Source organism: Rhopalosiphum padi, chromosome 1 (assembly GCF_020882245.1).
Source record: "Rhopalosiphum padi isolate XX-2018 chromosome 1, ASM2088224v1, whole genome shotgun sequence".
Taxonomy (NCBI): Eukaryota; Metazoa; Arthropoda; class Insecta; order Hemiptera; family Aphididae; genus Rhopalosiphum; species Rhopalosiphum padi.
The window spans coordinates 19501250-19564245 of record NC_083597.1 but is presented as its reverse complement, the minus strand read 5'-3'; the positions used below and the strand labels follow the sequence as shown (position 1 = coordinate 19564245).

The 62996-nt window shown below is 26.9% G+C and overlaps 5 protein-coding genes and 1 long non-coding RNA gene across 8 annotated transcripts in view; 4 read left to right on the top strand and 2 right to left on the bottom strand.

Moving 5' to 3' along the window:
* The window catches only part of LOC132916972 (another transcription unit protein), a 2972-nt gene extending 2362 nt beyond the window's left edge, over positions 1-610 (top strand). The window contains exons 6-7 of the mRNA XM_060977452.1: positions 98-287; positions 405-610. Of these exons, the coding sequence (XP_060833435.1) occupies positions 98-287; positions 405-514 (300 nt within the window). The 3' untranslated portion in view covers positions 515-610. The remainder of the gene's footprint in view (positions 1-97; positions 288-404) is intronic.
* Positions 611-5866: 5256 nt separating this feature from the next.
* On the top strand, positions 5867-7564 carry LOC132917598 (uncharacterized). The gene is made up of 3 exons (XR_009660298.1): positions 5867-6162; positions 6760-6843; positions 7334-7564. It is a non-coding gene; the product is annotated as an uncharacterized LOC132917598 (long non-coding RNA).
* A 1459-nt stretch (positions 7565-9023) lies between these two features.
* Positions 9024-30927, top strand: LOC132917309 (CDC42 small effector protein homolog). The gene is made up of 4 exons (XM_060978002.1): positions 9024-9301; positions 27649-27801; positions 29197-29367; positions 29940-30927. The coding sequence occupies exons 2-4, from the start codon at positions 27715-27717 to the stop codon at positions 29946-29948; spliced, it is 267 nt and encodes an 88-aa protein (XP_060833985.1). The 5' UTR covers positions 9024-9301; positions 27649-27714; the 3' UTR covers positions 29949-30927.
* Positions 30928-33100: 2173 nt separating this feature from the next.
* LOC132918470 (uncharacterized) lies at positions 33101-39960 on the bottom strand. The gene is made up of 5 exons (XM_060979709.1): positions 39918-39960; positions 38827-38871; positions 35839-35871; positions 35278-35334; positions 33101-33747 (listed from the first exon to the last, which is right to left on the bottom strand). Exons 1-5 carry the CDS (start codon positions 39922-39924, stop codon positions 33587-33589), a joined length of 303 nt encoding a protein of 100 aa, XP_060835692.1. The 5' UTR covers positions 39925-39960; the 3' UTR covers positions 33101-33586.
* Positions 39961-46423: 6463 nt separating this feature from the next.
* LOC132932398 (VPS35 endosomal protein-sorting factor-like) lies at positions 46424-57661 on the bottom strand. 2 transcript variants are annotated; one of them, XM_060998759.1, is made up of 20 exons: positions 57511-57661; positions 57340-57410; positions 57144-57234; positions 56393-56600; positions 56101-56303; positions 55893-56023; positions 54472-54639; positions 54248-54416; positions 53994-54163; positions 53814-53914; positions 53441-53616; positions 52012-52155; positions 51770-51939; positions 51537-51699; positions 49638-49821; positions 48433-48572; positions 48169-48331; positions 46953-47080; positions 46753-46893; positions 46424-46678 (listed from the first exon to the last, which is right to left on the bottom strand). In XM_060998759.1, the coding sequence occupies exons 2-20, from the start codon at positions 57375-57377 to the stop codon at positions 46559-46561; spliced, it is 2808 nt and encodes a 935-aa protein (XP_060854742.1). In that variant the 5' UTR covers positions 57378-57410; positions 57511-57661; the 3' UTR covers positions 46424-46558. The 2 variants fall into 2 exon arrangements, with proteins under 2 accessions (XP_060854742.1, XP_060854743.1); XM_060998760.1 differs by having other exon boundaries at positions 46759-46893; positions 57340-57661.
* Positions 57662-62691: 5030 nt separating this feature from the next.
* LOC132916941 (uncharacterized) overlaps positions 62692-62996 on the top strand; it is a 5626-nt gene continuing 5321 nt past the window's right edge. For both annotated transcript variants that reach the window (XM_060977412.1, XM_060977413.1), the window contains exon 1: positions 62692-62996. This exon is cut by the window's right edge and continues 428 nt beyond it. The gene's annotated coding sequence lies outside the window, so the exon portion shown is untranslated.

Below are 62996 nucleotides of genomic sequence, written 5' to 3'. Positions count from 1 at the left end.
TATGTTGTTTACCTTTAGTTTTGTTTTTCAACAACTAAATTAATATTAATATTAAAAAAGTAGAACATAACATTTAATTTTTTTATTCCTATTGTAGAGAGAAGAAGAAAAGTTACGTCAATCAATGCGTAAAGAAACAAAAGTGAAGAGAGCTAGAGAACGTGGAGCAAATAGTAATCTCAGTTCCTCATATTTAGAACCTGAAAGAGAAGATGGATCTGATGATGAAAATGCCATATCTCTGTCTGCTATTAAAAACAAATTTAACAAAAAATCTGCATCTAAAAGTGAGTTTTCTCAGAAATTACTATATTTTTACTGTAACTTATACATTCCTTACGAAGACTAAATAATATTTTTAAACAAATAGTACTTTCTATTAATATTTATTTTTTTCTTTACAGTTGACAAAAGTAATATATATTCATCTGAAGATGACAGTTCAGACATGGATACAAAAAAGAAAAGACAATCCAGAATAGTGTCAGATTCTGAAGAAGATGATGATTTATAAATTATAATTTTTGTAAATTAATTAATTGTATTCAATTTTTGACTGTTAAACATATTGATTGATATGTGTAAACAATAAATGTAATGTATAAAGTTATTATAAGTTTGTCATATTTTATATGATAGTGAAACTAAAAGTAAGTTTAATTGATTTTTCTAACAACAATACTCAGGGTTAAAACACAAAATATATAAACACCAATAATATTTTTCAAATTTTAAATGCAGAAAGAAACAACATCTATTAATATATTTCAATGTTGTATACTTCTTTACAAAATAAATGACACCATAGAGTGACTGATTTCAGTGTTTATACTAATCTAGATAAAAATATTATTACCTATTATCTTATCTAGATTAAAATCTACTGGTCATCATTTTTTTTATTTTAGATGAAAACTTCAGTTATAAATATTAATTTATCTAGATAATTGTTTATGTATAAGTATTTATTTAATATTATAGTATATACATTTGGTGATTTTCATCCAGAAATGCACATCTTCCACATAATCATAGCACAGGAAGTGACCAGTGGCAAGGGAAATTAATACACAGAACTGATTTCTTCTTTTTTTTAATAGAGTACCTATATTTAGTCTTAAAGAATTGATTAATTTAGTAGTTCAATAAAGCTTAATGACCTGGGTAACTAAAACATGCTTAAGGGACACTATTGGCTCAATTTTGATTTATTAAGCATTTAGTGAATGCAATCCTCATTAATATTGTTGTCAGTTTTAATTATTTAAATATTATAAGTTATAACCATCATAATGAACAATCAAACATTAAACAGTGTTTAAATTGAGAGCAGGCAGAATTTTTTAAAATATATTTCAGCATACCTACTCCAAGGTATTATGCCTTAATCAAAAATACATTTAAACCTTGAAGTATGTACATTTTTTTAAAATTTTGCATATTTTTTCAAAATTGTTCCATTATAAACACTGCATTTAAATAAAAAGTAATATAATAAAACCATGTTTATCTAAGTAAGTATTTTTTTTATATATTTATTATTATAAAAGGTATTTTAATAATTTAAAATCTTAGAATAATTGTTATCTAACATACTAATCAATTATAATTTAGATAATTTAAATTATCTACATAATGTCTTGTAAATACTATTTTTTTTTCTTAATTTATACGTAATAGACATCTTTAGTTCTTTCTCTTACGTCTTTATTACATATAATTTAATTTTAATTGTTTCCAATCACAATTTTTTTAACATTTTTTATTTACTATCATAATAATATGATTCTTCTGAAAATATATTTAAAAAAAGTAATAAATAATATGTTTATATTATGACATTATGTTCATTTTTCATTATACAATTATAATTTAATATGTATTACTTATTTGGTTATTAAATTTCTATGGCGAATGTACAACTAAGAACATCGACAATATGGAGAGTATTATTATAACCTAACCGTAAAGTGAGAATATCATAATCTTAAAAGTAATTTCTTAGTATATAGTTGTCTAATTTAAAATTTGAAGTAGGTAGGTATCCAATAAATAATTTAAAAATTTTTTTTAGATGTTTATTCGTTTCAAATTGTTAGTGTTGAGATATTTATCTACTTTTAATATTTAGCTATTTGCCAACGATAAATTTCTATTATACATACGTATAACTAGGTACCTATAGAGAGTGTACCTAAGTGTGTAACTATATATATATTATAAAAATAAAAACTAAGGCCTATTCATCTAGTGATTTTTAAAAACGAAATTTATACAATGAATGATGATATAATACGGTATGTATTATGGTATATACCTACTATTATACAAGGTACCTAATACCTACCTATATAGGTTAGGTTAGGTTGTATCTTTGTTGAATAATGTTTAATAAAGAAGAATGAATATTGATTCTATTAATTGTGTAATTTACGGGTTATGTAATTAAAAATTGGCATTACAAGTCAATAATTCAGTTGTTAAGAATAAATCATGGAAAAATGAATTGCTTTACTGACGGGCACGGGTTATGTCTTATATTATGCCTATTATAACGCATAATTATTTAAAAATCAAACATTGTTTTCGTAGTCGTGCACAACACATTTTGTATTAGGATAATAATAATAACTAATAAGTATTAGGTAGGTAGCAAATGCTCAAGACTATAGGAGTATTATAACTTATAAGTATATACTAAATATAGGTATTAGTGGTAATTGGTATTACATTAATATAGTAATAACTAATAACACTAAATACTAATATAAATCCTATCTACACCAAACCACACAGATTGAGCTATAGTCCAATAGAGCATGGAACAGTGACAATAATGAACAAGAATAATTAGATATCGGAAGAAATGATTTGCAGACAATACGATTATACGAATCAATGGATTATATTTTGAAGAAGAAAAGAGCACCGACTGAAAATACACAAACACCCGTTACACAACGACGTATATAAAAGTAATCACGACTTACGAGCTGTTACGAAGAATGGTTCAAAACTTTAATATTTATGTATGTTTTATGTAACCTCGGACAATAGACAATGGGATAAATAGGTACCGAAAGGAATAATACCTATAATGTAATACCTATATGGCTATAAATTATTATGGTAAGTAAATTCTGTTTACACAGGTCCGCGTACCTACACCGCCTATCTATAAATCTGTATATTATTAATTATTATATTGTACGCTGTGTGATTATTAAATCGTAGCCTGTAGGTAGCAGTAGATATATAATCGTGTACTCGTTACACGTGTACTATTATAGTTACCATAATATAGTCTCATGCGCGGGATTTCGTAAGACCAAAACGTCAAAAACATTACATACCTACTCATTAAAGATACCTACATCACATATTCATATTATTATTGTTGTATATTATATATAGCTATACATAGTTGATTGTATATAGTACGATGTATGTGTGTATGTCGTATTGTTATAATATAATTAATAATATATTTTATTATTTTCTAATATTGTTTACAGATGCACCGAATTATCACTTGATATAAAAAAAACTTCTTATATGACTTTTAGTACCTACTTTTACTATGAATAGTATGAAATATGAATATTTCTTTAAATTAACTAATTGTCCACTTTTTTTGAAAATAATCAAACATATATAAAAACATGGACATATATGCATAATACATGTATGTATGTATATATATATATACATATATTCAATCCATATTTTTTGAAAATGTTGCTACTACACACTTAACCTTTTTTTAGCATTTATACATAGTATCTAGACAAAGTCTTTTAAGGGTTATAACACTTATAACTAATAAACATAAACTTTCTTTTATCTATATGATATTTGCTACTGCACACAAAAATAAGGACCGGAGTACCGGACTTATGTAAAAAAAAAAATGAAAGAGTACCAAGTATTAGATATGTGACTATGTGAGTATAATCTTTAATAAACATTTGAGATGGAATCTATGAACAATATGAACAAGTTACTGAATAAAGCACGCCTAATACGTAAACAATTCATCAATTTTATAAACTGCATTAAATTTTACCAAAAGATATCATTAGAACTGTTTATATAGGTATAATTTTATAAGGCAATATTCCAATATGGAATCAGGATCTGGGATGCCGCAACTGAGAATGCAATCTAACATCTAACCATTTCAGTTACAACAAAATAAATTAATAAGATATTTTCTGAGTAAAAACGACTTACTAGGGTCAATACTAAACAATTACAAAGAGTTATAAGTTTTACCAGTTAAACTAATTTACAAAAAATTTGCCATATTATAGGTTGTAAAAATATAATAAGCATTTGGTCTAATATTAAATTAATATTATTAATACTTAAGAATTTAAGAGAACTATAATATCCCTATTCCCTGTAGTTTATATTTAAACTGTTTTTCGTCCAATATTTCTGAACTATATAGGTCTTATCTGCAATCTGCTATAACTCGATGAAAAGTGAAGCAAAAAAAAATGTTATGTAGGTATTAATACTGAAATATAACACCTGCTGAAAAAATTGGTTATTTATATATTAATATATTAATCTAAGACCATCATCATAATCAACACTTACAGGAGACGAATAAATCATTAATATTAATCATTTTTAATGCATTTTATATCATCCAACCATATCTAATTTTATTTTTAAAAAAATGTGCAAATAAAGTTTATACTTCTTCATTTTTAAATATTCTAAATAATATGACTAATTAAAATGTTAAGCTCCTAAAACTCCATTTTCCCGCCCACAATCGCTGGGTTGTACAATTTAAATTTGTTTATTCTAAATTGGTTTAATGCATGAAGAACGAGCATGCACAAAATAGTAATATAAGTACTGTGTTCATAGGCCGTTTGTAGACTGTCATTCTTGGTCGCGATTTTCAAAAACCCCGCAGGTAGAAAATCTGTACATACTATATAATACATATTGAATAATACCAATGTTTTCCGAACAAAAGAAAACCTATTAGAGTTCAAATACTCAATATAATATTATAGTCATATTAAATTATAATTTAATGTTGTATTTAGGGTGGGGGAGTGCTTTATATGTGGGTGTATAATATATATTATACACACGTCACGCAGACGTATAAAACTTTGTTATTAAATAACAATAAGTCTCGAACTTCATACTATTTTTTTAATCCAATAATAAGCGGGTTATTGGTTAAAAAAAATCGAAAGAAAAAACTACAAATAAATTTTAAATTATTATTTGTTAATTATTTTAGAACTAAAATAACAAAATATTAATTGTAGAAGTAATTTATTTTTATAAAAGAATTTTATTGCATTCGTAGTTCTCTACTTGATTTGTTTAATACATTTTAATCTATCTTAAGATATATAAAGTCAGAGCAAATGGAGATTTTTTTTTTGGTCATCGACCCTCAGAAGAAAATAGAATACATCGGCCACGATGAGGCACGAAATTGTACGGATGAGCGTGGTGTAATGCGGTCGTGTGGAATTGTGAGTCATTTATTATTATTGTATATAGTTATCATAGAAACAGTAGATATCTATATATGTATAATGTATATATATATATATATATACGCGATGAAACGAAAATTTAAATTATATTTATTATTTGTATATATACATAGGCTATAGGCGATAGGCGTATTGCCCCTAATACTTTTATTCTTCTGTAAATAAACTATTAAGTTTTCGTCGGAACAACGACAAGATTAATGATGACGTATACCTAATGTATATTTGTGTATAATACCGCCAGACACCGCGCATCGTTGAATCGCATAAAAGTACTATAATAGTATAATATGGGTTATGGGTACTAGTCACTAGTCTGCAGTATTCGTTCTACCTGCAGTAGGTACTTAAAATTTAATGACGTGCGATGAATACGTTGTAAAATATATTTGTTTTTTGTACCGTCTAAAAGATGATGAATAATTTCATCGAAATTCGCCTGTATATGTATTAGTATAGTTATATAGAACTTCAGCCACCTGCATTATCAGTTAATCCCGAAGACATAAAGGCATCAGACGTGGCTATAAATTTAGCCAAGCACTGGAGTAGGAAGACATATCACAAGCATCTAAATAGTTTGGACTCGAGAAAAAAACAACCTGTATTATTTTTTCAACCATCCGTAAGTCGTACAAAATTTAAGTGCTCAATTTTCTTCGCCCATATATATGTGTATTTAATAGTAGTCCGCTTTTTATGGAGTGACGGTAAAATATTAATATGTGACTACTGTATAATAGGTACTAATGCACTGTTCAAGTATCTACACGTTTTTGTAAAAAAATCTACCAAAATATTATTTTGTATCGGCCGACGATTATATTAACCGTTGTTTTTCCTGTAACTGTAGTATACCTAGGGTTATCACATTGTGTCTTTAAGAAAAGAATACATAATATATAAAGCCATAAAGGTAATATGAAAAATCTACTTTCATAGTTAATATTTATTTAATTAACAAGACATTTTATATACTAAATTATGTATGAAATAATTATTACTGAAATACATAATATTATCATATATTTGGTAAATAATTAGTTTTTATTTATAATTTTAATTACATAGGTACTTGATTAAGATATATGTTTAAGCATTTAATATTTATTACTGTTTCTAATTTTTGGTAGCAAACTTATGTTTTTAATATAATAATTATAAAACTGAGTACAGTAAAAATGCTTAAAATTGTATTGTGTCATTAACAAATGCTTTTCAGAATCGGATTGAAGTCTATTTCTATCATCAGTCCATTGTGATTTCATAAGACTAAATATTCTTTCGACATTGGCATTTTGAGCAGGTATGGAGAAGTAAAACGTGCATATTTTTAATAGTTCTGAAGATGTATCATAGCTTCTTTGTTCAAAATATTTCATCCACTTTTTATCTGATAATAATGATGAAAAATCTTCATTTTTTTCCATTTGTGACAAAAACAAATTTAAGTTTTGAGATTGATCAAATAATAAAGAGTCGTTTAATTGTAGATCATATTTGTTTAAAAATAAAATGCTATTTTCTATATCAGTCCATAAAGATTTGGTGTTTAAAGACATCCATTTTAGACAATTAAATTGATCGAAATCGGCTGTCCATTTTTTCAAATAACATAAACCATGATCATAAACTAAGACATTATTAACAATAGCTTCAGTTTTAGTTCTAGCTAAAGAAATGTTGAATAATACTTCTGAATCGCAAAACATAAGACAATATAATTTAGTGAAAATGTTATAACTTTATAAGATTAGTTTATTACGATTTGTGACATTTGTATTTATGTCTTCCAGTTCTAACTACAGCGCAGAAATAGCATTTTCAAATTTAAAAAGAGTGAAAAACGAATTGAGGTCTACCATGAAAAATCCACGCTTAAACGCTCTAGCATTAATGACCACAGACATAGAGAGATTTCTACTAAAAGAAATAAATACTGATGAAATTATTGTGGAGTTCCAAAAAAAGAAGAGAAAATAAGATAATAAAATAAGTTTTAAAATACTATATTTATATTTTGACATTTAAAGAATAATATTGTATATTTGCATGTAACGAAAATTGACAAATATTAAAAATGTTTAAAGATATTTCTGTACAATCAATAACTTTATATCATTTTTTAAAAGAAATAAAATTCAATTATTGGTAATAAATATTGTAAGGACTAAGGGCCCTTTGGACTACTAGGCTCCAGGCCCGGGAAACTCTTAATCCGGTTCTGAAACGTAGGTACGTACGTACTTTATTGTTGTTATTATATATTATATATGTACGAATGTACGTTTTGGTAAATAGCCAAATAGGTAATAGTCGAAAACTAAAGCAGTAAAGCATATTATGCACAGCTCTTGTGTACATACATAATATGTATGAAAAGGTTGTCGTCCTTGTTCTTCTCTTCGTCATAAACTCATATTATCTCTAAAAACCAGGGACACTGTCCGGGAGGCATTTATTCACGTTTAAGCTATTACATGCCTATACCGCATGGCGCACGTGGTGTGTCTTATCTTATGCCACAAAGTATAATTATTTTTACTTTATTTATCGCACGATATTTTTAATTATTTTATTATAGTATTACATTTGTTTGTAAATAATGTAAATTATAATGTAATTATCGTAGGTGAAACTAAAAATTTGTACAAAGCTAAGCCAAAATATTTTAAAAATCTATTCTTATTTCTTATAATTTCTTAATAATAAATTACACCAGCTAGAAGAAGCTAATATTAAATAATACACCTATACCATATTATGTATTATTATTGAAAGCAGTGATAAAAGTAGATATTTGTGTGCTTTTTAAAGTACAATTTTTTACATAATATGTAATTAAGTATGTAGGTACCCATATGTATCATTTCCGAGGCCGGATAATCTGTCGGCATTAGGACTGGCCTGATCCGTAGTTTCACCTATGATGATGGTTGTTGGTTACCTACTTATATTAAAGTATTTTACACTTCTGCAGTTCTACCCCAGTGATGTCATTTTAATAATAGAGAGGAGGATCAGAGATGATGAGTAAATTCTGTTGCATAATTTAAAAAGCAACCCGACAGGCCGGTTGATGTAACTTGTTATATCGTCAACAATGTTAACCAAGCAGTAAGTTATATTCTATCGATCATTTTTAGCATTAGCAGTAGTTTTATAGAAAAGCATTTACAAACCAAGCTACCGGTTTATACAGTTGGCATAATAAACTATATATATATTAAAATAACGTAGTTATAACTACTGATGTAAGAACATATGTAATAAATTGTCAAAAGTACTAAATAGTAAATAACATTGCCAAAAACTAAAAAAATCCATTGACTCCGGTGCCGCGCCGGTAAAACGCATAGATACTGACATACTGTACAAATTCGTACTTTGATCACAGGCAACGAGATGGCGCTGTCGCGTCACCGCCACCACTGGGGATCATCGTGACTGAGGCGTCTCTGATATACACAACAGCACGGTCGTCGACCGCCATCACCCCGCAGTCCGCAGTCAGCACTGTGCCCGCAGTCTCGCGTAGTCTGTTGTAGTTTTTGGTGTTGGTTTGAGTTTTGTTGTCGTTTTACTTTCCGTCACCGGTTTTCCTCGGTTTTCATTTTAACCTAGCTTATAAGTTGTGTACCTCCTCAACGCACGGACAAACTGTAAAACGCGGTTTTGTGTCTCCGATGATATGAAACGACCTCAAGCCAGCCAAGACAAATCTTTGTGAGGTCCAGCACTGAGCAAAGAAAAAGCTTGTTTCGGTATGTACATATAAAAAAAAATAATTTACAATTATAAATATTATCTAACATCCTATCGTCTGTGCCTATGGGACATTATGACGTGGGTATGTCTAGTTGTTCGCAAGTGGTTTTTGTTAATTTCTTCAATTCAAGTGGTCATCTGATGTTTTTAAAGTATAATATAATAAATAATAATTAATAATATTATAATAGGTAGGTATATAGGAGGATTATTTTGATATCATTAAATGCTCCATTTTTAAAAAAGATGGTAACTTTATTATGAATTTATTTTAAAAAATCTAAGAAGCACTATCATGTTATTAATTTTATATTTATATTTTGTTATGCATTAATATCAATAGGTACTTATTAAAGTATTACTTTTTAAAACCTATTTGTTTGACATTGTTTATCAATAATGATATGTTATTATGACCTTTTAAAAAATGTTTTGAAATTAATAATATAGGTTACCATTTAAAAATCAAAAATTGACTGTGTTTTCATCAACAATCATAATAAGTAGGGCTCGGATTTTAAAGCAAATGCTTCTTTTTATATATTTAAGATAAAAATCTAATTTTTATACATAATTCGTTTCACGTTAATCTGATTCGAAATAAACAAATTTATTTTTGCTTTTTTTTGCTTTTTTTAATATAAATGCTTTTTTTGCTTTTTTATTGCTTTCTTCAGTTATTCTAGCTGTGTAATTTTTATTTGTTTGTTACGCTATAGTAATTAAAAAAATGTTCATATAATTTATAAGAAATGTCAAAACCCGTAATAAATTATTATATAAAAGTGTTTATTTACTTAATAAGAAATGTGAAAACCCGCAATAATGGCGGTGACCGTACCATTAGTGCGAAACGTCATTAAATGTAATGATTGAAATGTATAGATTATCAATCTACAGATAGCTTATGGGTTGATAGCTTATCGACTATTGCATATAGTTTGTAGATTTTAGTTTTTATTCAGTTTTATAAAATTATAACCTAATTCGCGTTAATTTTTTTTAAAAATAAATACGCTTCATTTTTGCTTTTTTTAAACAATTTTATGCTTTTTTTGTTATTTATTATGCTTTAAAATCCGAGCCCTAATAATAAGTAGTGTTTAAAAAAAAGTGAATATAATATCTTGGTACTTAAAGAAATTATGAGTGTTGATTGTTAAAAGAATCACACTGTATATCTATATCATTTATGTTTTTATTATTAAATAATGGAATTGCAATGTAATGTAGACATGTAGTCAACCAAGTAAGTAATATGTCTGTAATAGTCTAGTCCATCTAAATTCTTGTAGAGTAATGCTTGTCTTTACATTCTAATCATACTTATATACCAATGTTATAAAGATTAGGTAAATTTTTGTCTCGATATCATGACTATCAGCTCTGTTAATCATGCTTTGTGTCTAACATGTTGTTGTAAATACTTTCAGTAGCTAGTCTGCTTACACTATTTTGTATTTTATTAAATATTCATTAAACAATTATAATACAATATTCCTCATCTGATATTTCTCAAACATAAATAAATGTATATTTAAATGCGTTAATGTTGATTTTTAGTTATTAAAAAGATGTGTATGACCTTGTTTGGTTTATTTTTAACTTACTCCATGTTCATACTCTATATCATAAAAAAAACTCAATTATACAAATATTTCCGAGAAATATATGATTTTGTCGAGAATTTTGTATTTGAACTACTCAAAAATTATCCCATTTAAAGTTTCAAAGTTTAATTATAATGTTTTAATGTTAAATGTTTGATACATATTTTTAGTTGAGTTTTTAGTTTATTATGTTTTTCTATTTAATTATAATTAGTAGTTGTATAGTTGTATTATCTTGTATTATTATTGTATGAGGGTTCATCTTTTTTTCATTTATACTTTTAGACACTATTAGACAGTTAGGTAATTTACTCAATCAATTAATATTGTCTACTAGACAATATTTTAATTATTTTCTATATTTTACCTGACATAACATTAAATTATAATTAATAATTTTTATATTATTTTTTTTTAAATTTATATTTAATTTTTAATATTACTATGTATTACCAACTTAGATGTTTGATACAAATTACTTAATTTAATAGGTAGGTACTAGGTACTTCTACTTACTAGGTGATTAAAAGTATCTATAGGTAGAAAATAGAAAGTATCTGTACTACCTATTTGTAATACTAATAATTATTTTTATACTCACAGTTTTATTTAGTTTTAAAATGAAAAAAATATATATCTTTATATTTAAGAGTGAGAAAATTTAATTTTTAAAGTTTAGCTTTTTAACCACGTATAACACTTTTCCTAATAAAAGAGTCAACCTTAAATTAGCTGTAGGTACCTGTACGTACTACGTATTGTCTGGTTTATAATGTAGGTACTTTTATAGTAAGTGTTAAATATTTTTTTAATTACATTTTTTTATTTACCTTAATATTAGGTAAACTGTTAATATATTTTATAATATTTTTGACTTTTTATAAAAATAATATCTGGGCACAATAGCGCAAATATGAAAAATGGTCAGATGGGGGATCAAGTCCCCAACCAATTTTTTTAAAATTATACCATATTATATTATGATATACTGATATTGATTTATGTATATTGTATAATTAATATTGTGACATACTTTGTAACAAATACTTTTTTAATTTATTAAAAAAAAAAACAACAATTTCTTGTAAAATTTTATCAACATAATTTAACATTTTACATTTATTATAATAAAGTAAGATGTTTAATACAATTGAATACATCTCTATATTTTTTCAAATTATTTTATATTTTTAATGTCACTTTCTACATTCAAAAAACTTAAATTGCTGAAACTATCTTGATTCATACAAGTATATAACCATGATTTTTATCGTCACATTGTGCAACATTTAAGATATATAGTGTATCTTCATATAATGATAAATTAAGTTTAATTTTGTCAGCTCAAATTTTTATCCAAATTTTTTTTTTTTTAATGAACATTTTAGATTTTAGTTATTTAGTACAAATTCCAAAAAAATCTTTAACAAATTTAAAACAAATTTTATTAAATTAATTAAATGTTTAAATAATAATAATTTAATAAACAAGTATCTTGTACTCCTTGTAATGAATAAATTAAAAATGAAGAACCACAAAATTCAATTTTTTTGAGGAGGCTTCTAGAATAATTGAGGGATACCTCCATCTATTTACGCCAATGTCTAGACATGACAAGAGGTTATTTTGTTTAAATTATTTTTTAAAATCCTACTTATAGTTATATTTTTAATGATTTGAGCCATATATTATACTATTTGGTGCCTAGGAAAAAAAAATTGCTGTATCCTGCTCCTTCATATAATGGATTAATCCCCTGAATCACGTGACAAAAAGAATACTGTATACTATTTAAAAATAATAAATGCCATTGTTACTTTTATATTTAATAGGCACCTCTGATTGTAATTGATATGGTTCTAGCCCTAGCTTGAGCCACTGATATTGTAAAATTGTCAATTTTTGTTAGCAAAGTTTATTATTAATGGTTAATAACGTCCTCAAGCTGATATGCCTCTGGGTAAATGCCCCTTTAACTTAACCTTGTATTTAAATTAAATAGATTTGGTAAACTTTTTAAAATCATTATTGTAATCATAAACATTTTCAAATTATAGTTCCATAATAAATTATACTAAATATCAACCTAATTTATTAATCTAATTAATCGTAGTAAAACTGAATAAAACTTTAAAAAATGAGTTATTTATATTTTTACATTATTGTTTATTCATTTAAATTAGTAAAGCAAAACATTTTTCAGAAATTATTTTAAGTAATATTATATACCTTAATAAATTAAAATTTGTTAAAATTGTAATATTGGTATGAATAAAATTACCTAAAACTTTTACAAAATAGGTGTGCATTTATACATTTTTATAGATAATATAGGGAGACATTAGATACCTCATTGTTTTACAATAATTATTGTGGTTATTCACTTGGACAAGTATTAAATTATATGTATTAATTTAATGATTTAAATTTTAGAATTACTTGATTTGTTCAATCATTGTAGCTGCTATTATCTGTTTACTATTTGGTCTACAATTTAATTTTAATAATTTTTAAAGCATATTTTTTAACTATTTAATTTATATAATATAGCTACATTATTCAAGTAATTACTTATTAATTATAATACCTGACACAAGAAAAAGAAAGAGAATTACTAATAAATATCAACATGTATGTGTTACCTAGAACTTTTAATATTTAAATATTGAATTAAGAGGACGTTATACCCGCATGTGTTGTCTCTGTCTTACTAAAGTAGATCATAGTAAATTTTTGTTCAGCAGAACACATTTTGTGATGTTAGCTTTAATATTAGAGTAATTTTTACCTATTATCAAATTTAAAGGTAAGAATATTATCTAGCGAATCTCATAGGCTTTAATTTTTAAGTGAGTTATGGTTGGTTATGTAAAATATTAAAACTTTAAAATGCTCGTAACTCGCTTAAAAATTAAAATACCAATAATGCCGGTATAACTTCCTCTTAATGGAATGTAAAGTAGGTACTTGAGATAATATTAAGACTGTAAAACATTGGGATTTGTTAAATTTAATAAAATATATGAATATGTAAGTGCTACATTATTTAAATATATTTTAAGAGAGTCAGTGTTTGTGAACACTGAACAATGTACCTATTAATTTTTTTTTTTGTAGGAGTTGAGATATTTATTTCTATGTTTTATGCTCCTATTCTGGCTTTAACATGATTAGAGCACAAGACCATTAACCTATTGAATTAATCTTTTTTAATGCAACCCAGCATTTATTTCATTCACAAAACAACTTATTAGTTCTAGTAACTGATAATTAAATGTCTTTTAGTTATTGTAAGGAATTTAATAATCTTAAAGAGTAAATAATAAATTACTTTGTTTATTATATTTAATCTTTTAAGTTTTGAGCTTTTTAACATCAAAGATTTGAAGGAGGAGAGAGATAAACATCGATTGAATACAAATAAATTTCACAGTAACTATTCTCATTTTCCGCCAAGATTCGACCCAGTTTTGTTCTTATAGATAGCATAAAACAAGTCCCGATGACTATACTTTATGTCACCATGTACTATATGTTCGTGGTATTCTTAGTATTATATCCATTAGAACTGGTTAACGTTATTAACAATCGTTTTTATTGAGACATAATGTACAATGATTGGTTTGCCTTAACTATGTGTTTGACCCGTTCAAATGATATGGCCTTGACCGCCTAGGTCATGGAGCTAAAACAAGTAGTTTTTGTGGCATGACCGATTTTGTTTTTACGTTTTCATTACTTTTAATCATACATTCATTCGTCTTCCTATACTGCGTAAAAATAGCAACCTTGATAAAAATATGTGTTCCTGATATCAGAAATATTATGACAATTAATATAGGTAGGTCGTAGCTATGTAATAAAAATTTATTTTTCGAACTAATGGTATATAAATGTTGATTTTTCTTGGTTAAAGAACATTATTAATATGTTTACCCAAGTCTCGTAAATTATTTATTATAAAAAGGATAATATATATTTTTTTTATCATGTATTATACTATTTATTCAATAATACGGAGTAATATAATTTAATTTTTGTCTTATGATTGGGATATCTTTAATAATATTGTATTCCAGAATAAATTTCAGTTGTTTTTTCGTATTTTAGTATTATAGTTAATATAATATACTATTATACTAATGTTTATTGCTGATAGTGTTGGTCACATTTGTTTCAGTCACCACGGATATAGATAGTTATCATTGGATTTTATTGACAGTTATAATTTATAGAGTTTGATAACATTTATGAGATTACTTTTAACTGAATTTGTAGTTTAAGGTATAATACGTGTATCGTTTGACATTTTAGTATTAACACTAATAATTATTATTTTCATAAGCAATTTTCATTTTTATTAAATGTTTTATTATAATCGATATATATCTAACGCCTAAACGCCCTAAACCATCCATTCCCTATAAACTAATTGGTTTTATAATAAATTTATTTGTGTAAATATGTAATAAATAATACATATAGCAGAGCGCATTGATGGTGGTCCATGACATTAGGGAATAACTTCTGGGGATTAATTCTCTTCAGAAATTTAAATATCCTTTCCCCTGTTTAATCGTATATACGTCTATGGACCATGTGCTTAAATAGTAATATGGTGTGATCTATTTTATCTTGGATAATGCTTCTTCTTAAAAAAAAAATCAACTAAATTAATTGACAGTTTATAATGATATGAGCAAAGCGAGATAAATATCAAATACCTGGGCTCTGAATCCTGTCTTTTAAATATAACTAACTAATATTATACTATTTTTTTTATAGTTTGTTCTAACGAAACCTAGGTGCGTTGTTTGTAGCGTTGTTGTTTATGTAAAATAACTATGTAACAATAAATGGAGTCGCACGTGTTGAATAATTAAGTAATAATACTATTTATATTGAAGTTCATTTATAAGCACTTACTATCCATCTTATAATTCATTATTTTGAATCATTTGTTACTCACTTAATTCTATTAGTCTTTTATTTTATTATATTTTCAATCGTCAAATGTGATTTATCAATGTTTTATTCACTATTAAATATCCGTACATTGTATACACCAGATACATAGGCAGAACTAGGTATTTTCATTAGACTGGGCCACTCATAAGACTATGAGAGTCATTTTGCACCTATCATATCCAAAGGAAAGGGTAACGGGCGATAGGGAACACCAATGTTTTTTCATCACAATACAAATGTACAACATAAGTAATTTATTTTATTACATTTAAAATAATGTTCTTAGCAAATGTATACATTAATACGGAGTCAATTAGCCTGACGTAATTCCGCCCATGCACAGATATCTAGACTAAAATACAAGTATAAAATCATAATTTGATGTGTTATTATGTTTTTTTTTTAATCAAAAACGTTTTGTATTCGTACATAATATAGTATCTATTTTGATAAAGCTATTAAATATCAGTTATGTAATATGGATATGGAATACGATATATTTATATAATATGCTGTATGCTTTTCATTACTACATTTTACTAATAGTATACACAATAATTTATTTTTATTTATGCTTAATTCTATACTTTTAAATTATTTTGTATTATTAATTTAAATTAAACTGTCAATTATTTTGTTTTTATAAATTTAATTTATATAATTATTTGTTTACATTTGCATATGTATTCAATTAGTTTTTAATAAAACATTTAAACATAGATATTTACCTACTTCTTAATATTTAATATTTGTTAATTTCTATTAAAATAGTAGTTAACCCAGTTACTTAATTTTGTCAAAATTACATTAATAGTTCGTAGTTGGTATTTCGTATGCATTTAATTATAAATATGTAATAATAATTATTAGTAAATAAAATGTTTGCATATACATTGCAATTTTGACCCATCATCATGATAATTCAGTATCTAATATTCTATGTATATTATATAATATAGTTAATTACATTTTAAGCCCGTTTTTAAGTCATTAATGAAATTCGATCTAGACCGTAAACTGTAAAGAATAATGTATACTTGTTTATTATTATTCTATTTAGTATATTGGTTTCTTATATATTAAGGTATATATTATGTTTGAATGTTTCCTAAGCATTTAAAGTCTGAAATATTTCTTGATCAATGATCATTTGGTAGTGGTGAATAATAATAAATGTAAATGTACGTTAAATAACAGAGCTTTAAAATTATACTCTCTTCTAGGAATATAAAGCTGTTTTGTTGTAGATTATATGTTTGGCACCACAATACGTCATTACTACATATATCGTTATAATGGTTTATCAAGTATTAACATTTTGAAATATACATATAAAACCCAAATAAGTTTTTATGTACCTAGCTGACACGTTTTCATGTTTTATTTTTAGTTCCTATAACATTTTGTTGATAGTTAAAATACGTATCTACGCCAGACCACGTGTATAAAATTTGATACTTCAATTTGATACTTTCCAAAAAATAAGTACTTAGCAATATTGAAAAACGTCTAGACTATATACTTTATGGCTATAGTTTATTAACAATTTAATCTTTTAACGAAAATACAAATTATTAGTTCTACGGTAGAACTTCTACCTATATATTATATAATATAAAATTTATATGGTTATTTATATATACATATATATTTATATTTTAGTTATATTTAATTTTATCAAATAATTAATACAATGTATAAACCGATATAGGTAAGTAATTATTTCAAGATTTTGTGGTAATATTCTAATTTGTGACAAGTAATGTTCAAGAATTTATTTATTCATTTTGTATATTGCCCAAATATTGCTCGTGTATCTATCAATAATAAATAATAATTAATAGGTTATATTATGTTAGTTATTTTTTTGTATAATTTAATATCAATGATGACAATCATTTATGATTATCATAAATACATTTTAATTATCTTCGAATTATTGTTTAAGTATCTTTTATGCTATAATAATGCATTTAAATTCATTTTTTCATTTTAGGGATTATACAATAATATGACATACGTGTTATCATATAATTGTTATAATAATATTTTAATGGTTTTTATTATTTTAATATCTCGTTAAAGGTCTATTGACTACTATTATATTTAAAAGTTAATGTATAAAACTCAATGTGTAATATAATTAGTAATTAAATATTCCTGAATTTATAAGTAATATTATATGAAATCTGAAAATATTTAAAAATTTTTTATACAATTTACTTGACATCAATGATCTTAGTTTTTCAAATGTAAATTTTTATCATTTATTACTAAAAATTTAAATTTAATTTTTAATTGAAAAAAAGCCTTGAAGTATCTTTTCAAGTGTATATCATTATTGAGTTTGCTACTGTAACTGATGTGTTAAATTCAATGATAAATCATTACATAAGATTCTAATCGGGGACGATTCGTTAATTTAGATTTAAAATATTATATATACATACTCTTATAAGAGTGTAATTAATTTCAGTCAATTTAGATTTGTGCCTAAGGCTTAAAAATCTAAGAATTAGTGTACAGGTACAAAGCTTTAAAAAAAAGCGGAATGATCTCTAGATCCATAGAATTAAACGTCCTAACGAATTAATTATATTTTTCGTATTGAATTTTACATTAATTGTGATTTATGATTGAAAAAAAGTACAAGTTAAGATTGTAATATTTTAATATTTTAATAAAATAATTAGTTTTTTTTTTAACAATCGGTTATTATTACGTATATTTGCCATTATTGCTTGTTTTCTTTAATATTATAAAAATATATGAAATTTTTATATTGACAAAACACATATGAAATAAATGTTTAAATGATACAATATGATTCAGAAATACAGAAGACTTAGGTACATTACAATGAAATGTTATACTTTTACATTTAAATTTAGTAATAATGTGTCGACACTACGCCACTTCTGCATTAATATAATTAATATTTTGTTAAAAAAATTGAGTTTTTACGTTTTTATGAGAAATTTTACCATACCTATACCATCGCATACGCCATACACATTCTTACGACACGTACTTTGAAAGTTCCTTATATTAAATTTACTTATGTGAATTTATTAGCTTATTTCCATAACTTGGTTTGAAATTTTTTATACTCTAATCTTTTATAACTATAGCGGCTAACACTACCAAAGTACCAAGCTATACACAATACATAACACTAAAGTGTCAAATAAATGAGTTACTACTCACTAGATACCTATATGATGTATAAATAGCATAATCCATTTATCACTAATTATTACTTATATTAATTTTATGTTAACTTAAAATGTTATTAAAAGCATTATATTTTATTTTTCATGGTCCTGCAGCAGTATTTTATTTAAATATTTTTCATAAAATTAATCAAAATGCTCTTATTGTGTTGATATCGATCTATGACCTATCGGTTTAAGGTAAATAATTTGATTATTTAAAGCCATAAAATATACCTTATTAGATAAAATTGCAGTTTAGTTTTAATGGCATTCATCACACACAGTGGAATATATAGAAATTAATTTCAGGGGGGGGGGTTAAAAATAATTCCATTCTTAAATTCCAATTAATTATACAATCAAAATCAATACCCGCACTAACCATACATTTCAGGAGGGGGTTGAACCCCTCCCCCTATATACGCCACTGAACACACATAGAATAAAACATAATTTATTAGGTACTCTAGTGCGAGGGCATTTTTAATATATTGAAATTATTATTCCAAATGTTAAATTGATCATCAAGTGTTTTATTTTTACTCTTTGTAAAATAATGAATTTAATATTTTACCTATCGGTTTCTACAGCTACTAATTATTAATATAGTTTCTTTAATAAAAAATTAATTAAAATCATCTACAGTTTGATGAAACAATCATTGAATATTTTTGTCATCAGACTATTTGATGTTGGTATGTACAATAATTTCAATATTTTCTTGTAATTATTTTTACTGAAAACTGATTGTGATGTGATTGTCTTCATCTGCTTCGTCGACGGTCGGGTAGTGCACAGCATATACGCGTTACACCCGTAATACCACGTGTTCAATAAAAATATTTTATTGCATACACATGTGTAGGACTTATTGGAATTTTGGCTTTCTTCGCAGATAAAACGTAGTGGACCTTTAGAATATAGTAGTCTACTATTAGAAGGTGGTTGAATTTTCTAAAAACTTCAAGTGTACATTAGTTTTAAATTTTAATGCATGGTAAATCATTGAATATATATCGAATAATAATTGATTATCATTAAATAATATAATAATATATACGTATACGTTTATGTTTACGTTTACGTTTACAACGTTGTGTATCACGTGGCATATTATTATATTTTATTATATCAACTGCTGCGTGAACCAAAAATATCATCACGTAACCAGATTTTACATCATATTATCCGTAGTAAATTCAATTCGCTATTGTTACCTAGTAATGTGTTTGTGAAGGTGTGTGTGTGTGTGTGCGTGCGTGCGTGTACAAGCATAAATAGTATGCCAAATTTCTAAACAAATATTGGAATATGTTGGAATATACATGAACTTCTTTTTCCCAGCTTATTTATGATTTTTTTCTCTTCACATGTACATTTAACACCTCTTATTTCGTCGCTAGACACAAAAAAGATTAATAAAAAAAAATGTATATATTCTCAAAAATACAAAGTAAAAATTACGATCAGTGATTAATATTTGAAAAATTGAAAACTCATCAACATTTCTATTATACTTTTTTTTTTTTTGTAAATTAGAAATATCCGTTGATATCTTAGTAGTGTAAATGCGTAATCTATTTTAAAATTATATAATATATAGTTAAATGAATAAAATATAGGTTTGGTCAAAAACATTTTTGTGTAAACGAATCACTATAATTAATGTTTTCACTTGGGTTATGTGATACCATTTGCAATTTGTATCGCGTTATAAATAACCATTCCCGCTATTATAAGTAGTTGAATAAAGGATAAAAAATAAATCCGGTATTGATATTTATTTTATTATATTAGAACTCGAATAAATATAAATTTTTACGACCCTTAGATTTTGGCAATAACGTGGTAAGAGAAAGTAAAACGTAAATGATGCTTTTATATTGTTTTATGGGTCGCGTTGTAAACAAGGTAACATGAAAAAGACAATAGACATATTGTTATAAAAGAAGAGAGAGACTGATTGAGAAAAATGTATCTAGATAGAGTGGTAATAGTCGTGAGTAAAAAACCGGTTCATTTTGCCGGGTCATACTTATGTCAAGGGTACAGACACAGAAATTATCGTGTTATTGTACCATATCCTGTTCCGTTTTTTACGATTTATTATTATACTTATACTTACTTTCTTTTTTCTTTTTTATTTTCCTCCAATAATTTTTGTTTTTGTATTTTGACGTTCTATTCGATGATATTACGATCTATGAGTTACCTATATATGTGTAAATGTTATTAATTAGTTTAGTCTGTTAGTTTTTTGAGATTCAATTTTTGTTTGTATATCAATGCTCTATGACATACACTTATGTTTTTATGAGCACTTCGTGATTGTGTACTGTTAAGTCACAGGTCATAAATGGTTTGCACTTCGACCCAAATGAGATAGATGTACTTATCGAAATGTATAGTATTAGAAAAAAAAATAGTTCACGATTTGTAATTGTATTTCCCTGGGCCATGTGGTATCGAACCACATCCTACACAAGTACATGAATTCAGTGATAAAACAAAAGATGATAATAATAAAACCAATTTTATAGGTTTTATTTATCGTTATTACTTATTATAAATAATTGAATAATGTTGTTTATATTAATTCATTATATAGATAATATTATTGATATTATTATTGTTTATTAATAATTTTAATTTACATTTCGTGTACTGTAGTATACTATTAATTATATATAAATATATATATAATATAGATACATTTTATTTAAAAAATTCAAATGCACCTATTTTTATATTAGAATTGTATTACTGATCTTATATTGTATAAATAATAAACGGATTTATTATCTTCACTTTTAAAAGAGTTAATTATGTTTATGATTTCAATGAATATGTCATTGTAATAGTATGCATTATACATTGACGGGTTGATAGAATGGAATGCATAATAAGTATTCCCATGGAAATTCAATTCCTTTAAAAAATGTACATTTAAGATTGGATACAGGTGATTATGTATTATTTTATAACCATGCTGTTATTTTTCCAATTTTGTTCTTTAATATTTATTATGACGCTCTAAAGTTTAGTCTAAACTCTAAAGTAGTATCATTTACATTTTATTTTATTTAAAATCTTAATTGTGTTATATGTATTGAATCGTTTTGTTTATGGATGCGCTTATACAGCTTCTAATTATTAGTTTGCTCGTGTCTGTAAATTGAGTTTTCGTTTCGATTGTTATCGTTGGTTAATGTTTCAAATTACACAGGATCATTAAATTGTAAGTGATACCCATCATATAATATTAATGTCTTTAACATAAATCTTCGTACAATGAGTAGGTGACTTCACTAATTAAAAACATTATAGAATAATTATTTTTATTATTGCCATTAGTTTTATCAGTTTATTATAATTTTTTTATCATTTTGTACCTTTGGTATTTAAGGAAGTTAAAAAGGTAGAATACTAATAGATAATATTTTACACTTAGTCTGAGATCATTAACGTCAAATTTAATTATCAATGTTTATATTTACTGTATCTAAAATATTCTTTAATTTTTTCTTTAAACTATTTTATCATTCTATTTTTATTTTTAATATATACCTAACAATAATTGTTGTCTTTGCTTGTGACAAATATTACCGAGGTATAATATAATTATATTACATGTTTCTATCACATCGATAATATGTACAGACAGGGGCGGATGCAGGAAAAAATTTCGGGTGGAGGGGGGGTTGAAAAAATAAGAATAATTATCGTTATTTTGAAATAATTATTTATTATTTGAAATTAATCATCCATTCATTTTGGGAGGAGGGGGTTTGAACCCCCAAAACCCTTCCCTGCGTCCGCCACTGAGTACAGGTATAGTTTATTTCACGAAATTAATTGTTATTCCAAGGAGCTGAACAATGAATATAATATAAAATAATATAGGTAATCTATATTATATAAAAGTACATAATAACGTTATTATTTTAAATTATTTGACCATAATACCACGGGATTTTTTTTATTATGTCAAGAGAATATGTGTAGATAATGAACAGGCGTATTAAAAAATTAATTACTATCAATTATAAAATATGATAATTTTATAAATATATAGGTATATATTATTTCCTAGTTAATTATAATATAGACTTTTGAAGAATTAGATATAACTTAATATTTTCCCACAGAAAAGTTTAAGGACATTTTTCTTAATAATTGTTGGTACTAAACAAAATACTTCTAATGTGGTATACTGTAGAGTGTAGATTTTCATTATACACACGTTTTTCTTATCTTCTTTGAAAACAATAATTTTTTGATGTTCTATAATAATATATATCAGTATATTTATTAATTTTTTATTCTTGGTACAGAATTAACAACTTAGGTTATTAGCTTACAAAAATAATAAACAATTAGCTAAATATGAACAAATATATTGGATTTCTTAGATTAAGTTATACAATTAAATTAGTTTGAGAAATAAAATAATTGAATTCTGTTATTTTCAATCGGGCAATTAGGCTCAGAGCTTCAAAGAGGTTGTCTGGAATTCCTAGGTTACTTCTGGTTTCCACACATGGTTTTGACAATGAATAAGGAGGTATTTGACTGTAAGCATGCAGTTTTCCGCAAGTTAGACACAGTATATGTTCTTCTTTTCGCATAAGATGTCCATGGGAAATAGTATAATATAATATACCTATGTTATCCATTTTAATTTACGTCTTATACTTAATTTCAATTTTTTTCTATTTTATTAAGAGAGTTGTGATAAAAACGAATTTTACGAAAAGGTAATAACTGTACTGCGTGGGCGCCCGGAGAGAGGGCAAGACGGGGCATTTACACACCCCCCCCCCCGGCCCCCTGGAATTCAAATAGAATGTTTAACATTTTAACTTTTATTTTGATTTATAAACATTTCATCAATATTTTTACTTTAGTGTATTGGGTTGGTATTTGATTTCATATAATTCTAATTCTAACACATTTTGTAGTTTACAAGGAATAAACTTTTTTTAATGTATATTTTGGTGTTTGATTTCATTATGCCCCTCCCTGGTAAATTTCCTGCAGGCGCCCATGCTCCACTGATATGCTGAAGGTCTCATTATTTTTTTATTGCAATTTTTGTCTGCATTTCTTTTTTATTTAAAATTTTGGAAGTGGTTTTATCTCGCATATTTAAAACATTCAATAAGTTTATGACATCGTTTTTTACATGTACGTAAATCAGGAAATCACTGCAGCCACTAGCACCTGCACTCCTGCAGTGCGTGAGTGCGTGATGACTCATCTGCTGCAAAGCGCTTTTACTACATACTTGCGTTTCCTGTTTATCGCCCACGCGGCAAGTTTTAGTCGAACGATTAGTTCCTCCTCTCAGATATACGTTGTGTCTTATACCATTGTCTCTTATATAGGTACGTTTATTGTTATTATGTATGCGGCGGCAGCGACGACGACGATGACAAAACAAAATAGTCATTAATCTGACCAAAAAAAAAAAAAATAATGAAAACACGTTTTTTTTCTCTGCTTTTTAGACGCGTATGGCAGGTATCCCTGTATAATATTATACTTTCACTTATCCTGGTGCGCAGTTTTTATTTCAAATGATTCGATGATAATAACAATTGTCGGTTTTCATATATTATAATTTATAGCATAATACATTTATGCGCGCGTTTGTTTATTACATGTTCGATGCCCGTTGCTTGTATAATATAATATTATTTTGTTATACCTACGAAATAATTTTCAATCGTTGGCCCCTCTGGTGAGTTCTTGTTGTTATCTAACTCGTTTAAATAATAATAATAAAAATAAAGCATACGTTCTATATGTAACACAGATTGATAGCATATTATTATAATACGAATAATAATGTATATATCGTCCTAGACTTAGCGTAACCCGTTCGCCGCCGCCATTACACGACTTGTTTGTCCCGTTACAGAGCTGCTGGCCCCCGCACATATATGATATATATGTACATCATCGTCGCGAATAGCACGTAATATTATTATATATGGTATAGGTATGTATATGATAATAATAATATAACTAATATATACGCGTGATGTACGCCACTGCCGCCGCCGCCGCCACCTTCTGCTCGCGTTCAGCCGTTCGACGAAGAGCTCTATCCTCCTTGAGCATACATAGTTCCTGCTATTGTGCTCCTGGTCGTGAAGTTCAACAACCAGTTGCCAATACATATACATGGGTGTATACCGTATATGCATTATATTATAATAGTACCTAGCCTGTGCGTATGAATGTATGATAAATGATAATAATAATAATTTGATGTTCGTGCAGTGGAATTATGTATCGTCGGAAGGTTCGCGTCGTTGTTTTATGTATTTAAAAATTATTATATTATGTGGTTTCCTTGGATAATTTATTTGGATGTGTTTTTAATATGCCTCATATAAGTAGGTATATACAAAATAGAAGTTGACGTTTGAATTTCTGGTCAATTATAGATTTATAGCGATGTAGAATTGCTTATTATTTATTAGTATATACTATATACCTAAACAAGTCATAATTCACTGATTGTTTTATATCTATAATCAGGCAATATTTGTGAGAAAAGATAAGGATTTTTTTTATTTTTTTTCAACGTTCAAATTAAATTCCCTGTGTTCTTGTTTCGTTTATTTTTGGTACTCGTTAGCAAAAAAACGTTACGTATCTATAAGTTGAATACGTTTCAACTCATACCACACTATGCTACAGTGCAAAGGCTCTTTAAAACATATTATTTTACATTTGTAAATATTATTTTCGGTGTTCTTATTACAGGGGCGTCATTTGGGGGGGGGATCAGGGTGTGCGTTTGCACCCCTTACTTTTAAAATAGTTCCAATTGGCTTGCATCCTGCAGATAAATTAATGCACGATTATATGATTAAAATTAAATTGTATTTTAAATATTTTAACTTTTATATTGAAATTTATCAATATTGGTATATACTGTTAATCACGATTACAACTTTAAATTACATTGGTTATAAACAAATATTGTACTGTAAGTACATTTTTATTGTATTTAGTTTTTAAATTGATTTTTATTATTTACGTTGATGGTTGATGCATTGATTCGGTCCATGATGTATGGAAATAATTGAGGAGCAGGATAATGTACGTATATCTATTTTTATATGGCCTGGTGAAATTTCAAAATGGCCTGCTTAATACCTACCTTGCAAACCTGAAAAAACCTGAAATAACGCCCCAACACTGCATAAGAGCAAATTTAAATGTTAAAAATTATACATTTTTAGTTTATGATAAATAAATCCCGTAAGGTTATTAAATCTCTAAACGAGCTCCTAATTTATATGTGCCGGGTGTTTCGGAGTTAGTCATTACCGGCTGGTATAATATGTACATGCGAACGAATATTGTCAATATTATTATTATTCATGTTAAATATTGTCTTATGTTGCAATGTGAATTTAGTTTTGGATAACATTAACATACCTATATACTCCGTGTACAACTGTATAGTTGGTATTTTGTTCTAATTATATATACCTATTAATAGTATTAAATATTAATTATTATGATCATAATACAGTAATAATAAATTGTGGTCAACGTTTATTTTTATTCCCTAATGTACATAATATAATAAATTAATAAACATTTGTTACAGTTAAAATCTGTAATCTATCAAAACAAGTTTAATTTATTATATTTCATTAGTTTAACGGATGGATAGCCCAATAACTACAATATTAATTATTAATGTATTGTAAAAAATAATAGGTATATAGTCTCCATCATAGCTGATCTTAATAATAAGTTTAAAACTAGAATTAACCAAAACCAGATGCCTTAACTTTGATACTAGTTTTAAACTTATAACCTACTTTTTTATTTTTAGTTTTTGTTATTTTTTGTCAGAGTAAACTATCGTGACATTTAGAGTTACACAGTATCTGATGTTTTTTTTTGTACAAAATCAGCGATTTATTGCACATTTTTTTTCTGCAAGTGCACCTCACAATTCTTTACTCTAATTCCATCGATGCTTTTTTTGCTGCTACGTGTATTATAGGGAAAGATTATTATTTAAAAATTGATTCACAAATCACAGTAATGAACAACTCTATGCAAGAAATAAACTGAATCCTGAAACAATTTTTACTGTTTACCACCTTGCCTAATAATTTATTTTATTTTTGTGGGTGTGGATGATAAAACTGAGTTAAATTACCGTGAACGGATTCACATGCATTCGTTGTCTATATAATTGTCAGTCAAATAGTCAGTAAACATTTGAAATTTAATATCGGATGGTATATTGTTGACATAAAGTCATCAACAAAACATGAGCCCACTTCATTAGGATTTAAAAATATTAACCCAAAAATATAGGCGAAAAATCCCGATAAAATATTATTGTCATTCGTGTCCATCTAGTCTTGACGTCAACGAGGATATCGAGGAATAATCGAATATTTCAAAATCGAATAAATAAATAATCATTTTGGTGCAAATTTTCGACTACCTGAGGATTGTGCAAATTACAAATTCCCTTAACTTTAACATAAATATTTTTTTTTATAGGAATTTTCTTTTGGCGTTGTTGCTGCTACGGTCCACGAGAGGACTTCCAAATAACACTGAACAACCATGTCGGCAGGATACCGATCGGGAAACATGCCTGGCGAAGTCTTGTTTCAGTGGTTCTCTTGCTGTGTAAACCAACGTACCCAACAGGTGATTATTTAAATGCTAATAGTTTAATGTTTATTGGAAATTATACTTATATGCGAGTTTATAATACAACAGTGTTTAAAGTTATTTTCTATATTATTTACCGTACAGTGTTTAATAATTATTTGAAGAAAATAGTTTCTGTTAATTTTAGTTAAGCTTATATTGTTGAATTGTATTCATTAGCACTAAATATTATTATTGTATTCGTTATTTCGTAATTCGTATTACTTATAAGTATACTTAGTAGTTATAGTATAGGTACTATAGGTATACATAATAATATACGATATCTATAGGCAGAGCCGTGCCGTGGGGGGGGCTAGGGGGCATGCGCCCCGGGCACATGGTTTAAAGGGGCGCCAAAAAAATTGAAATGCATTATGATAAATAAAATAGAGGGCGAATATTTTTAATTTTGCCCGGTGCGCCAAATCCTAACGGCACGGCTCTGCCTTAGGGCTATACTATAGAAAATATTTTGTTCAAAAAAAAAAAAATACAAAGTTTATTATATATTCTAAATATAAATTCTATGCTGCATATCTGAGAATAATATGTTATACTTTTTACAGTTATAGATGTTTTGGAAAAAATATGTTATGAAAAATATACCAACCAAATTATTTTAAGATGTGCAATATAGAATTTATATTTAGAATATATAATACATTTTATTTTTAATTAATATTCACGCCATAGGCACCAACTGTCAACTAAATAATTTTATTTCACAGCACTATATTGAAATCTGACTAAAATTCTTCCAATAAAAAATAAAAAGCATGATAAAAAAAATTTGTAAATTCATGTGCTACAAAAAATTCTTCCAATATCCTTAGTATCATTGAATATAAAATTAAGAAAATTTAAAAACTAATACCACTGGTTATAGATTTGTATATATAGTGTGTTGTATAAACCTGTTTCGCGGCTTGTTTAACGAATATTCTTTACGTATAATTTATTTTGTATATATTTTATGCTATGCAAGTTGTTTAAATGTTATAACTTAAAATATAATATACAATTTTATATTTATACCTAATTAAATAATGATTAGATTAAAAATATTTATTATAATAGCATATTATGTTATCTACCTTTCATATTTAATTTATATCGTTCAGTCGATTTAATAATTATTGTTTAATATTATAATTTATTATATAACATGACACGTGCGACATGTTAATTTATAAAACGAACGAACGAGTACATCATCAGTATATTGTATATACTATGTTCTATTCTATTATTAATGACCTAATACAAAAACTTAATATAAAACATTTTGTTCACTTATGTTAAACATATTATTGATATAAACGCAATAAACACATTTTTATGGGTATCAAATTTTATTTGTTTTAATACGACCTTTGCGTGTGTCAATAGGGCAAACGCCACGTGAGTCGAGTACGCATCGACCGATCTATGATTGGAGCACCTACAAATTTTCGGCATACTGGTCACATAGGTTCGTCTGACGTCGAAATGGGATCGTCCAGATTGCACGCCATCCATGGGCAGATGCAGTCCAAAGGCGGTTATGAAGCTACCATTGAAGTGATTATTATTTTATTTTTTTGCGTTTAAGATTTTTATATAGTCTAAGTATTACGATGGCGACAACTGCAAATGCGTATTAGTTATTTAGATTTCTTTATAATTTCGCAGAATTCCGTTATATGGACTATAATTATTATTTATTGTTTAACGATTTAGAATTCGCCGAAGTGAATTTTAATTGTAAAATATTGAATTATGTATTGATACTTTTTTGACGAGACAAAACAACGATTAAAAAAAACAAATAGGACCATAGTTAGATTATTATTTTGAAATATTGTTTATACACTTAGTAGTATACATAATACAATAAGAAAATTAAAATAAATAATCAAATAGATTTTTTAATTTTTTGATAATTTTTATGCGTTCTTATATAATTTACAAATTTATGATAATAGAATTATTAAAATGTGTTTCACATTTGTTTTGTAAAATGTTTTAACAATATATCGACTCCACTTTTGTCGTTATTGAGGACATAGCATACGTGATGGCCTCTTAGCGATTATTACGATTGACTGTGTGAAACTAAATGTACCTATATAAACCGATTGTTTTTTTTTCAGGCTAATTGAACTTGCCAGCAATCAATCGAAAAGAGAACTGTGATCGAAAAACTCTCTTCGTGTACCGAACACAATTTTGGAACTGTTATTCCATATTTTTTTCTTATTGCAGCCACTTGTGTATGGAGGAGATCCGTCGTCATAGTTATAGACTAGTGTTTATACATTCTTTATTATTATAATAAGTAACTATTATTTTTTACTTTATTTTTAAAATTTTATTTAATTCATCAAGTATAGTCATGACCGTGGCTTTTAGTTCGCGACAGATCAACTTGATATAAGTGTCTTATACTAGTCTGGTGTTATTTATATGAATGTTTTTACTTATTTTTTTTTTGTTTATGTAAAATAAATTTTGAAATTAGTCGTAATGTTTAAGTAATCTCTCTTTAGTCTTTATATACACGCCAATATTTATTTATTTTTAATGTTACAATATTATGCGATCAATGCCACTGTGTAATAGTAATAATATAATAATGAGAATCAAAACGATTATATGATAATTTAAATTGCCATACATCATTACCTCGAAAACACCGATAAACCTATCAGAATCTTAATTATAATTACAAATAGAGCTTTTACTTTTTACCATATTATATATATACCGTGTACAAGAAGAAAATACATTTTCATTACTATAAATTATCAGATTTCTTGTACCGTTTGTATTGCCTAAAAGTATATAAGAATCAATACTTTGTATTTAACTAATTAAAATTTAAGCTAGTTTTAAGGTCTGTTTGATCAGATATACATTGCATTTAAATAATATATAATATATGTACTAGTTTTAGATATTTGAAAATATTAATACGTACACTGACTATATATTGTGAGCTCAAAGTGTATAAGTGTGTTCTAATTGTCCAATTTTGTATATTTAAAGTACGTTTATATGTTCATATTTCAAAACAAAACTGCTTAAGCGTATTTTATAATATGTAACCTATATAACACACAATAAACTATGAATTTTTTATGTTTGCATTATATATATTATGTAATAAAAATTGACAATCAATATAATATTGTTTTCCATTTCACAAAATTGACGTTTAATGTATATTTCAATTTCAAATGACTAGAATTGTATACAACATTTGAGAAATATTATGTATTATATTACACTCTTAAAAGTGTTTTCACAATAATCTAGAAACATTATCAAGTGTTCTGATATTGCACGAAACTGTCAGTCTTAACGCTCTTCACTAAATGTCTGGATACTTTTAATTTAAATTATTTTACAATATCATATTATTTACATTTTTGTAAATTGTATACATAAGCTACAAACTTGAAGCTCGGTTTTACCAAGAAAAATAATGTAATTTAAAATCATTTAATTAGACGCATTATATTATTAGGTGTTGATTATATATATTTAATTTCATAGTTAGTAAAATATAAACGGCGAAAGCCCGAAAACTTTTTTGAAAATGTATTTTTAATTTTTTTACGCCCGTTCGAAATGATTTTACATACACAAGTTGCCATTTTTTTAACACTGTTTTTATGTTTATAGATAAACCCATTACGGGTTGTTAAATCAGAAAATAATATATTTATCCTTGTTCGCATATCACAAATACACTGGCAGCTTTTGATACCTATACTCTAATATTATTCAACGTATATTGTTATTTTATTAAACATGCATGTTGATTTTTAAATTTTTCATAAAGGTATTTCGTGTTTTGAGAAGTTTAAATTTATAAAAGTGTATAGTTCATTAGATAATAGGCACTAGCAGTATGAGACATGTGGAGCCCTAGCTTCAATGCTTCACTTTTTCTACTTACAGTCGAGTAGTTTTCGAGAACATTAGCATCAAAGGTTTCAATTTTCGATTTTATATATTAAGATAACCTACGGGTAAAAATCTGCCAAACCAAATATGGACATCGTTTTTATTATCACTTTTGATGATAATTTAAGGTAAATCATCCATAGTGAACGAAAAGTGAACAGTGTTGTTGTTATATATGTGAAATCACCGAGAGATATTACCCACTTTAAATTTTATTCACTTTGAATGAATCATCATCGTTGAATCATTGTAAATGAACCGTGAAAATTACTGATAAACATTATGTTTATATGGTCCCTCGTACGTGCCCACTGCGCTGTCGAGTAAAATACATGACAATGGTTAATATTCTACGATAATGTTTCTCAGCTTAGTCAGCTTTTAAAGTGCTTTTATTCTACAAATACAAGAATAAAGTGATGAGAAAGAAGAGGTATGGAGGAAAACTAAGGGTGTTAAGTAATAACCATGACCGAATTTATTTTTGGATATGCCACTGGGCACTGGATAATAAAACAAAATAAACATTTCAAGTCCACTTATAAGTTATAACACCTGGATATGGTCAGAAGTATATTTACATCCAGTCTACTCTTGGTGCCATCCATATTATCACCATATTGTAATGACCAAGACAATCTTATTTTGGATATAACATATAACTAATACATCTACATAATGTTATATTATGTAAGTTATAATACACATGCGCAGTACCTAATTATTTTTAAATTAGTAAGAGTTTATTTTAAAAAGAGTAAAGTACCGTAACCATTCTGCTCTGTATACAGTAGGTGTCTAGTGAGGCATACAATAACCCACTGTAATCTATGTGTAATGTGTTAAATTTGATATCATTGCAGAATACTATAAATGGTTCCGAGTGATTATCAATTATATATTGTATGATATATTTATATTGCTATTGAAGTATTTTATTTTAAAATTTTTCTGTGTGAATAAAATATAATAATGTATGTACGTTAGAAATTTCAAGCTCCCTGTGCACGAATAATATGTTTAAATTACAAAAAAATAACTATTAACGTCATGCTTCATTTAAATATCTATTTTTTTTCCAAATTAGAACTTAAAATGTCTGTAAAAAATTGGGTATATATTTTTTGGTTATAAATTTATTTATTTTAATTATTTATGAGTTATGTCAGTTATGAGAAACTATATATAGATAATGTCAAATGTTTAATGTTTATACAGCTCAAAAAGAGTCAACATATTTTCATTTTAATTTTATAATTATGTATAGAAAATGCAATAATAATTATAAAATATTATATTTATTACTATTATAATATAATTACATTTTAATAGTGTAATAAATGTATTGTTTTCGACAATATATATGGAATCAACTACCGTCATACCAATAGTAAAATAAATCAATAGACAATAGTATACTATAGTAAAAATATCAAAAACCAGGACTAGGAAGGTGAGCCGACGACCGACGTTGGGTAAAGTCTTAAAGATATTATATTATGTACCTATATTGTACCTATATCCAAAATGTCTAAATAATAATAATATCGATATTAAATCAAAACAATTATTTGAGACAAGATATCGAACCAATATTATACATTTGTATTATGATACTAATATTTTTAAGACGATCATATTAATAATATCATAAAATATGAATAATAAATAAAGCTATAATTATAATTTTTTTTTTTATAATTTTTAATTATGAAATTGAAAATTTTTTAGACGATTTTATTCATCATATTATGAAACATGAATAATAGATATAGATAGTCTGTCGGCCTACTAGTTGTCGGCTCAACCGCTCAACGTCGTGATACCTTTAATAAAGATCACCCCATTCCTCTTCATCATTTTTCTTATTGTTGTTTTTTGAACCACTTGATTCTCCTATCTGATTATTTTTATTTGATAATTGTTTATTCTTTTGATGTATTTTTTGGCAGTACTCATGCGGGGTTGCATACTTAAGACCCTTAACATCTAAAAAAAAAAAAAAGGATTAATAGGTGGGTTTTTATAATAGTTTAATTTCAGCGAATTGTAAATAATAAATTCAACATAAATTCAATACACATAACATGTCATATTGTTATTGTGATAACAGCTCGAGGATTACACTAATTTTGGTTTTATCTGCGGATCGTAAATCACCTCCTGAATCGTATAGTTTTTTATTGGTTTCTACTGTTTTTATGTGGTCTTCCTGTGCTGCTATTTGCGTTGCCATTTCGTGCTATAGTTTCGTCAATCAACTCGCACAAACATTTTATTTCCACGTGTGTCTATGTTATCATACTATGCTCTGTCCAACGAGGGAACACGCCGCAAATCAACCAAAATCAGTTTTTGTGCGCTTCTCCAATGATACCCAGCCAAAGCGAACCAGTTTTGAGATTCACAGAATCGGCGCGTTCTCTCACTGGACAGACTATAGTTTGCAATATGCCGATCAGCTGTTTGTCCACTACTCCACTACCATAATATACTACTCGAATAAGGTAGGTACGCTCCACAATATCGCTAGCAACCTTTTCTCTTTTACCATACCTCGTTGTCTTCAACCCTGTTGCGGCTTTGGATACTTCTTACAGTTTTGAGAGGCAAACAATCATCTTTTTTACTTGTATAACTTGAGTTGCATTTCCAAATTTTAAATTTAATTATACGTAATATTCAGTATGTCTCTTAAATTTGATACACTCCTTAAATCTACATCTAAGACCCCTTATAATCGTCTGATTTATAAATTCGTTTTTAACAAAGACTTGATGGATGCTTTATGAATTATGGACCTCAAATACAGAAATTTAAAATTTTTAACTTCCAGTAAGACGCTCTCTGATTCACAAGCTTCTCAATATAAGGACCTCAAAATAGACTTGTACCAAGTCTGTATCCGAATGGCTGAGATAAGGCCGATAATTCTAGGCATAATGATACCAAAGTTCTAAAAGGTAAAGTGGCTCACTTAGAGTGTTCACATTCTTCTAAACAACCTCAATCAGTTGTTACACAAACTCTACATGCACTCCAGTCCCCAGGTCAGTTAGTTTCATCTGCAGTGATTCGTTCTACACCTTTATCTGAACTTTACCAAAACATTTCCATATTTTTTCATTTTTTCCATGTTGAAAGAACTCAAATCTTTAGTATGGAAAAAGAATAAAGCTCATTCTATTTACTTAAAGACTAAAACCAAAATAAATTATGAAAGTTTTGTAAAGTTTAGATTACAATATACATTTTAAACAAAATGTATTAGTACCTATTTAATGAGTTCATAAATAGTTCAAAATGTAGTATTGGGGCTAATCCAAAAAATATTTTTAGAAATGGGATCTTTCAATATGCGATCTCAATTTATTCCAAATCCAAATTAATCATATTTAAAATATTAATTAATGTTTTAATAATAATATGATATGATTGATATGAACATTAAAAGTTAACAATATTATATTATTTACGTCAAGATTTTATGAAGTATATATTTTGTACATGTATACTTACCCAAATTTATTCGTTTTTTAGTAATTATTAAACTGTAACAGTACCCGCTGAGATAATCTATAATAGTAATACATTTAATATTAATTATTTTAATTAAGTGTAGCATAATTCAAGCATCTATAGTCAGGAATCGCTACCATCATAATAATATAATTATATGACTACAATACTGTATACACTAAAATATTTGCATCTCAAGTAGTATCGTTTTCTATGAAAATGTGTTTATAAACAGCGTCAATTATAAAAATGCTATGGATTCATTTTTCATAACAAAAAAACGCGTTATTACTTATTAATAATTAGCATCCATCAGAGGTTAAGATTTAATACTTAATTGTAAATTTTTATACTTCATATTATACATAAGCCATTAATCGTTGTACTATTTAATAGAAATTTTATTTTAAAATATTTCGAAAACAATTTGAAAATAACCATTTCATGTTTTAAAATTAATATAATATTTTATTTTATTTCATTTAAGGCGATCTAATATCAGAATATGTATGATGTATATCAAGTTAGACATATAAATATTATTATAAAGTTTTAACTCACGCTTTGCTTTAACATAGTCACGCGAACAATAATCTTAAAAATTGATTTTTAATCATCAGTTAATAATTAAAATTGTAATAAAATAAATATTTTAAGGGGATCGGAAGTGTAGATTAACCGTCATAGTTAATCACACGTGCAACGTAGATATCTAGATGAGTTTTCACTACGTCATAATAGAAGACATATTACATCAGAATGAACTGTACGAAATTATATAAGAGTTGGGGACAAGAGCTAATAAACAGTAAGCTGTTACAGCCAACTTCATGTACCTACATATTACATTATTAGAGATAGTAGATACCAACAGAACATAACTACCTATTCATGTTGGTGGATGCTTGCGACACCAGGACACGAAAAGGATAACCAAAACATATACGTGATTCTGGGCTGGCTGGTTCCCCGAACCAAGCAGAATAGTCTATTGATGAGTTTTATGGTACCTAACCATGGTAGTCCATTACTTATTTTTCTCTATTATGCTTTTTTTATTCTCCATAACAAGTTAGAGTATGCAATTTGTTAACATATTTTCTATTAGAAGTTTCAGTATCTTTTTAAGCGAAATTACGTTGGCCAGTTTATTTAATAACCCTTGTCTTCAAAGTTTACCATATTATGTTGTTGTGTGACCTATAAATGCTACATTGGTTTTTTTTATGTAATTTTGGAACTCCTTTTCAATCAATTGTTAGCGCCTATAAATTTTCAGCTACTGTTTATCCGAAAGTTCGCCTGTATGTATGTAATTTCAATTATTATTTAAATACCTTAAGAGGGCGTCACACCCGCATGTGTTGTCTCTGTCTTACAAGTACGTAACATAGCAAATTTACGCTCAGTAGATCACGTTTAGCTCCGTCAGTTTAAAAATTAGAGTGAACCTACCTATAATGAAACTTGATGATAAGAAAATTATCTGTGTTTGTATGTTGGTTTTTTACGATAGTTCAATTTTTAGCAAGTTATAACATTTAGCGTATATAACATAGCGTAAATTAAAAATGCTCATAACTCACTTAACAACTTAATAATCGTAAAAAACCAACATACAAACACAGATAATGTTCTTACCATCAAGTTTTATAATAGGTCGGTTCACTCTAATTTTTAAACTAAAAGAGCTAAACATGATCTGCTGAGCATAAATTTGCAATGTTACATACTTGTAAGACGGAAACAACACATGCGGGTGTTGCGACTTCTTAAAAGCATGTCAGTATTTATAGGTAACCTTAAGTATTCTTAACATGATTTTTCAAGTCAAATTATTATAATTAATTAGATTTAAAAATAACTAGGATCTAATTGAATAAATAAATTTCGTAAGTGCTTATAGGTATATAGTTTAATTTGAATTCAATGATATATCAGTCGATAGTGTTACGAAGAATGATTGTGATTGTAAAAATTCAATGTAATTAAAAATACCTTAGCCCCTCCCAAAAAAATTTATAAATACAACCCTGCTGTATGCAATTTGACGGCTGTTGACATATTTTATTATGTATATGGGCGTATTTATTTTTGTATCCCTGATAAGTAGTCAAAAAGATGCTTCAATTTTCAACCTCGAGGGTGGTTTCTCATAAAATATTGAATCTAGTTAGTGCTTTGGATAGGTCAAAATTAAATTTTGAAAATGTAATACAATATTCCTTTTAATCATATTTGTATACTGGATCTAATACACCTAAAAAGTATACAAATTCACAATTAATTTTGTAGATATTTAAAGTTTAAATTTGGTTGAAATCACATATTTTAATGATGAATAACAATGTAATTATTTCGTATTAGTTCAATTTTTGGGACTTAAAACGTTTATGTATATTATGAATTTAAGTATGATATGAAATGCTATTTTCAAAATATGCATTTTAAGATATTACCTATTCACAATATTTAATGGTAAGGTAGTATCATCTCAAAAGTTTACAACAATAATAAAATATGATGTAAACATATATTAATTTTTTAATACAATATTAATAATATAATAAATGCAATGTTTTTGGCAAAAATAAAATCAACCTACCGTAATACTAATAGTAAAATAAATTAATTGAATAGCCATATCATGAAATAATTATACATAGTAAAATAGGCTAATAGATTATCTCCGCTCAGAATCATTCTTCGTAAACACTATCAAATGATTTATCGTTGAATTCAAATTATAAATTAAACACATCCATAATATAGTGCACTAGATAAATAATGTACAACAGAGTAGTATCCACTTGCAGCTCAAATATGAAGTTCAAGGTTTAAGTAAATAGGACCATCATTGTTTGATTTTAAATTGCATTTTTATACTTAAAATCTTATTGACGTATATTGTATACAATGCCGCCCACGGAAATTTTTCTCGGGGGGGGGGGGGGGAACAATACACTTATCATAAATTCTGTTTTTTATTAAATCGTAAAAAAAAAATATGTAAAATTGCAACAAATTAGGGTATAATATTATTTTGTTTTAAATGTATATAATAAAAAAGAACCTAAATTAGAAATTATAGTGTTTTGTATTCATAATAGAAATAAAATCATTAGCTCTCTGAACTGAATGATTATGCCAACCGCTTTTAACATGAGATTTAGCTTGTTCATGGAACTTTTTGTACTTACAAAACGCTTTTTTTATAAATGCGCTAAACCGAATAATGATACTAAAAACTGATGAACAATTTCGTTTCACCTTATCAGTCCTCCTTATCGCCCTCCATAAATGCAATATATTATATAAAATGCCTACATATCCCTTAATATTATACATGTATAACGTATAATGTTCCACTCCACATGATTATATTAAATTAGGGAGTAAGTATAAGAAAACATCGAAATTTTAAACAAATTATCCTAAAGAGCGGGGGGGGGGGGACGTGGCCCCACTTGCCCCCCCCCCCCTGCGGGCAGCCTTGTGTAAATTAATGTAAATTTATTATTTTAGGGACATCAAGCTTAATTTACTTACCTTTATTCATCACAATTATATAGTGAATATTTTGGTTAGCATCATCTAAAAACAAAGATAATAATTTTCGGTAGTAGAATAAAAAGGGGGGTTTGGCACCTCGTCCTCGTCCCGCGGCCCTCGTCTCTCGTCATCGTATGACGCCCATTAAGTCACATAACCAGCATACATCTTATACGCGCTTGCGTACGGGGAAACACACACGCACACGCACATGTACCAGACAGTAGTAACCCGTTCTCTCGCGTAACCAAAATAATATCATCCGTGTGTGGATGGAGAAGGTTTTAAGTCCATTTACAATTCAATGAATTCATTAATTTTATTAATTTTTAAATAATTTTCAATTGTGCACATACACCATAAAGGTAAAAAAGGACCATATAAAAAGAACACCGTGTCGCCTTCGAACGTCGATTGCCAAGTATATAATTATTAACGAATTGAAAAAATATTATTCATCTATACGCATTACGCTAAATGTTAGTACTAAACTAGTAAGCTACCAAATTTATCACAATAACACGAATGCATTTCGTACGGCCAACGAAGAGCACGGGGAAAGCTATAATTACATATATAAATACCAAATATGTTATTTACATATAAAATATTATAAATTGTTTGTTCTATTAATTGTCTAATTTTTCTTATTAAATCTAACATGATATTAAGCTTGTTATGAATTATTATTTTTACATCCAACCGAATACTTGTTTAGTTTTAATATTAAAGTAAATCGACCTACATACTCGTACAACTTGATTATAAGGAAATTTGATACTGACAATTCCATGTACGAAAATATACCTAATTTTTGTTCATTCACCTATCATACTACAGATAATATAAATTATAATAGTAATGTAATGAGGAATCTAGAAATATTATATGATTACGTCTTAACTCCTAACTAATGATTAGGGCTACAGATATTTATTGACGCGATATGCTCTAAAATAAATTTACGTGTAGGTACTCATCATTTTAAAATGCAAATTAATTAACTGTCACCTAATATTTATATATTATTATAGCAGTAGTAGACCAGAATAAACAACTGGTTAAATAACTACAAGTTAACTATTTACCTGACATAAAGGAGTGATTCCCATCCTTAGATATGATGATATCAACTATAAAACAACAAGTTAGTGTTTTATTTAAAAGGTATAGAATAATACTTAACAATATCTATTATGTAGTTTAAACTAATATAATTGACATTGACATAATATTATAGATTATATATTAATTCAATAAATCATGGTAAATTATCTATTAAGTACTTGAAACTATAACCATATAATAATGATTATAGGTTATTAAAGAATATTTACATTAATAAATTAAATGCTTTGAAACCAAATTATTTCTAATGTTTTATCCCTGTCACAATCTATATACTTATACAAGGGAATTGCAAAAATATTATTATTATTATTATATTGTAGTTTAATATTCAGTTCTTAACACCCTATCCACACCAGAATAAATGAGATACGTTGGCCCACTGCTATGATCACTCTGTCTCATCTTATAAGTTAGAACGAAATACGTATAATCTCTGGTAAAGCCCAAATAACACAGACTATATTTCAATATATAGTCTGTGATAATATCGTTACACAAGACATAACATATTTGTATATACTTTTTATATAATATAAAATATAATGGTATATAATATAATGGTTGGTGTAGACCGCAATGGATTTTTTTTTTAAATAAACAATGACATTACATATTCTTATTATTTGTGCAATACTTACCTATGCAATCTACAATAAACATAGATGATATTAATGAATAAAAATTACCTATTAATCAATTTTTATAACAATAACATTTTTACATGCAACTATCGGCCATCGCTTATGGTATATTTTTATTTTTGTGAATATTTAAGTTTTATAATAATGTGTGTTTGTAAGTTTCTGAGATCAACTTTAGGAGCTTTAAAATGTAAAAATACTCCAACTTTCAATTTTTTGAGCAAGTTTTTGTTGAAAATCTGATTATATATATATAGGTATATTGGGTACCAATAGATTAGAGAATGAGAACGTATACACAATAAAAGTTTTCGACAATTTATATTTAATTTGCTATTATTTGATATGTAATTTTCATTATTTGCATACCTACCTGCTATAATTTTCCTAAAATTATTTTTATAGTGCAACCTTCAGGAAAATTTACAAATTCTTGCTCCAAATTTTACAATAATTTTGTAATTAATTGTTTAAAATAATTAAAATATGATACGCAATTTTCAGTATTTGAACGCTTTGTTTTTTTTTTAACGGTTGTGTGTTGAGAAGAGTAAAGAACTTGAATTTTTCATCCCTTTTAAAACTAAAGATCTCAAGCCATTACGTGATTTTACAACTAATTTTTCATAAACTCATAACTTATCAACTTATCAGCATACATACAATTTTCGCGATTATGGTGGATTGAATTTTCTTATTTTCGGTCAAATTTGTTTTTATTATTAATGAGGGTTATAAACTTATAACATTTGGGTATTTTAATATACACTAATTGTGACTAAATGTGAATCTATTTTAATAATAGAGGCAAAACAAGTATAGAATAAGAATATTCGATCTACCAAAATGAGAAAATTTTCATCTGGTTTGTGATAGGAATAATATGTATGATATATTATTTTAACAAATTCTGAAAATAAAATATTTCATTATAACAAGTGAACTACAAAATTATGCTAGTATATTATGAAATTTCATATCATAATGTAGTAAATAAATAAAATTACAAACTCGTTGTAAAAGCTAGTCTTGAGTGATGGGCAAACTGCATGGCAAATATAGTAGCAAATAAAACATTTGAATTTATGTTTGCAAAACGTCCTTAGTCTATTATGAGACTATATAAACCATAGGTCATAGTAGACACCCTAATTTTTTAATGATTAATTTCTAAAAATGTAATAAAAGAACATTTTAAATTAGCAAAAAAATGTTGGTAATTTGTAGTTTTAATTTAGATTAAATTGAATAATTAAAAGAAAAATTGCTATTTTTCATCGAATAATTTTAATTATTATTATGTTGTAATTTATAAAGTTCCTATTGGTCACAGAAAATTAAAAAACTAAAACACTACTTACATATTTAATAAATTAATTATATGAATAGGAAAAATATGTTTTATACATATTTATTATCAATCATCATAAGATTAATGTAAGTATTATAAATTAAATGTTTACCATTGTATAAATCTGCCTGAATATTTTCAAAAGATATAAAAATGATCATTGATATAATTAATAATTTTAATTTAATTATACTAGAAATCATGTTAAATTTTTCAGTAAGATAATAGTATAACAATGAACAATTATTCAATTAACAATGAAAAAAATAAAATTCTACTATGCTTTTATAATCAAACAATTGTTTTGTCTTATGTTCATATATATATAAATATTCGTGTCGTAAGTAAAATAATATTTGTTGAAACAATAACACGTTTGCATTGCAAGAAACTTGCCGAACAACGTATGATCATCCGTAAAATAAACAGCACAATCTAACAAATGACAAATGACAAATACATATTAATACCAATGACTTAATATTAATTATATAAAATTTAAATAACACTTTAAACTACAATCACCCCCGTCCCCCAAAGCCCGTATTATAGTCTATCTTAATATGCATCTTATAACTTATAAGTTGAGATGAGAAGTTATAGGAGGAAAAATAGTTAAAATATGCACAAAAAAAAACGAAAATATGACAAAAAAATCGAAAATATGCATAACATTTTTAATTATTAATAAAAATGAAAAAATAAAATAAAAAACATAAAAATAAAAATAATATGATATAATACAATTTATAAACAACGTCAAAATGTCAGCATCTAATCGACAACTTCTTATTTCAACGTCTGTATATCTAAAAAAAAAAAAAATTTTTGTAAATATTGTGACACTCACATTTAATTTTTATTTATTTTTCATACCTGTAAATTTTCTGCATTGGACAACTAGGAAGATTGTCAACGTGAATCGATAAAATTTATTGTGCGATAAAATATTCTTATATTTTTATTTTAGTATAATATTTGATTAAAATATTTAATTTAAGTATAATCTTCATTCTTCGATAATATTAACTAAATATGCATTTTTATGCACGAAAAAAACGTTTAATATACTATTCTTAAAAAATGTACCCAAGTATGAAAAAAAACAACAAAAATCAACTGGCTAGGTTATAAAACGGATTTATAGCTCACCTATAGCTATAAATAGAAGGCATAGACAAAGATATGTAACTTGCAAGTCCTATAACTTCTCATCCCTAATTATTAATATTTATTATTAATAATATATAATGAGCAACCATATTTTATATAAGAATTTTAACCTACACCGGCACAAATGTATTATGGAGGATTTAGGCTATTCCTACACAAAAATTAATCGCTTCTCCCAAGATGAGGTTCCAGAATTCCAGATACGTGCCTGTGTCATACTTTCCAAATTAAACTTTACATCCCTAGAATGCATGTTGAAATCTAAAGTTTAAAATATACACAATAGGTACAGAATAATGTATATTATACATTATTATATTATTTTTTCCAGTTGATTATCTATTAACATCACAATAGTGTCACAATAAATTATGCACATGATGCATAACATAATGATAATAATAAGTCATTAATCATCATTCATTATACATCAATTATAACCGGGCCAGTTGGAATTTTAAGTCGGTGTGATACTCGATACTAGTGATAAGAAACATGCATATTCTCACCGATAAAATGGAAACAAAACAGTGTACCAGATACCAGAAGACTATATAAAAGAGTGTATATACTCAATGATAGCATCTACGCCATACATGTATGTATGTAAAGCAGAGCGAGTTCTTTGGTTTTTTATATTGAAATTTATATCAAAAACAGGATGAGAATTGATTTCCAAAACTATTTACTTTAATAAATCTTTAAAAATGTATACATTTTTTATTCTGAATATTATGAAAAAAAAAACAAATTATTACTACTTTATTTATTTTTTAAGTTAATTTTTTTCAATTTAGCTAACGTAAATTGTTGTAAATTATTACTGTCCACTGTTTCTATAGTAGAAGTACCCAATTTAATTCACCCATCCATTTTCAGAGTTTTTTTTTTATTAAGCATTATATGTATTATAGTATTATACAACTATTTATTACCTATAATTATCAATATTTACAAATACAAAAGAATTTATTTTAAATATTATTGAGGCTACATCGATTTTTGGAAAAACCAATTTTATATTGATATTATTTTGATGATTTATCCTTTTAGTTATTTGGTAAATTGAATTAATTTTTCGCAAATATAGATCCTATAATTCTGGTTGCAATTCGCACATTTTAATATTATTTGTTTAAAATGATATCATCATAGCCGTGTTGACGAAAAACAAATTAAAACTAGAAGTTTGTATACATATGTTGAAATAAAAAAAATGAGGATATGATCAAAAATAGATGATACATATATTATGTCATTTCAATCATTATTTAAATATACCTTAAAAGTATGTCAGTATTTAATAGGAACAGGTAACCTTAAATATTCTTTAGATGATTTTATTCAAGTCAAATAAACTAGTTTTAAAAATAACTAAAGTCTAATTGAATAAATAATGTAAGTGCATATATATCTAATAGTAATGCAATAAATTTATATAATAAACTATATGGGATAATGGGGTCACCCACTCGGTGCTGTTTAAAACACTCTAATTTTTTGACTTTTTAGGTAAATGTATAAACGTCACAGACGTCTAATGTACCTAAATTAGTTATTATGAATATAAAAAGTCCAGGTGGCTGATGTACCTCCCTATCCTAACCACGATTTAAGATAGTACTAGGTATCTTAAATCGTGATCCTAACTAAGATATAATGGACTGAAGTTTGGAACAATTGGAACATAGACAAGTATATTACAACTATAAGTCTATAACGAAACATGGACGAAGGCATAAGGCATGAGTGTGACTAGAGTCTAGAATTGAATAATTACTATTTACGAAGTCTAGATAGTCTAAGAAAATTAAAGTTAAAAATAAGGCATAAAGTCAAAAGTCTATCGGTATAAAAAGTCTTCGTCTTAGAAAATAATTCTAAAAAATCAAATGTAAATAATAAAAGACGCGAATAATTTTGATTCTGCAGTACCTAGAGCAGTAGTATTACTATTTTTATAATAATTTATTGTATACACCTATTAAAGTCGAGTTTCAATAACTCGAATTTCAAAAGAAGTAAATTTAATTCGACTTAATTAATATGTAATTTTAAAAATACGAACAAATTCGAGTTCGAGTTAGCTATTATTATGTAAGTATATAATTATTAACTACAAATTACAATCATAAGTATAATTAGAAGATTACATTTTAAAACTAATTTCCTAAATATTATATAAGTATGCCTTTATTTTGTATTCTACTAACCAGCCACTACATATTAATTGGTCAACTGAAGCGTTTTAATCACATATTTTACAAAAAACGATGTTGTTCCTATTTTTCAGTTGTTTAACCAACCTTGACTAGCTTTAAATTGTTTGTGACCAAGTTAAGGGACCACAATTCAGCCTTCTCCTTTAAAATTGGTCTTCTTATTAAAATAGTTAAATCTCTACATCGAATAAACCAATTAAGGAAAATTAACCTCTATATCAGCCATCGGGATACTTAGTGATCTTAATTATTTTCATAGTAACTTTATTAGTTATGTACAGGTATTCTCGTAAAATATCGTCTTTATTTTTTGGTACAGTTGTCAGTGTACAAAGTGGAATATTAAATTGTTAGACAATTTTATTTTTAAGTTTGACACTTTTAACCACTACAATTATTATGTTCACTTTTTCAGAAATTGTTAATGTTACCAATTTATGTTTAAGAGACATAACGAATAAAGCAAAATTACAATTACGATTAGGTACGTAAAATAAACTACAAATTATTTGTTCACGCTACACAACAAAAATACACGGCAACTATCGATTATTTTAATATTTAATAAGTGATGGTTTCATTAGTACATTTATGATTGTAAACTGGTTCTAATGATACAATTTAAGATAATATATTTGTCATAATTGACTTTGAGCTATCTACATCCAACTATTTTTACATTTGACTTATCGCTTTAAATATTGCATTGAGCGTATAGGAATATAAAATTTTTTTTTACAAGGAAAAAATTGAGCTATCGAAGTTTGAATAAATAGAACCCGTACAAGAAATTTGTAAAACAAATAAAACTGTACACAAAAATATGAATTATGCGCATAACATTTACTAGATGCTAATATATAAATTCTAATATATTAGATCTTAAATAATGTCTACCCGCCTTTACTTTTAATGATTGTCTACAGGGTGATTCTTTTATCGTGAACCACTCTGTTTATGATATTGTAACTTGTAAGGTATTTTTAAAATACTAGTTGCAAATTTAAAAACTATTTGTTTTGTAATCTCAATGTGATGTATTTTATAATATATTATATAACGATGAAAAATGTATATTTTCATAACAACATAATGCAAGTATAATAAAAATAACAATCTACTTATATACTTAATATAAAAAGTCCTAGATGGAGATTTGTTATTGGAAAATAAAAAAAAATATTTATAATATAAATTTATTCTATATTATACTACTGTTCTTTTTTAATTGATGATCCTATGGGCTTTCCTGTGATTTTGTTTATAAATTTATGATAAATTTCATCGTCTTCGTTTTCGCAGAACTCTATAATGTAAGTTATCATTTTTTCCTGTAAAAAAAAATTTAATCTGTATAGTATAATTGGTTCAATTACAAAAAGGCATGAACAATATCAAACAATACATTTACTTCGATCTTAGAGTCCATAACCGTTTTGTTTTTTTTCGACAACTTCCAAAGATTAACTGCTAACGTGGCCATTTGGATTTCATTCAAGTCCGCTCTAACAACAACGTGCAAGAGTAATTCAAATGCCAATTTTGTCTGTAAAACAAGTCGCAAATGTCATCAGTCGTCAGATATTATTTTTTTTTCAAACGTACTTGGCTGTTTGGTTTATCCACCAGACTATATAATCGTTCAAGTATATTGTCCAACACCACGGTACAAATCGAGTCTACGTCGGCCACAAACTGTGGTTCACGGCCATATAGCACGTCATTTGAGTCCACTGTTGAGACATCACACATATTAGCAGCGTAAAAGTTAGCAATTAATAATAATAAATAGAAGTTGTAAATCTACAAACGAGGATTTTCGAATTTTTTTAGAGGGGAGGAAAGGTTCAACATTTCTCACCCTATGTAGCATCCTTTTATCAATAAAATATTTGTACATATTAGTCTGTAATATAAATAAAACAAATAGTCTATAGTTTTTCCCAGAGAAATACTAAAATAATTATCCTCTTTGCAAACGCATTTTTCATTATTACTTATTTATTGATTAGTGTTTACTGTTAAGTGTCACAAATTCACAACTATAGAGTTGCTAGAGTGTAATTGTTTAAATAGGAAAGTTGTATTAACAAGAATATCATGAATTTGAATGAGCTCGTAGGCCATTAATTTACCTCTGACCCCGAACAACTTTGGGATGATTTTTTGAGATCAACTATAAATTTTTTGGTTGTCTTCTCCGGCATGGACCAATTGCGCCTAACACAAAATTTTCGTTTAGGGTCAGTACAATAATTACGCTCCTTATACTTTAGGATAAGTATACCAATTGTGCTTGTATAACATATACTAATATGCTTGAAAATTAAAATTTATTTATTGATCAATTGATTACTGGTTAAAATGACTGAGTATAATATATTTTATGGCAGTATTGGGACTTTTATTAAACCAATTATAATGTAATGTAACTGGTATTTAATTTTGAATAATTGATAATCAAAAAATAACTTGTAAAATGCGAAAAAAAATTATTTATTTATTTTTATTATATTATATTATATTAGGTATGTATTAATATACTTACAAAAAGTCAGTTGGTGTTTACATTTATTATATAATAATTATAACTAACTAATACAATTTTCTTAGGTATTGTAAAATGTTTTGAGCACAATTGGTCTATCGACCCTAAAATGTACAGAGCGCAATTGTTATAGGTATATGAAAAAGTAATTTTAGGCGCAATTAGTAAGCTGCCGTTTTCTCTGAATCCATTTTTGTTATAAACAACAATATTCAATTATTGTAACAGATAAATGGTATATATTATTATATATATATATATATATGTACTTGCCGTCGGGTATTCTGTAAGGATACGTGTCCAGAGTTGCAGTAGCTAATATGTCCAGTACGTATAAATAGAGCACATGTGGTTGCATAGGATCAGTCCACGAATATTGTCTTATAGCTCTGATCAGCAGCTTCACTTGATGCAACACTTCAAGATCGGGACAGTCCTAGTGAACAGAATTGCGCATACGTTATATGACATATATAAATAAATTTATGTATTATATGCCACAGTGGCACAGTGTAAAACATGGGATGTGTATATTACCGGCACGACAAGTAAAATCGACAGCATTTGCTTAATATATGACACGAGTATAGGTTCAGCATCGATGATAAGCCCGTCTACTTCCAATGTCGGCGGAAAATCGCTGACCACCATGGACGCTGCTTTAAGACATGCGTCCGCTGAAATTCGAATCGGACACCGATGATGATCGATTTGTGCATTATTGTTGACGACGCATCACTGCGCCATCATAGGCGCAGTAATGGCCAGAAAACTATGATTATCATAATTATCATACATCTAAGTTATCAATGCTTGATTTGGAGAAAAAACTAGAAAGGGGGTGCAAAAATATGTGTACCTGAATATCTAAATGTTTTATTGATTGGGGAATAATTAAATAGGGTACGCATAAATATTTTTTTAAAATAAGGCCACTGTCTCTTCATAACTCAAGCACTACAAATTATAACCGATGAATATAACTGCATTTTATAGATATTAGGCACATCAATAATTTAAAATCGATAAATTTCAATAAATATAATATTTATATAATTTGTCAATAGGTAGATATAATAATAAGAATTCTGAATTAGAATAAAGTACTATTGATTTAATGATACAAGCAAAATTTTACTGAAAAAACGCGTATTATTAATCATATTTATAGCCCATACATATTTTACCTATCTAGTTTTATTTATTTTAATGTAAATGTGTTTTTAGGCTGGATACAAATTTTTTTCAACTTATTTTCGTAATGCTTTATTTATGTTTACGTTTTCATAATGACAAAGAAAAAATTTAAAATAACTTTAAGTTCATTATTTTTCCCATACAAAAAAATATTTAAGATTTATAGATATTTCTTACAGAGAAAAAATATCTAGCATAGCGTGCTACGTTTTTTTGTTTGACAAATTATTTATAGATATATTTATTGAAATGGGTTAATGTGTGTATTTTAAATTAGATGTTATCTTTATAAATTTTGATGATCGCAGTTCGCGATTAATCAATTAGGTAGTTTTTACCAACATAGGCGCAATTTAGATAAAATATTTTAAGTGTTAGAATTATATTGATCCACCAATTAATCATATAACAATAAGTCATTAGATATAATATTAACATCATCCGAGAAAGAAAAACAAACTAAAGGAGCATAAAATCATAGTACCATCCCATCCCAAATTGCGCCTACGGTTACATATTCTACGTATATAATTATCGATCCATACCTTGTCCTAGACATCCATTCAATAGCGAAGTCTGTCCAGTCAATATGTACAGTTGAAGTTTGACGAGTGATGAAGTTATCGATGGAATGGTAATGTAACAGTACGCAGAACAAGCACGGGCAAAAGAGTTCTTAACCAGGGCTCTCGAGTTCGATACGGACAAGACCATAAGTTTGTTGACACACTAAATTATTATCACACAAGCACGTTTTAAAGTATTTTAGTTTTAACTTTTTTGAGTTTTAAACTTTAGACTTTATTTTATTGTGATTTGAAAAATAGTGAGAATACCAATGTTGCAGTTACAATAAATTAATCACATTTTATTATATTAAATTTAAACATATTAATGTTTGCATCCTATATAATATCTTTATAGCATTATAATTTATAAATAACTAATAAAATAATAAGTATATTTCTTCTTAGTTATAAAAATAACCAATACTATACGCATACACATCCGACTTTATGTAATAGAATAAAATAAGGCCCGGTAAACGTACAGAGTGGGCCACGGGAATAGGGGCAAAAATAGATTGATTTTTCTCAACGTTGAATGTTAGTATAGGAAGGTCATTCGAATATTCGATCTGTCAGATATTCCCAGGGTCAGTTTGTCCGGGGCTAGGTAAATTGAGTCCGAAATACCGTTTTTGTGGTAAACTGAGTTCCTGGTTATAATAGATTTAGTTAACATAACTGGCGTGGTTAAAAATGAGCTTTTTTGCTTTTAATGTCTAATACAATTCACTACGTTATACATAAAAATCACAACTAATTAAATATATAATATACAAATTCAAGTCAAATTATTTTTTTTATTTATTACTATTTAATGATATTTATGTACAATGTACATATTGTACATGGTAAAAATTTATTTGATATACATATTCAGATATTCTTAACGAATTCAAATCTTGAAATATTTTTATTTTCATAGTTCAACATTTCGATTGTCGGAAAATTGGTACGGTTGTTTTGATCGTGGAATATTAGTACGGTCGTTAAAAACCAGGGTTTCTTAAACTATGAAAAAACAATCTTAAAGCATCTACACATTAGATAAGTACATTTAGGCATGAACAACCTAATAATTTAACATCGCGAAAAAAAATAAAAAATATGTTTTACTTCAATATAAACTTCATGAAACTATTACCAGTTACGTAAATAAAGAAATTACAATGGACATTTTTTTAAATACCATAGGGAAACTATTGTGAATTTATATTTAATTTTGAACTATTATGAATTTAATATTTAATTTTGGACACATTTTTTGACTATCATATTACTATTATGAACATATATTTAATTTAATTATCGACATATTTTTTTACTATCTTATTACTATTAATTGTGAACATATATTTATTTTAATTTAATTTTTTGAACCACTGAAAATAAAATATTTTATAGTACCAATATTCCGCCTATTTCATTTCTTTTGTTCAAAACACAATAACCGTACCAATTTTCCGTTTACCCAACATTTCTTGTCTCAAAAAAATTGTTTTCTATTGTTATTTTTTTCATTTTAATTACCTACCTCTTTGCTACGTATTTATATATACATACATATATATCTATTTGAATGTATTTAAGTATGCAAATCGGTAATCGATAATCGCTAATTGGTGACTATAGTCACTATACAGTACTCATTGAAGAGACTTTTTATTTTTGAGTAGGTACATTGTCGTTATTTATAAATTATTCTTTCGAAAAATATTATTACTCGGGACTCAGTTTACTTAGCACGTTAAAGTTTTCCGGACTCAATTTACCTAGCACCAATATCCACCCAATTATTTGGGACTCAGTTTACCACTCCCGGTTTGTCCTATTCCCGTAGCTCACCCTGTATATGAGGGGGGAGAAATGCTGTCTCACCTGTACGAGTGCGGATTGCACGTAGTCTAACCTAATAAACGCTCCCCTAGCTTCCATATAAAAATTCAAATATTTTTCTAAATCATTGCCATAATCGACGCGGAATACAAAACAGGCTATCAGCCGACTAATTTGACGCACTTCGTCTTCAACGGTCAACGAGCTGAAAACAATACAACGGAAATGGTTTATGAATTGAATATTATGTTAGCCGTTGATCATGAACTACGCACTCGACAGAATCGTGTAAAATCTTGCACATGTACATCAGACAGTCGTTGATCACGGGGTCGCTGGACTCGACGTTTTCACCTCGCGTCCGATACGCTTCCAACACAATCTTGCACCTCGCCGATTTATTTGTGTCCGATCCAAACATGTCCAAGTACGGCAATAAATAATTCTAGAAACATGTATTAATAGTTTTTGATCTATATTCCATACTTTAATTTGATTTGGATGATGAGAAACTCACCATATGGAATGTATCCTCGAAATCTTCTATGTAATTCAGTAGATGCTGCAAAATATTGTGAAGTTGCGTATGAAATCGTTCTATTCCGACGCGATTGCTCAGGTGTCTCGTTACATCGTCCATGAAGACGCTTATTTCTTTATTCTTAGAGCAAGAAACATAATTTATTATTAATTACATACATTTGAGTATTTGACAAAATAGTAGGTACCTTGTGTTACCTATGTAAAACGGTAACGTTAAGACATGTAGAGAATTTAAAAAAAAGTGTTTAATAATATGAAATAAAATTCCCAAAAACTATCATAAAAAATTTAAAAAAAGTAATAATTATTTTAAGCATTTAATAAGTACTGCCAATTGCCATAAGTGTATTGTTTAAAACTAATAACTGGGTTTCTTAAAAATTTTTATATTCAAATAATTTATTGTTTTAACTAATTCTCTTTTGATCATTAGACGAGATTGGAATTAACTACAAATAATAATAAAAACAATTAATTTAAATTATGATTAGCCTTAAGTTTTAGTTTTTCAAAAATAATTTCTTAATTTTATAAGGTTTAAAAATTAAAGATCTATAACATATAACAATACATAGATCATGGATGCATAAAAATTATATTATGTATAATCAAGAGTTGAAGAAAAGTATTTTATTGAATTATTGAAGTAGACTAGACATTTTCAAGATCAGCTACTAATGTTTCTTTGATATTGTTAATTTAAAATAATAATTAAATTTAAAAAATATATTATTTTTTATGAAAATTAATGGTAGAATTTTTTTAAGAAGATGTTTTGGTGGCATGTGCTATCATACGACTGGTGATATAATTTACTCTCTGTAGAATAATTTCTTTTCTTATAGCAGAATTAAGAAAAATAATTCTTATTGAGCAGTTTGAAAAAAAACCTATAAATAGCACAAAGAGAACCAAAATATTTTAAAATTTTTATTATTATTTATAATATATGTATTTAAAAATACTAATACAGATGTTTGAAAAAAGTTTCAAGTCTGCCGTTATTGATTTTTGAATTATATATATAATGGTTTAATGTAAAAGTTTTTTTTTTATTTATTTAATTAGATTTTAGCATGTAAATTGTAATAAATGTTAAAGTTATCATTTTTTTCCTTAATTCAATTATTATGAAAAGTACTGAAATATTTTACTTTTGACCCTCTCAAAGTACTAACTAAATCCAGTTTTTTACCAAAAATAATCTCTCTAAAAGTTGAACATTGAAACCTTTACGGTTGTAAAAGGTAATTACAGCACAAAAAAACATACATCATTGTAAAATTAATATATTCATCACTCTTATCAGAATTTAAAAGTATTGAAAACATTATTTCCAATAACATTTTTGGATTACTATAAAAGATGTTAATTGAGATTGGTGAACTGTAATGAATATTCACCTTAAAATGCTTTACAATGAAATAAATCCATGCTTCAGCACATGCCATAAACCTTTCAGAGTCTTTAACTTTATTCACCATTTTCCAAACTTCTTTAAAAACATTTGGAGCATTTGATACTAAATGACCTCTTAAACTCATGCCAAGATTTTGTACAACTAAAGTTTGTGGAAAAACTAAAACATAAAATGTATAAAAAATAAAATTAATGTTTATGTAAAAGTAACCATAAGGTCTCCTCCATACTGCAGTGGTGGTGGTAAAACTGACACAATTTACCACAACGATGAAAACAGTAAAAATATTCCTGTTTATATTGCAGTCTACAGTAGACCTTAATTCATACTAAATTAGTTAAAATATTGAAACAAACCATCATATTCCCATTTAGCAATTAAATTAATAAGATATTCTGCTTTCATTGAGAGATAATTCCCGGGAAATGTGATCACTATAGCGTTGATTAGAAGGCCACTGAAAATAAATGTACACTAATAACAATATGTAAATGAAAAAAATTAGTAAAGTATATATACATTTAAAAATAACATACTGGAGGTTTTGTAAAGTACACCACCTAACAATCTCATCGAGACTACGTGGATCTTTACCAGCACTCAATCCTTTTACTATCCACTCTAATGCCGGGCACAGAAGTTGAAGAAATTTGTCCATGTTCATATTTTGAGTTTGAATCTCTTTACATACAAATCTATTGTTTAACTTTGAAAAAAAAAACACATTCAATAAATTATAGTAAAATTAAACAGATTTACCTCATAAAAAAAAAAAAACATGATAATTAACCTGCTTATATGTCAATAGGATATCTTTGAAGCTTTCTTCAAAATAATTTATGCTTAGATTTGTCAAAACACCAATTCTGCACAAATAACATCTTGCATACCATGCAACTAATGGATTACCAATACCTCTTACCATTTTTATAAGTCTTAAGAGAGCAACATTTTGTTCACTGTTAAAATAAAACTATTATTACAAGTTAGTGATAAAAAGTTAAACATACTAACGCTGGTTTAATGAAACGGTAACTACGTAGAATAGCTGCCTCAATGTATAGTCTTGGTATAAGCTCACGGATAGATGCAATTTTAAAAAACCAATTTTGACAAGTTTCCTTTGCTGCATCTGGCACCATGTCAGGAGTGAATTTATCTGGAAGTTTTGTTATGCAACCACTAAAATATAAAATTATAGTAAATAATTTATTGTGTTTTAATGTCACTATATCTATATATACAGTGGCGTATTTTCAATAATTTCTTAGTGAGGAGGGGGGGACTTTGAAACTAGGAATAAAGAAATAAAATGAATACAAACAATATTAATTTATAACTGAAAAAAATGTTATTGTTGTGCCGTTACCAAATTGCCGCAATAAATTTCTGCCCGGTTGACTATGTGTCAACATCGGTCACCTGCAGCACTCTACTATTATGGTTTTTGTGGATTATGAACAATATTTTTATAATTTGTTTATCGAACACTCCGTACACATACTGGTTAGGTATTTTCTTATAATTTATAAGTAATATTTTAATTAAAATCTTCTATGACGCGTTGGTGCATAGATCCATGTTTTTTTTGTTCAGGGGGGGGGTTGAACTCGGGATCCCCCCATAAATACACCACTGATTATATACAGGATGATTTTCTAATGAGTATTAATTGCCTAAATGTTTTACTTTAATAATGAATTTTGGAATTTTTAAATAATACTTAAGGACAATATTTTAAATTATTTATATATTTTATATCATTTAAAAAGTTTCATGATAATACAACCTGTTTTTTTTTCAAATGAGAACCAATCTTTTCCTATTCTAAGTTAATAACCAAATAACTTTTTTGAAACTCTAATATAACTACTAATATGTATTAATATGTTGAGTTATTAAAATGTATATGCTATGTGCTATCAATAAAAGTCTTTAAAAATTGTTTTACACAAATATGAAAAAACAATAAATATTGGACTCTGTATGACTGTATTAATTATACTTTGACAATTTTTATAAATTATAAGATGTTGATAGATTAACATAATATTTTTAAAATATTAAAAATTAAAGGCTCCATAATTTCTAAACTCATTATGATTGTATTATCCTTAACATGCAACATTATAGAACTAAAAATGTACTCATTCAAATTTTGATTTAGATACATCGACATTTTTAAATAGTCATCAAGTTAACAATGTGCAGGTAAAAAGATTGATTTTCACCTAAAAAAGGTTGTAAAAAGTTGGTATTATGAATTTATTTAATGTATTAAAAATCTAAGTATTTGAAAATATGGTTTTTAATTTTGAAGTATATTTAAAAATTTTAAAATCAGAATTTGAATAATTTTATTATTAAAGAAAAAATGTTGACGGGCTTATATGGTGAATCACCCTATATAACTAATATATATATATGTATCATACTCAATTATTTCTGATTTAGATTTTAGTCTCTTGAATACTAGATCTCCAAATAAATCTAATAGGTCTGTTACTAAAACAAATTTACTTGGATAAAATTGCAATGGTGAAGTGTAGCTCAAAATCTTGGTACACTGAAAAATATTTACCCATCTTTAGACAGTTTTAACTTGTTTACAACATACTAAAAATAACTAAAACTAATAAACACCTGTATGACTATTTTTAATGCTTTCACTCTTTGTTCATTATTCCATGCCCCTATAATTTCTTTACCCAAATTGTCCATATGTGTTACAAATTCTTGTTGTGTTAAGTCATACAATTCTTTTTCTGAATATTCCATTTGGTCATCAAATTCTTCCAGTTCTTCTAGACGTGATCGTATTGTAGCACTCTGAAGACTTTTTGAAACTAAAGTAATATTAAAAATATTTATAATACCAATAAAATGGTAATATTATCAACAAATGTATCAATACTTAAAATGTATAGGTACTTACATGCATGAAATGAGAGCTTTTCAGAAGTCGTATAACTATTTAATATACCTTGTTTAAAATTAGACCATGGTTGAATATCATTAATATAACCATTGTCTATTTCATCAAAATCTGTGGGAATTAACTGGGCAGGTCGACTGAGTGGATCATCCCCATAAGTAATAGAAGATGATAAGGGATCATTAACAAGTACATTTTTACTAGTAACCTAAAATCATATTAAAATGTTAATAATAAGTAAATGGTTAAAATTAAGAAAATTAATTTTTGAATTTTTAACTAGAGTAAAAATAAAAATACACAATAGCTGTAATATATCAAGTAAAAGTAGGAATAATTATTTGTTAGAAAAGTTATCTATTTTAAGCTAAAAATATCACTTAATTAATATAATTAACCGTGCTTAAAATATAATAGTACATTTATTGATGCTTACGAAATTTTTTGAAAACATAGTTTTGTTAGGTAGGTATTTGTTTAATGAAGAAATACAATATTTTTTTATTTAATTTACCCATTTTTTAATTAGTCAAAACTCAAAACATTAAGATAAGATAATATAAAAACTATAATTTTTTTTCTTCACTTATTAACTTATGGATAAATCAAAATCATATACCACTAATATTCCAATGATCAGTAAATTAATTTAATTGTTATAGACATATAATTTGGATTTATGACAATAACAATTATTTATATAATTGAGTACACATATTAAACGAGTAGGTAACAACATAGAATTACATACTTCAGTTGAATTTTTCAACGGATGATTCTCACCACATTTTTCTAGTATACATTTCTTCTTACGTTTGTGGTTAATTATTGGCTTACTGTACCTGTTAGTTAAAAAATATTGGGTGACAAAATATTTAATGATCAATATTATTATTGGATTTGATAATAACATAGGCCACCATCAGCCACACATTAATTCCACTCACCAATTCCACTCATATGTACGTGCTGAGGACGACGACATATTGGCAATCTAACTATTCAACTATCACAAAACCTAGCGAATGATAGAATTCATTTCATTGTAATCCGTAAATTAATTAAAAAAATAATCGTAACCGTGCTTAAAATATAATAGTACATCTATTAATGCTTACGATATTTTTCGAAAACATAGTTTTGCTAGGTAGGTATTTGTTTAATGTTATTTTATTTCACTCCTATAAGTTCTGTCATGAATTCAGAATTAGGTATATTCTGAAAAATTTTCGTTAACTATGTGGAATTGTGGACCTGCGGTTACGTCAGTGTCACTATCATATGCCCTTATCAGTAAACCGACTGTTATCATTTAAAAAAGCGGGCAAGTAGTTGATAACATGAATATAATATTATATTATTATTTATTATTTTAAGATAATAATAATAATGATGTTTTCGCGGAGGTACCAAAAGCAAAACGGTTTACTAAAAACCGTTTTGGCGATAATTTTATGTCAAAATTAAAAATTATTTACTCAAATGTTTGCTTACATAATTAACCGACTTTTTCAACGGTTTAGAGTTCCTGATGGCTGATACTCCTGAATACATTTTTGGTACAAATGACAAATCTCTTTACGGAACGTTTTAGCGATGAAAAAACTTCATAATATGTCGTATCAGAAAATACTCGGGACTCAGCAAACCGTTTGCTTTGGTTACCTCCGTGAAAATATGCTTAATGGTAGATACGCAATTCTAGATAGTAATATAGACATATTATGGTATTGGTATATCTATATTCTACAGCCCGGATAGTAAGTATAAAGTAGTCGCTCTGCTGTATAGTTTTAAAGAAAATGCTGATTAGTCGAATGTGAGTTATTTAATATAATATCGTAATGGAAGAGTTCGATGAAAAGTCAATGTTATATCATAGTAACATTCCATACAAAAAACGATACCGCCATCCGAACTATGTGTTAGCCTCTAATAATTAAACTATTTTAATATATATTTGTATTTATAGTATAGTAATTTATTTTATAATTAAAATTACGGTAAGTAGGTAAGTAGGTTGAATTTATTTTTATATTTTTACCGAAAAAATTACGTATATTATATTATGAATTATTATATTATAATAGTTTATACATTTATATCATATTATCTTTTAATTATTTATTAACGTTTGAGTCAATGCTGAATTATAGACATATAACATTATAAAAAAGCAAAATTTAAAATCTAAATTACAGTTATTTGTTTGTTTCAATTTTTCCGATAAGTATTTTTATAAAAAATTAAAAAATCATGATCACATCACACCTTAACGACGTCGCGGCGGTTTGTGTAGGCAATTTAACTACACCTGGTGGTCCCATTTCATGTCACATTTTTTTCGTGACTAGTAAATTGGCTAATGCTAATTTAAGTGTTTTTTTTTGCCGAAGATAATATTTAATTTTTCATACTTATTTTTAATATCGCCTTTAATTGAAGAAAAACTGGGAATGATTTCGAATTTCGATTTCATTAAAAAAAAACCATGAATGTTGTATAATATATGGGTTTCTTGTGTACCTAGCTAGTCATTGAATCCTGTGATACGGTTTATCTGGTTTATCAACCTCTTTTTAAGGATATTTTGTATTTGTTTATTTTAGGTACTTAAGTAATTTATTTTCCTATATTTAAGTAATATTTAAAACCTATTTACTCTTCTTTAATAATTTCGTTTTAGTTTTAACAAAAAAAAAAAAAAAACTAAAATATTTTCGTGTCAACATACAATAAATGTTTATAAATAGGCAATAGTCAAACCAGTGGCGTAATTGTGGGGGGGCAAGAGGGGGCACTCCCCCCTGCTGACAATTTTTTGAAAGCTAAATGTATATTTTTTAACCAGGGGGGAGGGGTGTCAGGGTTTTGATAATAATAAATATATTACATTCATTATACATTGCCCCCCCTGGATTTTTTCCCAGTTACGCCACTGAGCCAAACAATTCTTTTATTAAAATTTGTGAAATATTTTTAACCATAAATAGGTAATATCTGATTATAAATTCAATTAAGTCAATACTTAATGTTGATAATATTATTGTGGAATGAAGAATATTGTTTATAGTTTGCAACTATAATAATATGATTTTCAGAGAACGATGGTAGTGTCAAAGTTGGACGAAGACAATTATAATTATTGTTATAGATATAGGTAAATACGATTACATATAATATCCTGCAGTTGCAACGAATTATTAATAAATATTATCCTTAATCTCTGATAGATTTAATAATTTATATAATAGTTAATATAGTGGAGTATCGAATATTCGTTAAGCACCAGACTAAAGCCCTGACTAATAATCAAATAGACGGCTAATCAATGCATGGAAAAATGTATTTTTTTTTTTGTAAAATAAAAACGAAAAAAATTAATTTTTAATTTTCTCACATTTTTGTACATCGTACATGTGTGTGTATATATGTTATTATGTAATACTGTAATGTATAATTTAAAAAAATCTTTAAAATAAATCTACATTAAAATCATTATAGTATTCGTACTTTGTAGTACATAATAATATAATATACAATATATTATACCACAGATATAAATATCATATCCACAGGTGCAGTATCAGAAAGTTTGTATAGGAATGTGGGTCAGGCTTATTTTATAGTTTTATACATTAAAGGCTAGATATACCAATCGACAATTATATGTTTTTACTTATGCTAATTATTAATAATTAATATGTATTATTTTTAGTTGTGTATTAATCTTTTAAATAGAGCGCTGAGTTGTTGTGAATAGTGTGTGTAAGGTTCTTAAATTAACTAACTTTAAAATACCTGAAGTGAAATAATTAATTTTCTAATACAAATATACAATTTATAAAAATCCAACACATAAACATAACGAATAAAATATCTTGTTATTCATGGTGGATTTATTCAAAATATACGTATCGATAAAGTAATAAAAGGTTTGTATGATGGAAATAAAACGAAATTAAAAATTTCTAGGACAATTCAATAATATAAAGGACCATACAATAATAATAGGCAAGAAAAAATGATTTTTATTCCTTTATCTATTTATAATTTTGTATTTTAAGTGCATATTTCACATATTATTAGAGGTAGAGGCATTTAGTTTTCTCTAAATTACAATAAGACAATTTATCGAAAAATCGAAAAATTATCGATAAAAACTAAAAATGTTTGATTAAATATTAGTATATGTTTGTCCGTGTGTCTATTTCTCCATTAGATCGAAATTTTTGTTTAATTGTGCTTTATGCATATGTCATTTAGGACATAGGATTTGTCATCAATGCATATTATAAAATTGTTTGGTCCTTTAGAGTATTAAGCCCATAACTCTTGTTTATAAGTAATTTTTTATATTAACTAGTGCCGTGTGACTTAATACTCCTAATTTTAGATATAATTTAGTCTATAAAATGTATTCATATACCAGATAAAAATTAAATCTAAAAAAACCTTAAATTTTATTATTTTTTAAATTAAATATTATAGCTATTCATTTTTATACTTCGTATTATTCGATATACATTTTATAGTTTATAGTGTTTATACATTACATTATACATCACGATTAGGTTCATGATGAAAAATCATAGCTGTGCAATAACAGACAATTACTAATTTCTCCATATTTTGCTTTACTATAAGTTTCATTTTTCTGAATTTAAATTTCAATATTATGGTTTTCTAAATGTATACTGTCTGAGATATTATTTCGGAACTATATTTTTTTGAAATTTTGAATCGTATTATACTTTTCCGAAATTTAATTTTTTGAGTGTTACAATCCGTGACGCGTCAGTTAATAAAACTATGAGGCTCACGATAATTCGCAATTGCGATTAATACCGAATGTAGTTAGTCTTATACAGTTATACTTAAAGACTACTGTAGTGCTGTCACCTGCAACATTGGACAGATAGACTCCAACTTCCCAAGTATACGTATGAATTTATTGAAATTTCGGTGATTATGTGTTGATACAAATAAAAAAAAAATACGTAAATGCGTGTGTAAAATGTAAATTTTTACTCATTTACATAATATATATTATCAAGGCGTTCGCGATTACGGCAGTGGCAGGTCAATGCCGTCATATGGTCGGGGGGCCAGGAGGGGTTGAACTGTGGAAGTGTATACGGTGAGGGGGTACGGCGAGTTCAAATGTCGGTCGACCAACTGCCATTGACCCAATACAATAAACAACACGACGCGGCTCAGGTCTTAGACCCCGCGGTGCGTGTTTTGGATGAGCGAACGACCGACCGGGGACTTATAGAGACTGAGAAACAGATAACAACGATAATCGTAATTTGTAAATAATTGTATTATTGAATATTAATAATGTGGCTGGCGAATGATGATCATAGAAATGGTAAATGACAGCGATGCTGCGTTCGATTGAGATGCCATGATTGAGATAGAGTAGATAGACTGAAAATAATCATAGTAAATAAAACGTAGAACGTATTCTACGATCTGCGATAATCGTAATTATGTTGATCCGTACCATTGACCATAGTTATACAAAAATACGGTCACCCAAACCGGTGTGACAAAAAAAACGCACTAGGATTGCACTATGATAATATAGACCGGGTCCAATGTTACAATATAATATAGATACAGTCGATACAGATGTGGTTTTTACACCGGTTTGGACCAATGTATTTCAAATTATATAAAATAGTTATCCGTCCTGTTGTCATCATTGAAGTCAACTGTGAACTGTCATACGCCCAAGATCCAAGGCCATACATACATAGACATACATATCCCCCATACATAGACTTTTATATACTACATTATCATTGCCAAATTGCGGGAAAATTCAAGGGATCAATCATGGATCGGTCATAAATTCATGACTCACTGTTGATTCTTTAAATGTGCTGCCATACTCGGCCATAGTGACATAAATGCCAGTCAAGCAATAATTAGATAGGTACTTGTAAAATATAAATATTTATTAATACAAAATATAAGCATTTCTGCTTTGAATACGACGGCTAACTTCAATCAAAATAACCATTGTCTATTTGTATATTTATACATAATATAAAGACGACTGTCGACTATCTGTCTGTCTAGTTATTTGTATACAGTATACCTATTATATCCATTATTCATATTCCACATCCACGGGTATGTGTATGATAGGTGGGCATAAGGCACAGAATAAAATATTAATAAAAAATTTCATATTTTATTCCGTAACAACATGACCTTATCGTAAACCACGATGATACGCGTTATCATGTCGGCGAAACAGGACCGTGATTTTATTATTACCGTAATAATTATTATGATTATTTATCATCATCGTGTTCTATTTGTCATCATCGTCGTCGTAGCTAAATCGGTAATCGGTAATCGGTATCGCCATTCGCCAATTAGCCAGTCGTTACTAGTTAGTTCCTGTGTGATACTTTGATGTATTTAATTAAAGTCTTTAAGTTCGCTCGAAAGACATAATAATATTTTGTACGTCCAACCCTATACAGCCGGCTGACAGTATACGAGAAAATCATAACGAATCCATAGTATAGATCTTGTGCTATCGTAAGTTTTGAAATTTGGTCTTTATCGTGTTTTCATCTCCCTC

Bases quoted from the DNA above. Each gene is read 5' to 3' on its own strand.
- LOC132917309 (XM_060978002.1), top strand. From the start codon at position 27,715: ATGTCGGCAGGATACCGATCGGGAAACATGCCTGGCGAAGTCTTGTTT. The intron at 27,802-29,196 runs GTGATTATTTAA...GTGTGTCAATAG, and splicing joins TAAACCAACGTACCCAACAG to GGCAAACGCCACGTGAGTCG.
- LOC132918470 (XM_060979709.1), bottom strand. The intron at 35,872-38,826 runs GTAAGTAAATTA...TCAATTTTTAAG, and splicing joins TATAATTGTGATGAATAAAG to ATTATTGTTCGCGTGACTAT. The intron at 35,335-35,838 runs GTGAGTTAAAAC...TTACTATTATAG, and splicing joins TGACTATGTTAAAGCAAAGC to ATTATCTCAGCGGGTACTGT.
- LOC132932398 (XM_060998759.1), bottom strand. From the start codon at position 57,377: ATGTCGTCGTCCTCAGCACGTACATATGAGTGGAATTG. The intron at 57,235-57,339 runs GTGAGTGGAATT...TTTAACTAACAG, and splicing joins CGTACATATGAGTGGAATTG to GTACAGTAAGCCAATAATTA. The intron at 54,417-54,471 runs GTTAGTATGTTT...TTATTTTAACAG, and splicing joins TACCGTTTCATTAAACCAGC to TGAACAAAATGTTGCTCTCT.